Raw genomic sequence first — 72,089 nt, forward strand, 5'->3', positions numbered from 1 at the left:
ACCGCAAGCCGCCGTGTAGCTCGGCGGGCGAGATATTAGACGCGGGATGCCCGTGAGACCGGAAGCTGCAGCCGACGCGGCGAATAGCAGCGCAGAAAGCCCGCTGTTTTCCGCTCTTTTATCGTTTGTTTAGGATAATTAGGCTTAAACATCTTGCGCTCACTTTTAAACCATGTGTGTTTTAATTCGTGCCATATCCTAGATCAGTTACCATTGCCAGCCACTAGAAAATGTCCCTGCGCGCCTTTTCTGATATCTGGCTTTCCTCTGGATGCGCGATGAGACATTAGGGTAATAAATTATGCTGAAATGGCCGTCCGTCAACTGGAGCAGTGGAATTATGAATGAGGAAAAGATAATTAATTAGCCATAGAGGTCTACTAAGCTTCAGGAGCTGGAATAATCAGAAACCTCATGATGAAGCTAAAGCGGTGGAGGAACTGCACTTCCTACAGGTAAAGAAAAATTGCCTTCTATTGCAAAGAAAGAGCGGCATTGGAGGATAACTTAAGCGCCAATTTGTTGAAGAATAGTGACACAAGAACTAGCCACCCAATGCAAGCATCAACTCACGACCGCGACATTACCGTAATCTTCGAAGAACGCCAATATAATCTCATTAGGAACGAAAGTGGTAACTAGTAGTAAAAAAGGCCAATCACTCACTGGCCTTTCTTCACAGGAGTCGATAACTGAATTACAGAAGTCTTAGACTTTATAGAACCTAACAACCATGCTGCCTTTCGTTGAACCTTTCAGACAACAGGCCACATTCTCGCTATAAATCATGTCATAACCAATTGCCTGGAACACAACCAAAGTAAGTCTACGTTTAGTCTTGAAGGATTACGAGAAAGCACATGACTCAGTCGTACTCTCAACAGCGAGTGCTTTATATGGTATCGAAGAGGCGCATTTAAAAGAACTCGAAAATATCTACTGCAGCTGCAGCAATAAAATGCTAACAGAAAGGATTTCAGGCGCGGAGACACTTATATCTCCAGTATTTAACCTGCTGTTTTATGGGGGATTCTCACAAATTATGAATATTGACAACTGCGGATAAAACGCCATAGAGAATACCTTAGTAATCTGTGGTTCACTGACGACACCACCTTGCTAGTAACTTAGAGGGAGGATTGCAAATCATGATCTAGAGACTACACAGGCAAAACAGAACGATGCGTCTAAGAACCCAAAGAAAATCTCTGACGCAAGGTTGTACTGTCACGGAGGCGCACAAAAGTTCACAATACACAGCAAAGCATTGGAAGTTGGAAGGCAGTTAATCTACCTATGGCAAATAGTGGCCGCAGATGTTGACCACTTCAGTTGGAAAGGATAGGGTGACGTGCATTTGGCAGGCAGTTATATGTTAAAAATGGCAGTTGAAAAATACTGCTACAGGCATGATTTTCTCTGGCTGGGTTAGCGCCGATCGCGAGCAGTCATAAACCACGGTTGATCGGTTCAGTTTTCTATATTCTCTCCTAACAACAACAGGCACTTCGTGATGGAATCATATAGCAGACTTTTCACCATGTTGTGTCTCATGAGTTGCACGTTGTCTCTGGACTTCCTCCGAAAATTGCACGTGAGATCCGCGACCTCATTAGTGCTATGTTTTGCCGGATGAGCTCTTCAAGCGGACTCTCTTATCGGTAAGGCAAAGACTACAGCACCTTCTCTTACTGGCACAACTCGGCTACCGGATGCCTGAAAAGCTTCTGCGGCGTGTTCAGCAGTTTCTTGATGACGAGGCTGCCTCTTGTGATCAAGACGTACTTCAGGGACTCTTCTTGCAGTTCCTGCCTTCGAATGTCCGCATGATGACCGCCGCTACCGATGGCTCGTCATTTGAGAAGCTCGTGCAGCTTGCCGCCTACTTTATGGACGTCTATTCCCCGTTTGTTTCTTCGATTGCGATGGCTTCTGAAACAAACCGGACATTTCCCCTCTCACCACCTGACCTGCAGGCCGTTGAGACGACTTCCACAGTCAGACAGATCATCTATCCGTGCAAATCGCGCCCCTATCTGCACGAACCTCGCCACGCCGCGGCCACCACCTTCCGGCGTTCCTCACATATGCCTTCGCGCCCAGCCAAGTACTAGTACCACCACAATTTAGTACAACCGGCCGGAAGTGTCCGTTTTTTTTTTGCTTTTTTTCTCAGAACGCCCCAGCTCACCCCAGAGGCGCCGTGCTATGATAGTAGTGCAAGCAGCCGTTTAATCATGGTTTTGATCAAAACGTCTCGCCTCCATTTCGGCGTGGACATGGGAGCCGAAGTTACCGTTTTCGTACCTCTGCCTGTCCTCCAGAAGAATCACTGATCAGCAGTTACTTTGCGAACCGTAACGAACCGTCACGAACCATTGTGACTTACGCTGCACGCGCTGTCACTTTAAATATTCATTTGGTTTATTGGGGTTTAACGTCCCAAAGCAACTCAGGCTATGAGGGACGCCGTAGTGAAGGGCTTCAGAAATTTCGACCGCCTGGGGCTCTTTAACGTGCACTGACATCGCACAGTACACGTGCCTTAGAATTTCGCCGTCATCGAAATTTGCCCGCCACGGCCGGGATCGAACCCGCGTCTTTCGGATCAGCAACGGATGTGGCTTACCACTCTCTTAGCCCGGTTTTTTGTCGTCGTTTTGGCCACCTCGTGGACACGGCTAGAAAGAGTCTTGTCGGTGTTACAACTCACCACGCGGTACAAGGTACAACCGTTGTAAGCACTCATATCAGCAGACTACCTTCATCAGTCTATGGGCAGACTCGACGAGTTTCCAGGCTTGCTTCCCCAGTCGAACTTCTTGCGGCTAGTCAGGCACGACAGTAATCACCACTTACCAGCACAGTACCACTTGCCTATTTTCGTTTACAATGCCTCATGCCCAATGGATTCAAGATTGTCCGAGCCGAATTTGACCATAAGGTATAATACTCAATTCCATATGAACCATATGGAATTTAACCATATGGCTACCTTGCATTGTGCGGCCATCATGAATGCTTGGGCGTCTCTCCTTGATATGGTGCACAACAAGCCCCCAGGTAAGAGGCGGTCTAGCGGTGGCCACTGCGCTTTGAACAAAGCCACCGTTTCCGATTGCCATCTCCTGCCTAACATCACGAAACCTATGGCACCACTGCATGGAGAAACGATTTCTTCAAAGACCTCGCCGAAACGTATCAGCCTCCTGTAGAGCCCTTGGACATTCCAAAGACCGCCATTAAGCACTGGTTAGCTTTTTAATACCTACGGATGCCCGCTGCAATCCACAGCAAAGCTAAAACTTTCCAGCATTTCGGCACATAGTCACACGAAGTCTTTCGTCGTGCTTTCCGTACATCAATGATCTCGTCTTTAGCCGAAACCCAGACGAGCACCTTGCACGCATTCGGCAGCTCTTCGAACACCTTGCGAAGTACTGTCTCATCATCAGTAAGATGAAGTGCACATTCGGCATGCCTAATCTTGACTTTCTTGAACACTTGAACAATGCGTCCATCTTGATGGCATGCGGTCGCTCCCTATCAATATGCAAATCATTCGCGACCCTACGCAGTAAGCTGTGAAAGTTCCTCCAGAGTAGACAATTTCTATTGCGTTTCCTTCCTCGTTATGCTCAGCTGATTGGTTTACTCTCTCGTCTGCGCCAAGGCCAAAAAGAAAATTCCGCGGCCATGACATGGCAGCGGATACATCCAGCTCATTTTAGGTTATTTATTTACTTATTTATTTATTTATTTAATTACCCTCAGGGCCGTTAGGCGTTACAGAGGGAAGTAGGAATAACATGCAAGTACAAAAAACAAAACTGCAGCTAGAAAAATTGAATATAGTTACAGCACACACTGGTATAAATTCAATAACAGAATTAACAAAAAGGCAGTACTTCACAGAACAAAACACAAAAGAAAACAGCAGCTAATAAATTAACAAAGTTACAGACACATACTTACATGCAATTAATAACAGCGCTACGAAATGCAGCAGTATCAGTAATTACAGCAATATTGTGGGGAAGGTGATTCCAGCTGACACAAGTTCTGGGTATGAATGAATCGTGAAAACATCTTGTACGACAAGGAGCGATCCAAACTTTGTGACGGTGATTAATGCGTGCTGAAATATAGGATGGTCTTTTTAATAACTTTTCTTTAAGATAAGGATTATGATAAATTTTGTGAAAAGTACATAATGATGCTATTGACCTGCGATGGGAAAGAAGCTGTAGGGAAAGGTTAGCTTTCATGGCAGTTACACTACTAGTACGATGATAGTTGGAAAGTATGAAGCGAGAACCGCGGTTTTGAATTGATTCTACGTCCGAAATGAGAGATTCGACCCCACGGTTCCACACCGATGAAGCATATTCCAATTTAGAGCGGACCAATGTTTTGTAAAGTAATAGTTTTAATGAACTCGGTGCACATGAAAAATTTCTGCGAAGGTATCCAAGCATGCGATTGGCGTTATTTGTAATATAGTCAACATGAGTTTTCCAAGACAGGTTAGAAGAGACGTGAACACCCAGATATTTATAAGACGACACAGTTTCAAGAGTGATGTCATTAATGCAGTAGGTAGAGGGCGTATTAGATAGACGAGAAATGGGCAAATGCTTGCATTTAGTAATGTTTAGCTTTATATTCCACAAGTTACACCAATAGTACCTTGTTAATATCTGGCTGAAGAACACATACATCATTATCATCATTAATTTCGCGGTAAATAACACAGCCATCGGCAAAAAGACCAATGAAAGACGATATATTAGTTGCTAAGTCATTTATATAAATCAGAAAGAGGAGGGGCCCAAGAACGGACCCCTGAGGCACGCCAGAGCAAAGAGGAGAGGAATCTGAATTGACGTTATTTGCTGTTACGAACTGACTTCGGTTTGAAAAAACAATGCAACCATGCAAGCACTGTGGAATCAATGTTAAGGCTGTTAAGTTTAAGAAAAAGAAGCTCATGTGAAACCTTGTCAAATGCTTTAGAAAAATCCATAAATATAGAATCAGCATGGGAACCACGATCCAGAATGCAATGCCAAGTCATTTGTGAAACATACGAATTGCGTTTCGCATGAAAACGATTTACGGAAGCCGTGTTGGGCATTAGTGAAAAAACAATTGGATTGTAAAAAGTTAGCAAGATGAGAGTAGATGACATGTTCCATGATTTTACATGGAATGCTGGTGAGCGACACAGGGCGAAAGTTATCAGGGCAATGTTTATCGCCTGACTTATGCAGCGGAATCACCCTCCCAACCTTCCAGTCAATGGGAATACGGCCTGTTTCCAGAGACTGGTCAAACAGTTTGGTGAGGATAATTGAACTGTACATCTTTGTGTTCACCAGAAATTTCGAATTAATGTTATCGACGCCGCAGGAGGAAGAAATCTTAAGGTTTTCAATTATCCTCAGGATGCCAGTTGTGTCAAAAAGAATTGGATCCATGGGAAACGCATCCAAGACTGGACACTCCTGATTGGTAAGGGAAACATTGCCAAGAAAGCAGCAACAAAAACACTGTTAAGGACACTAGCGCATTCATTAGATGAAAATGCAACGCCGTCAGAAGATGTAAGTAGTATTGACGAACTATCTTTCTTGTTCACAGTGTTCGAAAACTGTCTAGGGTTATTAATCAGCAAAGCAGGCAAAGTACTGTTAAAGAAGGTGTCCTTAGCATTTTTGAGAGCTAATTTGTACTCAGCGGCCGCAGTAAGGTAACAGTCCCATCGTTGTTGCGAATTCGATGATTTCGCCGAGCGAAACAAACGCTTTTTCTTATTGGATAGCCTTTGTAAAACGTTATTAAACCACGGTGATTGTCTATTACACCGCAAAATTCTTAGCGGCACAAATGTATTAGTGAGACGTTCAACAGTGTCCCTAAACATTTCCCAGTTAGTGTGGACAGAACGCTGTGGAAAATCTGGTAAATAATTGTTAAAGAAAAGAGCTAATTCACGATTAATGGCATCATAGTCCGCCCGCTTGTAATCTCTAATTGACTTGAAGATGTTCCGGCGATTAGGAACATTAATTTTTACATCGAAATGAAGCAAGGTGTGATCACTAAGACCAGGTAAGTACGAGATTGAAGGGATAAGATCCGGCGCGTTGGTTAGCACAAGGTCTAAAACATTGGAAGACGATGGCGTGACTCGAGTTGGCTTAGTAACTAGCTGCGAAAGGTTAAAGTCCAAACAGGTTCGCAAAAAGTTATTGCATTCGGTAGAAAAGGGGCGAGCATACGGCGACGTATTAGTCCACACGATACTGGGATAATTGAAGTCACCAGCAAGAAGGATTGCCGCACCCGGATAACGTACTGAGATCATGTTAAGAGCATCATGCCAATCTTCAACGAAAGTTGCACACGAAGACGGGGGACGGCAGCATATGCCCAGAATCAGTTTCCTGAAATGAACACGAAGTTCAACCCAAATCATCTCTAAAGTGCTAGAAAGACTAATCGGTGACGACACAATATTATCGGCGATGGCTATTAAAACACCTCGTCCACTTCTGTGACCTCTATCAGAACGATGAACATTGAAGCGCTTCTTGCAATCAAACAGTTCCTTGCTCTCTATCTTTGCAGAGAGCCACGTTTCTGTCAGCAATACAACATCGGCATCACATGAGTCGATGACAGAGTTTAGATCTTCCCGCTTTGGTATTATGCTTCTTATGTTTGTGAAAAGAATTGAAAGCGCTGTCTTATCTCTAGTCGCCCGTCCACTGCCCCTCCCGCACCTCTATGGCGAAGCGTGTGGCGAGCCAGAAACAGCGCGACAAGGGGCCACTAAAGATCCCGGTGGGCCAGCTAGCTCGAAAACGCTATCGTGAATAGGGTCATAGCCGTAGCATTTGTTGTTACAATACAGTTTGTTATACCTCAGCTTATACTTAATGTCAGCATCCTTCGCAAACTGTGCACAAGCTTCTTTCTAGCGACACCTGTCTGCAAAGAATAATCTTCACTTACAGTGACCTTTTTATCTTTAAGTTTAGCAGACTGCACTAGGATTTGTTGTTTTGTTTTGAAAGACCGGAACTTCACAACAATCGGACGGTCCTTTTCGTCCGAGAACACACCAATTCTGTGAGCTCGTTCAAACATGTCATTCGTAAGAACAGGATCAAAGGAGCCTGAAACAAGGTTCAATAACTTTTCTTCCGTTTCATCCCACGTTTCGGACAAACTGTCGGGTACGCCGAAGAACAGAAGATTTTCCCTGCGCTGCCGGTCTTCCAGCTCTGCCTGTCCAAGACGTAACTTGCTATTTTCATTGACAAGCTGATCGGCTAGCTCACGCAAAATCCGCAATTCCCCGTGAGTCGCATCACTGGCGGATGATTTAGATTCCACTGCCGACAGTCTCGCGTCAATATCGGCAATATTCCCAATCATAGATTCCTGATTTAGTTTCATTTCATTAATAGAGGCTATTAAGTGTGATTGCTCTAACTCCATTTTAGCGGTCCTTGAATTACCTTCTAACAGAGTCAACATGTCGTTGAGTTGTTTCTGCAGATAATTATCAACAGCGCTGTCTTTGGACCGTGTGGCAACGCCAGAGCCCGACCCAGGGCCAGGGTTAAGCTCAACGTCCCCCGACAACAAAAGCAGTTGACTAGAAACATCGAAGCACTGGACGAGCAAAATCAACAGCACTCCCGGGCGTGGGAACAGCAGCAGGCACATATTGCTCGATTTCTTAGCAAACATGGAATAGTTATTACCAACCTGCGTGAAGAAACGCATGCCATGAAGCAGCCTCATGATGACGCGGTTCCCACGCCCACTGAAAGGCGCAGGCCGCTGCAGTCCGTTTTTATCCAGGTGGAAAGGTGATGTCGTGGACGATGCGCAGGACTTGTACGATGAAGCCATAGAGTAGTAGGGTTGCCAGAGTTCTCCATTTTCCACGCTACCAACTTGAATGTCGACAGTCACAGGCACAGCCGGAATGGCATCAACCGGTGCCATAGGTCCCGCGCTGAGTTGAAGGATTGCCATTATCTGCGTGAAGAAACGCATGCCGTGAACCAGCCTCATGATGACGCTGTTCCCACGCCCAATGAAAGGCGCAGGCCGCTGCAGTCCGTTTTTATCCAGGTGGAAAGGTGATGTCGTGGACGATGCGCAGGACTTGTACGATGGAGCCATAGTGTAGTAGGGTTGCCAGAGTTCTCCATTTTCCACGCTGCCAACTTGAATGTCGACAGTCACAGGCACAGCCGGAATGGCATGAGCCGGTGCCATAGGTCCCGCGCTGAGTTGAAGGATTGCCGTTATATGCGTGAAGAAACGCATGCCGTGAAGCAGCCGCATGATGACGCTGTTCCCACGCCCACTCAAACGCTGTGATTGTCGAATTGTTTAGAAAAAGAATTCGCAAATGCTCAGAATAATTTCTTGCATATTTTAAATATATGAATTCATTACAGGGGTAAAAAACTGGGGAAAAGGTTGCGGGTAATTACGGAGACATCTTTTGCTGCCATATCGCCCCGTTTTCGGGCATCTGATTACCAAGGAACTCAGAAAACCTGCAGAGCATAAATATTCGTGTGAGCGTCAGCAAGAACGAGAGTGCCGATTAAGATAGAAATTAACATTGACAAGGTGTGCAAACGTTAAGCGGAATAATGCTTTTTAGACGTCGGTAATAAACAAAGGAGAGTGCTAATAATGATAGAAATTAGCATTCGCGTGCCTCATTAAAGTGCCAATAACACAACATCATAATTCGCATGCCTTCTTTGCGTTCACGTGGAGGATTCAAAACCGCAAATTCTCGTCCCCGTAAACCGCTCTGCACGTGAAGGTCAATATGAGTACTCTTTTTTTCTCGGCCAGAAGGTACCGTAAACAATTTTCTAACACTTCTTGTAAGTTCCAGAAGGTGGCGGCACCTCCCCATGAGCATGCATCTTCAGTTAAGCGCGAAATTACAAGTAGATAGTCGCCACCATTGCCGTACGACAGAAACCGTTTTGGCCGGAAATCGACCACCGTTCACGCATGGCAAAGGCCATCAAATGGTTAGGACCAATCTCGCCGACTCCAACGTACAGAGGGCGAAACGCTTGTTCTGGGCGTGTTTGGGGCTGAACGCGCGATATCTATAGATAAAATTGGGTTAAAATGGTCTGGATGTAAGCATCTGCAGTTAAACTTATAGGATTTCTTAGTCATTTCTTGACTTCCTGGTCGTAGCGGCTTTGAGAGGTGCAAAACAGAGAGTTCGCTTGTTCTAGACATGCGTTTTGCCCTCTGTAATTGCCCGCCCAGGGTCTGACGCTCTACACTGCGTCACGAAGGTGTGACTGAATATCAGTACTTGGCTGTTCTGATCACTTCTGACGCGAACTGGACTTCGCATGTTCAAGGCATTGCTAGTAAAGCAAAGACCAAGTTGTTCATCCTTGAGATAACCTTGCTACATTCCACAATTAATACGAAACTTCTAGCTTATGTCACTCTTATACGACCTGCCTTGGAATGCACGAGCATAGCCTGGTTCTTTGACATCAAAGATAACATTAGAACACTCGAAATGGTCCAGAGGGAATCCGCGGGATTTATCTTCAACTGCTATATCACACACTGCTTACTTCACTGCTTACTAACAGATTAATGGTGTCCTCTACAGACTTTGTTCATATAAGCCATTCAAGAGCTACTGATGCAAGAATGCACTCCCCGTTTAGTAATTTTTTGTTCCATTAATCCCTACCGATATTCATTTTTTCGACAAGTAATCCGAGATTAGTGCCACTTTCACCCATCAATTACAGCTCAGCCTACAGTAGACAAACTTATCAAACAAGCTGAGAGCTCTGTTTTTAAATTTACTTCGGCATGAATCTGTTTTTTTGCTGTTCTGCTTTCTTTCAATGTATCTCCGTTATGCAAAAGTCATTCTTGTTTTATCTCTTGATTCCTTCCTTGTCTATGCGACATGAGTTGCCTGTGTATCATCCCATGTTAAGCTTCAAACTTTAATCATTAAAACTGTATTTGTTTACCATATGTTCTTCTCAACTCCTGTAAAAACCTTAAAATGGGATTTCGGAAGTCGGTCCACTGTGCCGTCACATTTTATGTGACGGCATCGGTCATATGACGTAATAGGTCATGAGACAGAATAAAGATATGCAAGGAAAAATTTGTTCTTGGTGGGAATCAAACCCGGGCCGCCAGCGTGCGATATGACCCGACAGGATGACATAAAATTTATAGAGTAATGACATCACACCCTGGCAGAGTCACAATCGCTGCCACGTGCAGAAGAGATGCACAATGAGAGAAACAAATGCGCGGCTGAAAACCGCGTCCCCCTAAATGACGACGCTAGTTTCAGCAACAGATATCGCCGGCACACACGAAATTTCAATGATGTCACCACGGGTTGACCTCAATGTGGTGGCAGTATTTCTAATGTAAGGATAAAGAAAAAGATGCATCCGATGATCTGCAAACACGAAGACGAGGTGGCAGTGCTCTCGCGAGTTTTTGCCAGCTCTACGCTTGTGTGTGCTTCGCCAACCTGATCCCAGACTGCTGCCGTTGCCGTACCCATCACCCCAGTACCTGGTAATAAACCCCCCGTTACATTTGGTGGAAGTGCGGAGTTAAAATCGGCCCTGGAGCTCCGTAGTCGTGCTCTCCCTACGCGCAAGATGCCTGAGGACGTCCAACACCAGGCCGTACAAGTGGGCCAGGCTGTCATCTGTGCCGGCTCCCTTCGTCAACGGGACCCGACCATTTTCAGCGGGACCGACCAGAACGATGTTGAAGATTGGCTCACATCGTACGAGCGGGTGAGCGTATACAACAAATGGGACAATGTGACGAAGGTAACCAACGGCATCTTTTATCTTGCCGGTGTGCCTAACCTCTGGTATCACAACCATGAGGCAGATATTCAAAGCTGGTCCACCTTTAAGACTAAATTTTCAGAAGTATTTGGTCGACCGGCTGTCAGGCAACTCCGAGCCGAACAGCGATTGCGCGAACGATCCCAGCAGGCTAGTGAAAGCTTCACTAGCTACACTGAAGATGTCGTCGACTTGTGCAAGCGGGTCAATCTTCGTATGTCGGAAGCCGACAAGATTCAACACATCCTTTTCAGATGCTTCTAGCGCGCGACTTGCGTACCGTTGCTGAAGTTGTCCCGCTCTGTCAAATCTCTGAGCAGTTGCGCAAGCAGAGGATTCTGACACGCCAGCGGCCAAAGCAGGTTGAGTCGCTTGCTGGGCTCACGCCTGCTCCTGACCCCTCGCTGCTACAGCAGATTAAAGACTTCGTGCCGGAAGAAGTGGCACGTCTACTTTCCTTTCTGCCGAGCGCTCAAGATCGACCAACATTTTTGGGTCCAGCGCTCCAACATACAATTCAAGAGCAAATTGCTGAGGCTCTTCTACCAGCCCATCCGTCACCACCGGTCACGGTTCCGCTGACATACGCTGACGTTGTCGCCAGACCACAACCTGTGGCCGCACCGCTCACATATGCCGAAGCCGTCGCGAGACCGCCTCCTGTCGCGGCTCTAGTGACGTATGCCGAGGCCGTCGCAAAACCGCAACCGCCAATCTATAGTGCGCCTCCGGCGCATTTGCGAGTGCCGGTGGCTTACCGTCGACCTCATCCAAGGGTCAGCGATTCCTGGCGCACAACGGACAATCGGCCGATTTGCTTCTTTTGTGGCCTCCCAGGTCATGTAGCCCGGCATTGCGGCCGTCGTCTCCCGGACGCGGAAATTGCTCCCCAAGCCACTTGGTACTCGCCTCCAACGAGTCAGTACTCTGTGCCAGCTGCGTCGCCGCAAAGTCGTGCTTTCTCCCTGGACCTTTCTACCCTCTCCAGCCGCCGGCCCTCTTCTCCACGACGCCGGTCTATCTCGCCTATGAGACGTCGCCCCACCGCTAACCAGGAGGAAAGCTAGCCGCCGCAGTTCCTGAGGCGAGAACTGCGTCCACATCGACCTTCCAAAGGCCTTATCCGTCAGCCGCTAACCTCATTGAAATTTCCGTCGACGGCGTTTCTGTCATGGCGCATGTCGACACTAGTGCTGCGGTTTCCGTCATGGACGCAAAGCAGCGTAGTTCTTTAAGAAAAGTAAGGACGCCAATTGCTGGACTCTCACTGAGCACTGCCACCTCGTCTTCGTCTTTTCAGATCATCGTACTAAATATATACACTAAATATATTCACCAAATTTTGAGCAATCGTTCGTTCTACACAATTCCGTGTGGTGTCATAGCATTCTCTTTCCATATAGTTTATATGTTGGAGGCTAGCTGGCGACAGGGATTCCGTCCGATGGCATATGCACCTTCAATTGCATGCTTTAAGGCAAGGTTGAGGTGTCTCACCGAAATTTCGAGACTTTAGAGCTACTGCGCCCGTTCCTTTTCTGAAAAACCTTTCCTTTCCACAAAACACATGCTTTCGCACTCCTCCACGTAAGCCGACTTAAGCGCTCTGCGAAATTTTCGATTTGGTTTGGTTTATGGAGTTTAACGTCCCAAAGCGACTTAGGCTATGATAGACGCCGTAGTGAAGCGCTCCGGAAATTTCGACCACCTGGGGCTCCTTAAAGTGCTCTGATATCGCACAGTACACGGGCCTCTAGAATTTCGACTCCATTGAAATTCGACCGCCGATGCCGTGATCGAACTTTTAATTTATTTTTCATAACATAAGTGTTATTTGTGACCATTACATGGGGGGCGGGGGTGGACAGAACGTGATCTACAACCGCCTTAGATGAATATAGAAGTATTTGGCCCCAGTTCTTATGGTCATTGTCGACGTACACAGAAATCATATCAGCGATATTCTTATTGAGGCGCTCGGTTAGGCCATTGGTTTTAGGATGGCAAGCTGCGGTCTTACATTACTTGTGCCACTGAGTCGCATAACTTTGTAAGTGTGGACGTGAACGCTGTGCCTCGGTCAGTTAAAACAACGTAAGGGGCGCCATGACGGAGGACATTGCTGATGACGAAAAAGTCGGCAATTTCAGCAGCAGTGCCGTGGGGAAGGGCCTTCGTCTCGCAATACCGGGTGAGGTAGTCGGTGGCAACCTCAATATACCGGTTACCCAATGATGATGTGGGAAATGCGCCCAGTAAGTCCATGCCGACTTGGTGGAAAGGGATTCTCGGCGGAGCAATGGGATGGATCAAGCCAGCCGGCTTGAAAGCTAGCTTCTTCCGACGTTGACACTCGCGCAACGTGCGTACATACAATCACCTCAAAAATGGGCTGTTTTCTGTGATTCAAAGGCTGCCCTACAATGTCTTCAATCTATCTGCCTTGAGGCATAGCGACCATGAGCAACTTGTAGCGGAGATACGATATCTGCACCGCCAAGCAATCGAACAGGATCACGAAATCATCTTCCAGTGGGTACCAGGCCATAGCGGCATTGTTGGTAACGTCTTAGTTGACGATGCTGCTCGATGGGCTCACGATACAACCAACGCGGTCCGCATACCACTAACAAGAGCTGACGCAGCAAGGCACCTTCAACTGCTCGCCCGAAACATGGCTGTACAGTCGTGGTCTACCCCTGCTGGTTGGACACCCCGCACCAGGGTGTCGAACCGGAACTGAACCCGAACCCGAAACCGGAACCGAACCCGAATTTTCGCCCGGAACTGGAACCGAACCGAACCCATATTTTTTTCGCCATCTTGGAACTGAACCCGAACCGGAACGATTCAAAGGAACCGTTCCGAGCCGGTTCGGGACCCGGTTCAGCCCCACTTTTTTTGCATCCCGGCATACGTTTTGTTTTCCGACAAAATGATATGATCTATCGCATAGACTTACCCACCCGTAGCTGTCTGCGCTGGGAAGTGCGAAAATGGTACCCAGTATATGCGACAGCAAACTTACAGAAGGTCTGGTGCCTGGGAAGAAGCCTAATTGACGCTTCTGTAATGTACTGCCGCCAATTCTAAACACTTGTACGTCAGGTTTATGTGAAATCTTGAGTTATTACTCCTCCATTTTACATATTTTATTTAAAAGAGAGAGAGAAAAGGACGGAAAGGCAGGGAGGTTAACCAGGCGATGCCCAGTTGTCTAACCTACACTTGGGGAGGGGAACAAAGGGGAAAAAAGGAAAAAGAGCAGCAAGGAAATGAGTTTTCCAACTGTCCAGCGACCACTAGGTTACGGGGACAGAGTGTGCGCGCTGAAAACTTAAAGATTATAGACGGGAATATTTGCGTAAATCTTTAATCAAAGTGTTAGGACTGCTCTAACTCAGTAAAGTACTATAGACACGAAACTTTTTCTTGCGTGCTTCTTTCAAACGATGCGTTAGACGTTGGTGTACATGGAGCACCGCGTGGTATTCACCAGCACATAATAAATAATTTATCCTTGAATATCTTCTTGATCCTGTTTCGGTTTCACCAACATAACAATGGCTGTGACGTGTAGTGGAAATTCGGTCGCGTGAGGTGCCATAAACGGTAATACAACTGCTGATACGTCGTTCGTTGTAATTATAGGTCTTAAAGTCGGCTGATATAAGTGCTACAGTGAGTCAAAACAACGTATCAGCGTTTGCATTAGTCTTCCCGTGCCTCACGTGACCTAATGTTGAACTCACGTCAAAGCCATCATTCGGCTGATGAAACCGACACAGCATGGGAGAAAAAATTATTTTCTAAATTATTTAGTGGCAGTAGGCGAATACCACACGGTGGTCCATGTATTCTAATATCTATGGCGTCATTTGAAAGGAGACTTCGAGGTAAAGTATGCGAAGTCCTTTTGGCCTAGCATTTGAAACGGTGACGTAATCACCAATTAAAATTGCGACGGCCTTCAAACTTCTCCGCAGCGCACACCGCTAAGTGGGGGACGCATGTTGACGTCATCGAACGTATCCGTACATTTTCAACGCATAAACGCCTGGTTTGAAGAAAAAAAAACCAACGCAACCGAAGTCAAAGCCCGCCGAACGTTGTTTGGAAGCGTCCAACGAGGCGCGGCAGGGCGTGGTTGACGGCAGCAGTAATTTAAAATCATACTTTCCGTGACATCACACCGAACTTCCCCGCACTCCTTTGTTGCTTTGAGGAGAAATGCAAAATTTATTCGTCTATTACGTCACCATTTTAAATGGTAGTGCAAAAAACTTAGTATTCTTTACCTACAGCCTGTATAGATTTGAATCCTTGAGTATCGCGAAATTCTCAAATGGTGGCGCAGTTGCCCTTTAACTTGCATTGACATCGCGAAGCATACGGTGAATTTTGCGTTTCGCCTTCATCGAAACGTGGCCGCCGGGGACGAGTTCGAACCAGGGTGCATCAAATAAGTAACCGAGCGCCCTAACCACTCAGCAACCGCAGTGGGTAGTGCAACATTTACTTTTGTAGGCGCTCATTGTCTTAGACAGCAAGTTATAAATAAAACCCCTCACGATGAGCCTGTAGGGCAATAAAGAAAAAAAATGGCTCAATGGCTGTGGAGCTCGGCTGCTGATTCCAAAAATACAAAAGCCAGCGTGCTCTTTCGCGCGTCGAAAATCCCCAGTAGTCCGTTAATCTGGAGCCCTCCACTACACCGTCTGTCATATAGCCCCAATGTCTACTCGACCCGTTAAACCTGAGATATTACTACTAGTTTTACCAAAAGAAGGATGTATAAATTGGTGCAGCTTCTTTTTTGTTTAGAATCCGCATATTCTTGTTTGCGCGCGACGGAAATAAGCAACGAAAGGCGGATTAAAACTTCCTGTTGGGCGAGTTGGTAGTTCATATTGAATTAAAAATATTATAGCGCAAACAAAGACACGGACAAAAAAGAGAGGAAACACACACACAAGCGCTAGCGCTTGTGTGTGTGTGTTTCCTCTCTTTTTTGTCCGTGTCTTTGTTCGCGCTATAATATTTTTTTAATTCGAAAGGCGGATTCTTGGCTACGGTGGAGATGTACTAAAAAGGAAAAAAATTAAATACCGATTACACAAAAGGGCAATGCGGAAATACATGTGCTCGCTGGAATGCGATAGTTATTACGCCCAAAAAGATGCTACTGCGATGCAATGTAACTACGATGAAGTGATTTCGTTATGCCGGTTCGCTGAAATTGTTCTGCTTCTAAGAAAAAAATTTCTGCCAGTCGCCAGCGCGCGGCTCCATCCGCTGTTCTCGCACTGCTCGATCTTGAATTCTCTGTCTGGCGACTGATATCTACTTTTCGCAGTCATATTTCCCGTTCTTAGTGTCTGACGCGACAGGCTGATGATTGTAAGCGTGTTTTTTCTTAGAAAGCTTGGGCGATTGAATACGTTCAGCCTTCACAACAATCTGCCTCGGCTATATCGGGTACAGGTGGGTTCTGGGGGTGAGGAGATCGGTGAAAGTTTTTGAAGGTGCATTTTTACTAGTGAATGCACTGATGTGTCGTCCACCGGAGTGTGCATCAAGGATGGAGGCTGCACGCACGCAGCGCGGTTATTTTTGGGAAAGCAGGCTATACTGCTAACGCAGTAAAAAGAACAACTAACAGAGTATGCAGAGTCTTACCTCTGACTCCGAGTGGGATTCGTCCTAATGGCGGCGCAACAGAAAACTCTATTTACAGATGCTTTAGGCTATTCGGCTATCTTGTAGACTTCTTTTTATGGTTGTTGCATGGCATATTAGAACCTCTCTGACCCTCCTCATGCCTTACTTGACCGCGTCGAATTCAGCGATCTCGTCATAAGGCCTCACGTCACCATAACTCCCTGCGTCCGCCCGCACGTGAAAATTCCAGACGGTGCACACGCCATGAAAGGGGAACCAGTCAGGAGGTTGAACTTGCGCTGCATATTCCTCCTACGTTAAAGTGCACTGTGTCTGAACAGTGACCTCGTGGAACGCGGCGGTCCTGCGTCCTATGAACACGAAGAGTTCGCACGGAATTCAAGAGTTTTTCATCGCAGACATAAATGTTATAATGAAATGTATGATGTCCATGGGTTTTTTAAGAGACTGCTTAAGTATGTTCTAAAAGAATACAGCATCATGACAAAAATATCATTTTATTGCTGAAATTTGTTTCTCATTGCTCGCACAGGTTGAAATGCACTGACTACGGCACAAACGCCCCTTTGGCGCGAAGGTAGTACGTCCAAACATGTCAGGTCCATGTCTGAAGGGTGAAAAAGGTTTTTGTGGCCGATTAAAACTAAGTCGAGCCCACTTATAGCGAACCTGACGGTCCCGCAGGTTCCATTAGTTATATCTGATTAATACTTGTTGGGGGGCTAGTTGGTGCATGTTTCCAGAAAATGGTTATAGCGCCGAAAGAGACAACACACAGAAAGCGCCTGTCCCGTCTAGCTTTCTGTGTGTTGTCTGTTCCGGCGCTATAACCATTTTCTGGAGCTATATCTGATGTTCGTACCAAGTGGATTCTTCTTACAACAGCCAAAAATACTAAGGCCGCTAAAAGTGTCAATTATTTCTTACAAAGCTGCGTTATGCGTGCCTACTTGTGCAAAGCAGAGCCTGCCGCGGCTCTTTCCAGGCTATCTAGGGCGGTCATTCAATACTCGTTGAGACCTTGCTGCCAACTATCAAATTTAGGGACGGGGTATAACTAATCATGGATGAAGTGTGCATGGCAACTGGTGGCAGGTCGGCCACGTAAATGAGATTCCTGGCAGTAGGAAGAGCTCGCACTTGGTGTTCAACGTCTCCGTCAGAGCAGGCGCTTCTGCGATTTTGTGGTCCGCAGGAACGTAGTTATCCGAGGAAACATCCGGTCGGCTATGGATCAACGAAGCGTTGCCAGAAATCTGCAATCATCTGGTCACGCGTGTTTTCGAGCTTCTTCTGTCGTTACTGGGCTGATGCAGCGACGAAGTAGTGCAGCGCTTGTGGCGCAGAATGCATCCGTTGCACTGTCAGCTATATGACAATGCCTGCACATTGCAGCGGCGCCAAAGATTGAAACGACTGGGCAGGCTATGCATACCACGTGAACGGGATGGCCAGCAAGGATTTCAAAAATTATCTAATCGCTGTTTTTAGTTGGTCCGCGAGATTGGTCAGCAGCTTCGCTTTTGACGATGCCCCGTCTCACGCGCACCGCGCTTCTTCTACTCAGGAAGCTTTGCCGAGCCGGCGAACGCGTAGGCAATAATTGCCCTCGTTGGCCATCGACGCGGGTTTGGCCGGCGGTTACTTACTATTTCAATAGAGAATTATAGCATATCGTTATTGTGTTTACTTTAGCATTTACAGTGTTACCGGACGCCGGACTTTCCGGTTAGCGCTGCGCACAGCAGTGCCGCCTTTTAATTCCATTTCTGGGTTGACATGTTCTTTCCGGGGCGGTGTAATGAAGGTTGAGAGGCGCTATTTCATCTGCGTGCTTAGCGGAAGGACGACCTCTACAACCTCGGGGTAGTTCACCACGCCATCTCGTTCGCTATAACCGAGTGGTGTGGCCAGAGTTGTTCGCTGTATCTGCGACGAATTTCCGTTGCCCTTATGCATATTTTCACGGTACCACCACACCCGCTCGAAATAAGCGAGCGGTCGTTATATCCGTGGCCATTAAAGTGGGCTCCACTGTACATCCGCTGACTTCGCTTTAATACACTAGTATCAAGAACGTTTAGGTAAGGCTGTAGATGTATGGGTAGAGGAAGTAATGACCGATCGCAATGTCATCTGCCTTGTGGAGAGGCCGTACAGGTAAGTAAAAGCCAAGAGTGAGAAAACAGAATGAATCAGCACTCGCGAGCATTTCCAGAAAAGACAGGCAAGCACTTACTCACCTAATAAGCATAGCTGCCAGAAAGGGGTTGTTTGTAGCTTTGGAAATAAATGCCTGAAACAAGTTGGTGGACAAATGGTGCATACGCCAGATTAACCCCTCTGTATCACTCTATCAAGGGCGCAAAAAATTCTGTGGGCGCAAAGGTTGCCTTTGATAGCGCCCCAGGAAGAGTACCAAACATTCTATCACGAACAAATTTCTTACTTTACTATAGTGAGAAGCCTCGATTAGCTGAGTTTTTGAAGATACTGAGCTATAGGGGCTCAGGATATATAACGTGAGTCACAAAGGCGATGTCGAATAGGTGATTTAAATAAAATATGTTTGGCAAGATCTTTATGTTAGGGAGATCCAGTGCTCCCACGAGGCTCTCGTTGGGTAGGGGATGGGCGGTGGAGGGATTCTCGAACATTTTCTTACCATGTAGTAAAAGGGAGGGGGGGGACTGGCAAGTCGGTTTCGGTGTGACGGAAATGTATCTGTATGTATACTTGCCAATACATGACAGTTTCATTTCTCAGTAGTGCGCGGGAACGTAGCGGGCGCGTGCGGCGGCAATCTTGGAGCCCCGTAAGTACACTGCGTACTTACGGGGCCGTAAATACACTGCGTACTTACGGGGCCGTAAGTACACTGCGTACGAGACCTTATTACTCGCGCTACGGGGTCTCCCAAACTGCTCAAGCAGGAGGGTCTTGTAGATGCAAAATGTATCGGCTTTTCGTCCTACACCTCATAAGGTGGATTATAGCGTATACACACAGCCGATTTTTATTTATTTCGAGTTCATTTTATTTTGCGGCTCTTACCGTAAATTCGTCTTTTTTCTGCGGGCAATAAATAAAATGGGCAAAGTGAGAACATCTCGCATTAAACAATTTTTTCGTGCTCAAGTAACGCAGTAAACACGACAAAAGGAAGAAAGGACATGACACGAGCGTTGACTAACAACTGGTTTTTTTATTCTGGAAAAAGTATATAAAGGCGCAGGGCACAGGAAACAACCCCACCAAAAAACAGAACAAAGGTTAAAACTTAAAAACCATACTGCGCATGCACATCACAGTTGAGTCGTGACGTCGTTTTCAACGAAATTCGAAGAGTATCTTGGATAGTAGATGGTACTCCCCTATCTCCTGGACCTCACACAATGCCAAGAAAGCCTGACTCCTTAACTATCAAACTGATAGATGGTGTAGCAACACACTCATCTGCTTCCCCACTTAGAAAGGCAAGTCTCCTGTTTAATCACTCTGATCGAATTTTTAGGGAGATGGTGGAGGCCTTTATGATCAGGAAGGATGCAGACGATAACCTTGCCACATAGCTATGTGGCAAGTGAACCATCACCAACTCGGCCAAGCTTCTACTCTGTATACTGATGCAGATGAGCGTGTTGCTTCACCATACATCAATTTCGTATATAAGGAGCCAGGCTTTCGTGGCAACTGTATAAGGTCAAGGAGATAGGGGAGTGCCGTCTACTATTGAATATAGTCTTCGAATTCCATTGAAAAAGATGTCATGACTCGACTACGATGTGCATGCGCAGTATGTTGTTTAGTTTAAATTTTTGTTCTTCTGTTTTCTGGATTGTTCACTGTGTCCTGCGCCTTCATATACTTTTCCGAAAATGTAATAACCAGTTTTTAGTCGGCGTCTGTGTCGTCTGCAGACTTCCGTTTGTCCTGTTTCCTGCGCTGCTTAAGCAACCGTTACCAACTAGCACACTTTTATGTTCTCGTAAACAAATCTTTGCATTTTTTCTTTTGTATAGCGATGTGCAAGAAAAAAGAAAACGCATACCACTGAAACCCATCTGCGTTCTATTTTTTTTTGTCCTGAACCCGTTTGAACCGGTTCGAGACGGTCCGAACCGGTTCGAACGGAACGGAATGGCCCTCTGGAGCCGAACCCGGAACTGAACCCGAAAGGCGTGAACCCGAACCCGAACCGAACCCGAAAAAATACCGGTTCGACACCCTGCCCCGCTCGCACCACTTCAACCTCTTGCTTCAACTGGATATACCATTCGGCCTCCCCCGCAGTAATAGTACACTGTTGTGCCGCCTGTGGCTGGAAGTGGCGTTCACAAACGCCTGTTCCAATCTCATTGCAATGGCAGACTCTCCAGCGTGTGAGTAGTGTGGTTTGCAATGAAACGATCCGGCACCTCCTGTGTGACTGCCCTCGTTTTGAGCGAGAGCGTGGTTTCCTGACTGCTACTCTCTACCGCTTGGACTCGCGTCCTCTAACAGAGTGCAGCAGGCTGTGTCCTTGGACACAACCTTCCTGTAGTGTCCGGTCGCTGTGTTGAATGCAGCGAAAGACGCACACGGTACTTTAAGACTTCGTTTATTTAAAGCCGATGAGGGTGCGACCAGCGTCGACCGAGGCAGGAGCCGAACTGGCCGCCCGAAGAAAGGAGGGAGCGGAGAAGCGTCCACGGGAGGGAGTGGCTTCCCAAAACAGGAGGAGGATGCGGGGGCGCACCATGGGGGGGCATCTGGCGACAGCGTGCGACGAGGGGCAAGTGGTCGTTAGGAGGAGGATGCGAGTGGTCGTTAGGAGGAGGATGCGAGTGGTCGTTAGGAGGAGGACGCGGGGGCGCACACACACAAAAGCAATAAGGGGACACAACACTTCCTTCCCCCTTAGAGAGTTGCCTGGTATCGTGCAGGGGGTCGGCGCTCACGCGTGGAGGCGCGCTGGCTTTGTGCGCTCGGGGGAGAAACACTTGTAGGCTGGCTGTTGTTCGCTGTGTCTCCTAGGTCTGTCCTGGGCGAAGTCTCTTCTTCCGGGAAGAGGTGCCAGGCTATGTGGGAAGATGGTGCACGTGTTCTCTCCGCTGGCGGACAGCTCTCAGACGGCGTCGTAAATCTACGCAGCTGGTTGAGATGTCGGCGTGCTACTGTGCCATGTATGTTGACGAGCCAAGAGCGCAGGCCTATGCGTCTGACAATTGTAGCTTCCTCCCAGCGTGGCTTTTTCAGAAACTGTCGGGCGAGGACGCGCTGCCCCTCATTAAGCGTGCCGCAGCGCGGAATTGCTTTTTCTTCCCGGAACGTCTCTGCCTTTGGCTCGGGGAGGATGGCTGTGAGCTGGGTTCGCATTTCACGCTCGAACATCATTTTCGAGGGGGTCTCGCCTGTTGTGCTCTGAACCGTCGTGTGCTGCTTGAAGAGAAAGCGCGCAAGGCGGCGCTGCAGCGAGCCTGTCTGATCTCTTTCAAGGGCGCGTTTTAGCTCGGCTACGTAGCGCTCGGCTTGTCCGTTTGTCGCTGGGTGGTAGGGGGCCGATGTAACTGATGAGATCCCGTTGTCGCGATAAAACTTGAGGATCTCCGCAGACACAAACGGTGTTCCGTTGTCCGACACTACCTTGCGCGGCAGGCCGAACGTTGCAAATAGTGATCGGAGGTTGTCAATGACTGCTGCCGAAGTCGTCTGTCCCATTTGCCTTATCTCAAGCCACTTTGTGTAGGCATCTACGACCACAAGGAAAGTGCAGCCCTCAATTGGTCCTGCAAAATCAATGTGCAGTGTGTGCCATGGTGTGTCTGGCTTTTCCCATTCTGGGACAGGAGCTTTCGGCGGGGCGCTCCGGCTGCTCTGGCAAGGCTTGCATTCTCGCACCACTGTTTCGATGTCGTTGTCAATGCCAGGCCACCACATGTAGCTTCTGGCACACTTTTTCATTGCAACGATGCCCCGATGTCCGGCGTGGATGAGAGACATAGCTTGTGCGCGTAGTTCTCTCGGCATCACAACTCGGGACCCAAATATGATGCAGCCGCGATGGGTGCTCAACTCTGTAGCTCGCCTGCGGTAAGCGTCGAAGTTGTCCCCTCTGAGTTTATGCACGTTGCCTTGTTGAACAGCTGTGTAAACTAGCCGGAGAGCTGCGCACTTCTGCGTAGATGCTGCAACTGTGCCTGCTGTAAGCGGAGGTTCTGGCAGTGCTTCGAACATCAGAACGTCTCCTGGTGGAAATGGTTCGTCAACAGTTGCGTCTAGTGGCAGACGGCTTAGCGCATCGGCGTTTTGATGTTTACTCCCATTGCGGTAGACCAGAGCGTAGTCGTACGCTGAGAGTTTGATGCACCAACGTGTCATTCGCGGAGACAAAGTTCGTGGCATAGGCCTTTGTGGTCCCAGAATGCCCAATAGCGGTCGGTGATCGGTTATAAAGGTCACCTTCCGGCCGGCAATGTACTGGTGAAAATGTGTCGCCGCGTAGACGATGGCTAGCCCTTCTTTGTCAAGTTGCGCGTAGTTGCGTTCTGCTTGCGACAACGTACGTGAGGCGAAGGCGATGGGAGCTTCCCTTCCTTGCTCGTCAGTTTGCGATAGAACCGCGCCGACTCCGTACGGTGATGCGTCGCAAGCCAAAAGCAGAGGCTTCCTTTCGTCGTAGTGGCGGAGGACTGTACATCTTCGAATCAGGTCTTTCAGGGCATCGAATGACTGCTGATGGCGTGGCGACCATGTCCATGTCACATCTTTCCGAAGGAGTTGGTATAAGTCGTTGGCCACGGTAGCTCTTTGTTCCAAGAACCGGTCGTAGAACGTCAAGAGTCCGAGAAAAGCCTGTAGCTCCTGCTTGTTTGTTGGAGCTCGTGCTTCTGTGATCGCTCGCACTTTGTCCTCGGTAGGGTGAATGCCTTCCGCATCAATTCGGTGTCCCAGAAATTGCACCTCTGGCACCGCAAAACAGCACTTCGATTTGCTTATGCACAAATTAGCGTTTGCTAGCCTTTCGAGAACGAGCTCTAGGCGCACTGCATGCTCTTCAGTGGAAGTGCCACTGATGATGACATCGTCAAGGTAGACACAAACTCCTGGGATGCCCTGAAGCACTGTCTCCATGAATTTTTGAAATATGGCCGGGGCTGCAGCTACGCCAAAAGGCAGTCGCTTGACTTTGTACAAGCCTTTCAGTGTGTTAATTGCCAATAATTCAGCAGTTGACTCGCTCACCTTCAGCTGCTGATACGCCTGGGTGAGGTCCAATGTGCTGAAGACTCTTGCGCCACGTAGTACACTGAATACTTCTTCAGGTGTCGGTAGCGGGTAAGAGGACGCTTTAGTCGCAAGATTGACGGTGCTCCGGTAGTCTCCGCAGAGGCGTATGGTTCCGTTCTTCTTGCGAACTACGACAAGTGGTGTGGCCCATTCTGAATGCTGCGTCGGCTCGATGACACCTTGCTGCTCCAGTTTGTCCAACTCTTTTTCAACTGAATCTCGGAGAGCAAACGGCACCGGCCTGGCCTTCAGAAATTTGGGTTGCGCGTTGTCCAACAACTCCAGTGTGACCGGGGGCCCTTCGTTTCCTGGAATCTCTTCCGAGAATACTCTTTCGTATTTCTCTTGCAGTTGCTCAACCATGTTCTGGCTCGGCGTCTGGTGTATGCCGCATATCATCACGCCTAGTGGAGAAAACCAGTTTCTCCCTAGAAGGCTTGATCCTGTGCCCTTCACAACAAGCAGAGGTAGCGTATGGGTCTGGCCGTTGTAGTTAACCTGCACGTTGGCAGAGCCCAATAGTGGCAGATTCTGTCCTGACCACGTTCGCAGGTGCGTGTCGTCTTGTTGCAGGGCGGGTGCGTCAGATGGCCATGAAGTTCGGAACGTGTCCTCACTGATCAGAGTACAGGCTGCGCCGGAGTCCACCTCGAACTTAATCAGCTGGTGATGTACGCTTACTTCTGTAAAAATCTTCGGTCGCGTGCCGAGATTCATGGTGTTCAGGTCGTACAACACAGATGGTGTTGCTGATGTTGTTCCATGGAGATCAGATAGCGGCGTATTCTCTGAGGCGTTGACGCTGTGATTAGGCTGGGAAGGTGACTTTATCTTGGCAAGTCTCCGTTTCGTAATGCATGCTCTTTCGATATGCCCTCGCTTGTGGCAAAAATTACACGTGGCTGACTGGAATCGACATCCCTGGGGGTTGTGTTGGTCGTCACACCGCCAGCAGCGTTGTGCCTTTTTGACCGATTTTACAACAACAGAAGGCTTGCGCACCTGGTTGCTTGTCTGGTGTACCGGCTCGGTGTTCCGGCGAATCCCTCTCTGCTGGTGACCGGCGCTCTCCGCTCGAACGGCGATGTCGTAAGCTTTGCTGAATGTGAGGTCCTTCTCAGCGAACAGGCGCTGCTGCAGTGACTCGTCACTCAGTCCGCACACAAATCTGTCGCGTAACACTACGTCCAAGGGAAGCATGGTGGTGTTAGCAGAAGAAGCTGCGTCTCCCTCCTGCCCGGTAGCTGTTGTCGACAGCGTTCCAAAATTGCAGTCGGCAGCGAGCTTCTTGAGCGCGGCTACGTAGGCGCTCACAGTTTCTCCTCCCAGTTGATCTCGTCGTTGGAAGCGAGCCCGGCTGTAGACCTCGGATGGCCTTGGGTCGTAGTGCTTTTGCAGCGCTTTTACGATGTCGTCGTAAGACACTGCCGCTGGTGTGCTTGGCTGAATAAGGGCGCAGACAGTATCGTAGGTCTGCTCCCCGCACAGCGTCAGCAGGTTGGCCCTCTTCAAGGCTGGGTCTGTGATGTTGTTAGCTTCAAAGTAGAACTGAAGGCGTCCAACCCACGATGACCACGATGAGCCGTTGAACTCTGGTATCTGATTGGGAAACCCTCGCGTAGCCATGGCTTGTCAATAGCGTTGCGTAGCGCGGGTCGAATCCACTTTCTCGTCGCCACTGTCGTGTCCGGTCGCTGTGTTGAATGCAGCGAAAGACGCACACGGTACTTTAAGACTTCGTTTATTTAAAGCCGATGAGGGTGCGACCAGCGTCGACCGAGGCAGGAGCCGAACTGGCCGCCCGAAGAAAGGAGGGAGCGGAGAAGCGTCCACGGGAGGGAGTGGCTTCCCAAAACAGGAGGAGGATGCGGGGGCGCACCATGGGGGGGCATCTGGCGACAGCGTGCGACGAGGGGCAAGTGGTCGTTAGGAGGAGGATGCGAGTGGTCGTTAGGAGGAGGATGCGAGTGGTCGTTAGGAGGAGGATGCGAGTGGTCGTTAGGAGGAGGACGCGGGGGCGCACACACACAAAAGCAATAAGGGGACACAACACTTCCTCACAAAGGAAAGTGGTGATAACACTCCGAAGATTCTTAAAGGACTCGAGGTTGTATTCCCGTCTATAATCATTAAGTTTTTAGTGCGCACACTCTGTCCCTTTGGCATAGTGGTCGATGGACACTTGAAAAACTCATTTCATTGCCACTCTTTTTCCTTTTTTTCCCTGTGTTCCCCTCCCTAAGTTTAGGGTAGCCTACCGGGCATTGCCTGTTTAGCCTCCCTGCCTTTCCGTCCATTTCTCTCTTGCTCTCTCTGAAGAAAATTCTGAACACCTAGAAACAAAATGCAACAACTGGCTAGTTGAACGGGGGCAATGGTTAAACACCAACACTAAATGTGTTAAAAAGTAAGAACTTATTGCTTCGCGCGCGAAACAAACCAATTCAGCAAAGTTTCAGCCTTAGCTTTGCAGGCTATTCCTCGGAAAGAGAAGAAGCAAAAAAATTTTCTGGGCGTCATTTTCCATGAGCATCTATGCTGGGGTGCCCACACGTAGCAAACTTAAAAACCAGTCTTTCAAGGTTCCTAGGCACCATCAAGAAATATAGAAATCTTTTGCCCGTCTGGCTTAAAACAGTACTGTAGTAATCTATAATAGAATCTCGACTAAAGCATTGTTTCCTAGTCTGGCGTACCACCTCAAAAAAAAATCTTACCTCATTGTTCGCTGTACAAAAAAGGCAATTCGAGCCATTTATTGTTTCTGAGCACAAGACCACACATTGCCTTATTTTCTGAAGTCCAAAATACTTCGTTGAGAAGACATTATTTTAATTCAAAATGCTTTTGTATGTTTACAAAAAAATAAAACTGAATCTGAATTCCTTCAATAGAACGTTCATTAAACATGACCCACACTCCCTCAGATATACACGATACGTCACTCCTCGCATTAGAACTAATTACGGTGTGCAGATGACCTCGTACGCTGTTTCAGTGTTAATAAACTCTCATTCATTTACACATTGTCTCAGGATTTCAAAACTGCTGGTTCATTTCAAAGTGTTTTTAAACTTCACCTTCTTTCAACTGTTTTCATTTAACGCGGTTTCCTTATTCCCTATTTGCTCGATACATAATGTTTAAGGCCTTGTCCGCTGTGTAGTGTTTCATGTAATGCGTGTCTCATGCTTCAGTGGATACATTCATTCCAAATTTTGTGTTGTTGTAAGTTTCTTTTTAAACATTGCCCCACAGTGTTGCTGCTGTTAACATATGTCTGTACTTATGTTTTTTGCTTGGGGCCCGGGGCTCCTCAGGCAAAATTTATCTGAGTTTAGCTCCGGGCTCCAGAATTTTTGATAATCCGAAATAAAATTCAATTCAATAAGAAGGAGACCAATGCTCTGCAGTCAACATAGTACATTGAGTAAAACTGAGCGGAAATATTTTTGACCAACAAAAACAATTCTTAGTCTGGGAACGCTTGAATACCGTTAACTAAGGCAATATTCAGCCATCGTGGCTACATCGAAGCTATTAACCGGAAAAAAAATGGCACTGCGCTTTCCCTACAGGCAGCGAATCCTCGTAAATTGATCCCATTTCTTATCGCGTCCTTTCTCGTGACCATCGGCCTTATCTGTTGAGGACTTGCGCGCATCGCAGCACCTCATCGTGTCGAGGGCTGATCGAACGCTCGGTCTCAGGACGCAGTAGGGCGCACTTTGTTGACCGCAGAATTTTTCGGGGGTGCTTCTAGCATACGATCTTTTCCACGCCCTATGTTAGGAGAATTTTCGCTCCCCGAAAAGATGAAATGCTGCCGAACTGTTTATCTGAACACTCTATTTTACCCTAATAAACAGAGTCCAATTGACACTGCATTGGCTTATCACTGATATATCCAGAATTTTGCAGCACGCCGAACTGCACGTGGTTTTTACGGCAACTCCTTTTTGTGAGAGTAAAATATACGTTCCAAATGATCTCTTCTTTTTTTTAGCGCCTTTGTGTCAATTGTAAGAGTTCGTCGATAAGAGCAGCTGCTTTGTAGAGTTACCACTTGTTTTCCCGGAACTAAAACAGTGATCTTCGCAGCTCTAATTTCTCTCCTTTGGACTACGAACAGGATATTAATGCTCAGGATCACGCCGCACTCAGGAGCGACTAGCGATGGGTGTTTTTTGTGTGCATATGTCATTTGTTATTATGATAAGCATCTTAAACTGTACGCTCGGGAAGGAGACTAATAAGGAAGGTGAGTTATTCTTCAGCCACAAAATGTAAATCGTTTACTGTAGCCATGGCTTCGCTGAACATAATTTTCAAAATTGCGTGTGACAATTAAAATGCCTTGAATATATACCTCGAAGCTTAGCACAAAAAGAAAAAGAAAGATTAAGAGGAGCGAAAGAGAAATGCTGACTTCCACTCTGACGGCTTTACTTTTTATTATTTTACTTTTTTTTATTCACCACAATCGTCGATTCTTTCCTTGTGTTCTAGATACTAGCGACTGCGTTACCTGCTTCTCGACTGCAACAAGCACGAAGACTTTCAAGGTAGGAAGTTGGTGCTATTGTTTAAGCGGAATTCTCTACAATTCAAGCAGCGACGAATGTATCATACAAGGATCCGATTCTAGGAGGTGCTACAATCCACGTTCAGAGCCCCCGTATGTACCTTTTTTCTGCTTCATGTTGTCGCCAAGTAGACTTTTCGTGCAACGCGCAGCGAGGTTGGAGGGGGCGAAACAGTGAGCCAGTGACAGATATATTTTTCATATAATCTGATACAATCTCTGTTATATTTGTAATGATGCTACGTTCATGAATGGCATAAGGGTGTAGTGTACGCAAGAAAAGGAATGATTCCTTTTCGATCTGCAATCAAAGAAACTTTACTCGAAAGAGTTTTGAGAAGTACACCATCAGAATGAGTTTCCAAGGACTGTGTTGAGAGATTTCAGAGTCATGATCGGATAACACCTTACATTCAAACCTCAATGTGTTTTCATGATGCATGTTTTTTTGTTAGCGAAGGGGAAATAAAATATTATATTGGTTATTATCCTCGAGCGAAATTAAATTTGCGTATTTACGCTTCTCTGTAGTGCTCAAACTGCACGGCCAGACATGACATCGGCGGTTTGTACCGCTAGCGTCTCCGGAAGGCACATGTTGGGCGTGCGCAGTCTGATGTTCCAGTTTCCCTTCCTAATGCAGCCATTATGCTATGATTTCAAACAAATATGCATACATCGCTCACCCTTTACGCAAAAATCGCATTTCGCAACGAGGTCGTCAACAATACAGCTGTAGACAGGCATTTGCCTCTCCTGCTTATAGGTTTGTTTTTTGAGGATAAGTATACTGGGCACCACATTATTCATCGGTTATTTATACGCTAATGGTGTACAGATTGCTATGAAATGCACTGCTGAACAGACTTTATTTCAGAACGCTTTAAGACAAAAACACGATTTTTTTTTCTTTTCACGCCTTGTTCTTTTGAAAGGGGAGGTATAAAAATTGGAAAGCGTTGATGCTGTACGCCTGTAATCGTCTAAATTAAAAGCAGACTGCAAAGGGCTTTCCTACACCTTCTTTACGCCAAATGAAAACGCGAAAAAACGTAAATTCTGCAGGGTAAGCGCTTGTGATAGTAGTACACGTGCAAAACATAAGCACTCCAAAACAGGAACAGAGGTAAAGCGCTTGTTCTGTATCCGAGATCTCTCCTTTAGATGCGCGCCCCCACCGATTACAAACTTAAAAACACATATACCACAGCACTCAAAGTCAGATTAAACTCGGCATTTGTTCTGTGTTGTTTTATTTATAGCAGCTAGGTGTTCTGCATCACCACAAGCAACCGACCGGTTGTCAAGAGTTAACTCAGCACTCGCATCCAATCTAAAGCAATAGGGCACCTTGTGCTCAAAAAAACAATTGATATTGACCTATAAAGACCCTAATAGATCCGCATCCGCCATTTGTAATTTCTCCCTCCGGTCACAGCTTTTACAACATGCGAATTACAAGGAAATATACTTATTCGCCCCATAGGCCACAAATCCGAGAAACATGCACTCCTTGTGAATGCGGACCTGGGGAGGACTCATGCCCGTATGCAATGGACTGCAGCTGCACAAATGGTGTTGTCTACAAGAACGCGGACACCACCTTATGCGCCAGAAACGTACAAGACTGCTTCAGGTACGATCTTACTCCGAACAGTAAGAGCCTTGAATTAAGCCGACGCCTCTTGAGCTGTGATAGCACCCGCTCCACCTATTATAGGATTTGATGCCGAATAGAAGGCAACCCGTTGTGAGTGGTAGAGCGCAAAACAGACGAAAGATAAAGTAGAAGACGTCTTGTTCTTTGTCTTTCATGTGTTTGGCTGCGTAGCACCACCAATGAAATACTATCTTCAACTCGCCCAGCTTTCAAACTTTCTACAGTGGAAGATAACTATCGCGCCATATTTTCAGAGAACCATGCTTCTAAGGTACATTAAGCAACGTTTGAATTGTGACGACAAAGCGACCATTGAAAATTGTAGCTGCTTGACCTAAACTGCAGCGTTCAAACATCCGTTCTTACCAAAGGAAATTGAACGACTGCACTTTAGTAGAAATGACTGTAGTTCCTTCGGTGTTTTTTTTTTTCTAGCCTAATGAGAACGTGGACACTACTTAATTTAAAGAAAATTTGGGTAAATCAAACATTGGTTTTTGATGAAACGAAATGGCGCAGTAACAGTCTCACGTCTCAATGGACACCCGAACGGCGGCGTAAGGGAAGGTATAAAGGAGGGAGTGAAAGAGGAAAGTCATCGGCACAAATTTGTTTACATCAAACTCAAAATATTCAACACTTCAAAATTTCAACCTCTGAGAACATGGCGCCAGAACGAGAATTTTTGTATGGAGGTTCACCCAAATTCTACTCCATATTAAATGCCAAATTCAATCGTTTTGTTCCTCAGAGCACGACCACATCTTCTCCATCATGTGGAACTTTTCGTACTGGTGTCGGAGGCCTCAGGAGGTACATAGTTTTTATGGCCAGTTCAAGGGCATTTTAGGCCTGTCTTCACATTTTCTGAATCATGAATCATAGCAGCGGTGAAGAGATGGGCCACTACCCTGCGATAGCAGGTTCTGCCGCCGACGTGCATTGTGAAAGCAAAGTCACACTTCTCGAGCTATCTCGTGCCACCAATGATTAATTGAACCGCCACTTGACACGGACGGCAGTTCGCACAAATTCCGGTTAACAGGTTGTGATGCCGTCGCAAGGTTGCGTTACCTAGGTGGCCGGCCTGACACATGTGGGGGCCGCCTAAGAAGATGCTGTGGGCAAACAAACATCAGAGAACTCTAAGATTTGGGGCTTTAGTGCTAGCGCAATAATAGAAAAATAGCTGGTGGTTCAGCAAAGCTAAGCACGAAATAATATGCAAAAGAAAGCACTTTTCGGGCCCGGTTGGCTTTTCATTTTTTCTTCTGATGGAATACAACACTATTCTTAAACACAAGGACACAGTAAGAATTTGACAGAAAGAAAAGAATGAACAGTGCCCGCCTTCTCAAGTGCTCTCCGTGGCCGCTTCTTCAAGTGCAGTGTTCGATTACTTGTGAGGAAAAAAATTGTGTGAAAGCAGTTTTCTGCGGGTGGACACTACCACGAAGTAGCTGTATGCCCGTGTGAGATGCCCACTTACCCAAGGTGAAGGTTATCCGCGTCTTAAATATTTCCATCGTCAGTGCCAATTTACTCAGTGTACGCCGGTGGCCTATGCTCCAGTGCCGCGTTTTTGCAGCAATGTTGTCCAAGCCAACGCGTATTGCTCTACTGCTCTTTGTCGTGTCTCTGCCACAAAGTTGTCCACGCGAACGCATTCAGCGCACGCCTCTCTTTCACTATACCGTCACATAGCTTAAAGCGAGAATATTGGACTGATAGTAGTATAATTGATGAAGACGACGATGTGCTATGTGCAGCGCGAGAGCGTGTTGCAGTTTATTTATGCTTCATTATTTTTCGTCTTAATCTCTCTTGTTTCTCTCTCTCTCTCCAATCCAAACTCCTATATATATATTTTTTATGATTATTATTATTATTTATTTATTTATTTTTATTTTTTCCCTCCCTGCCCTTTTTTTGGTAGACTCCCCCGGTGTTGCTCTCCCGTGTGCTTTTCTTTTGCCTTTACTATGTACAGGTCAATACCAACCTTTACCTCCCGATTCTTGGCCGATCCCCCAGTGTGGGTATGTGCCATTCTGTCAAAGGCTACAACAACAACAAGTAACGCGAGGCGTGTTCGGCTGCGGCGACAGCTCAGTGCTTGCGCACTGTGGTCAATGAAGCTGTTCTGTTGCGCTGCCGTGGGTTCTGATCCCAGTCGCGGATATTTACTCCGTTTACATTTATTCATCGACTTTACTAAGCACAAACCCACAAACATCGCCACAGCTTGCTTCGGGTTTACCCATCTGAATAATGTGCTCGCACTACAATGTCAGAGGGCTGTTTTGAGCACTGCATAAATGGATAGTAGTACTCGATATCTGGACAGATACAGAAGATCAGCACAAAAGTGAGGGGGTCGTTTGCAGGTAAACTGGCCATATGAATTTTAAATTACCGAAAGATTATATTGACAAGCGATATCAATTCCCGCACTGGTGAACTCGGTGTTCGCACAGACTGCAACGACCCACTTTTACTACATCTAGGTGAGAACATCACCTCATTCAAAGCTAACAGAGAAGCCAAATGTGAGCGGCGAATAGCGTGTGAATTGGAAAATCAAAAATCTAGCATCGACTGCAGCATTGTCATCGCGCAATACACAACAAGATTTTTTTTTAATGCACCTAGATGATGAGAGTTTGTATATCTAAGGAAATTAACATGAACGGATTGCACTATGCTTGTGCAACGTAGACGGAAAGGAAGTGTTAGGGCGGGACGAGTAAAAAACCCTTTTAACCAGCACACAAGTGGGCCACAGTTTGAAACTAGGGGGTGGGAGGGGGGGGGGGGAAGGAATAGTAGGGTAATCCGCAACAAAAGACTGGAGATATGACGAACTTATTGGCTTAATCAGGGGAAAAATTCAAAACAGTAAATGGAGGGCACAAAGATGTCTCAAAGCTGGTCGAATGCAGAAATGAACAGGCATTTGAGGTACGGATTCTGGGATCGATGTGGAATGCGGCGGCCAAAAGGGCTGGGTTGCTAAGGAAGAGGTAAACAGAAATTTGAATATGCAACAACAACGCAACTTAGATTTCTACGAGCTCGTAGACGCGCAGATAAGGAGAAAGCGGACATTGAATTATGCAGAATATAGGAAAGATTAGGGACATTGAGCAATCATCTTGATTGCTTAGGGAAGGAGATCGAAAGCGGACACACTTTTATACAGGGTGTGGATAGCAGCAATCTTAAAGGGTATTGGGCAACATGGAAATGCTAATTCGCGACGAATGCAATGTAAATTAAAGGGCGGCACATAAACCAACAGGTGCTTTCGCGATGAAGTTTGCAGAATAAAAGTTCAGCTTAAGAAACCTGGTTAAAAGTGAGCCCCAAAAATTGTTCATAAAGGTACAGAAACCGGGGCCGATGAAATTCTGATCAGGTGGACTGCTAAGCTGGGGCCATAAGATAAGGAGACATTGTTCAAGGTTATCGAGCGAAGCTTTCAAGGCAGGCATGTACAGGTGCACCAAAACTAAAACGGAGCACGCAAGCGGTGGCCGAACTGGAAAAAACTGCATCTCAGCGCGCTCTATCAGCAGATGCGCAGCAAAGAGCGGCGGTGCGTCGGCACATCTCGCTGACCCATCTCGATGATCTGATGCCCTTCTTATCGCCGGCATCAGCGAAGCCACGCTGCTACCATTACTGCTCGCCTGGGGCGCTTCCAATGCTCCAAGCATGGATTTACCAGCATCTTGCAGGAAAGCTGGCCTTCGGTGGCGTGCGCTCATCTGCTTGGATAGGAATGCCACCATTTTCAGTCTGCGTGACCGCCGTGATTTGTGCTTCACTTCGTGGCAAGTTTGTTTGGCAAGTGCGGTGGAAATTTCACTTGGCTCTATGCGACGCATGAAAAAAAGAATAGCATGAATGTATGGCTGCGGTGTATATGTGATAGAAAGATATGCTCAAAATATAACCGATCGAGGATGACTCAAGGAGAGACAACCTTATTTTCTATGGAGATTGTTTAACTTTGTTTTATCAAGTGTAAGAAAGCCAATCTGTGCTGAAGCAAGTGGTCTTCAATTAACTCACTTGTTGGGCCGTTGAGCATTCATACTATAAAGACAACGGAGCCAACGTATGCATGCTATTCTTTAATACCGCACTTGTGAAACCGATGCAGGAGCGTTTATACTTCATACCGCAACCAATTCGCCACCTAGTGAAGCGCGAACTACGGCACTCATGCATACTGAAAATGGTCGCATTCCTGACGACGCAGAAAGCGTACGCCGCCGAAGGCCAGCTTTTCTGCAGATGCGGACAAACAATAAACCCTTGCATGAAGTACTGAGGCACCCCTGGCGAGCACTGATGGTAGCTGCGCGGCTTCGCTCGTCCCGACGATAAAGCGAGCATCAGACCTTCGAGATGGGTCAGCCGGATGTGCCCACGGAACCTCGCTCTTTGCTGCGCATGTGCTGACAGAGCGCGCTGGCATGCAGTTTTTCTCATTTCGGCCACCGCTCGCGTGCTCCGTTTTACTTTTGGTACAAGGGGATCGCCTGCATAGCAGACGAAGTTTAACGTACAAAAGTAAATGAAAGAAAGGAAAGACTTACACATACAGACCAATCGCGTTTATGTTTCTTATATACGGAGTCGCAGTAAAAAACAAAGCTACGAATTCGGATAGAGAAAAATCTAACGCTGGGAAAAGTGAAAAATGGTTTTAAGCAAGGCAGATAATTTGACAACCATGTGTTCGTTGTAACATGGCGTTGTCAAATAGCTATAACGAAGAACACGCCGCTACGGTTGGCTTTTCAAGACACAAAATCTGCACATGATACGTAAGCAGGAAATTGTCGGTTACTTTTTAACAGGAGCACGTCTAAATGCCGAGGTATAGAACTTACAAACACAGTATACAAGGATATTGGAAAGAAAATAGGCGAGAACTATACAGCATGCTGGAGGTGAACACGCAAACAAGTCTCAGGCAAGGTTGCCTATTGTAGGCACGGTTGTCCATTATTTATACCGAAAGAACGGAGCACATGCTACAGGCGAAGAGAGCTGGGTTTAAATTAGCTTGTACAGAAAATGACTAGCAATAGGCCAATTCCTTCTTGATGTAATATGCGCGGATACCTTGGCGCTTTTTGCTGAAAGTCAAAGCGATCTACAGTGCTGAGATATCTGTGGAAAGGAAGAAACAGACATCAGATCGAATTGAGTGTTGAAAAGTCAGGCATTATTTGATTTAAAAACAGCGGTACTGGAGCTCTAAGAATACATTTGGGATTGTATACCCCTCAAGATGAAAGAAAAAAAAACTAGCAATGGCGTGAGAAACGGGGACACAGAAGGCACACAAAAGACAAGACTGACGCCAACTTGCAACTGGGGTTTATTGCCCCAAGCCTGTCTTTTGTACTACAACCAAGCCGTAGGAACAAATGCATCAGCGTTGTGCATATCAATCGACAATTTATGCAAACACTGGAAACATATTATCACTGATCACTACAGAATCTAACCTAAACAGAGCTTGGGATGCCAACTTCCTTTCTGGCCAGCATAAACAATAACATCAACCAAAGCAAAAAACAAGGCACTGCGGCACGACAACTCTACACTAACAAAGCGAAAAAGAGCGAGAATCGAACGAGTATGTGATAAAACGACATGAAAAATAAAAAATAGATGACCAACAATAACCCGGAAAAAAACATGACCAACTATCACAACAGGGAGGGATGAAGTCTGAAGATAAAGCGCCTGTCGTCAAGTGATAAAAACTAAAGATAATTCCTGAAGAACAGTCGTCTTAGCGTTAAAGATTCTAAAAATTGCAAAGCACCAAAAGAAAGCACGAAATAAGAGCGCAACACCTAGGAAAATCCCCGATCTACAAAAAACCTTCTAGAAAAGTCGTTTCGGCGCTGCTAAGAATAATGGAAAACCTGCTAACTCATTTGTTTCCAGCTTTCTCGATGAAATATGCTTCAACAATCTCTCTCTCAGTTCTATCTTTTCCGCTCTTCAAAAACCTAGTTTTCTCGAATTCGGGACGGCAATTAGAACAGCTTTTGCAGTGGTCAACTAGGAAGCTCCTTTCGTTGTTGCGTAGTTTCGGCAATGCTCGCTTGCACGCTTATTAAAACAACGACCTGTCTGCCCGATGTAAACGAGACCACAGCTAAGCGGTATCTCATAAACCACTTGTGTCCTTGAGTGCGTTAACTTTCTTAGGTGTTTTATGGTGCATGCCGGTCGCTTTTCTCGGTTGATCATGGCACAAAGTCATGGCACAACAAAGTATTGGCGCATTACGAAAGGAGCTTTCTAGTTGACCACTGCAAAAGCTGGTCTAATTGCCCTCCCGAATTAGAAAAAACTACATTTCTGAAGAGTGGAAAAGGTAGAACTGAGAGAGAGATGAATCCTCATGAAGCGATATGGGGATTTTCAAGAGAATAACGGTTGTTGAGCTGACTTTTCCGAAAGTGCTACTGGGCAAAAAAACATAAGGGCTACAAAGACTAGAGAGGGGCAAAAGAGAGCTGAGCAGCTTAGCTCTAGATCCCTAAAAAATGGCAGTGGCTTAGCTCAACTTGGCTAGGATGTACAGTTTTGTCAAAAGTAACCAGGCTGCATGGTTTGCTTCTAGCTTGTATAGGGGAGCCCTTGTGGCTTTCCTAAAGATCTAAAGGCGTTGGAAGGTAAGACGACCCCCTGTTCTAATCTTTAACGACCATGTAAGTTTCAGGGAGGCTGCAAGGGCTCCACTGTACGAGCTAGAAGCAAACCATGCAGCCTGGTTACTTTTGACGAAGACTGTACATAGCGAGAGTACGGTTAAATTTGATTACCCCTTGTTCTTCAGCTTCGTTTCCCTCCGGCTACGTCCAGTGCTTATCTTTGGTTCTTATCACCACGTTGCGCCTAATTTCAGCTACATTAAAGACGGGATATTTTTTATGCAGCAAATGTGACGCGTTTATTTTATTTCTGGTTCTCCGTCTTGTAGTTAAAGCCTGGCGTCTTTCAGACTCTCCGACTCACTGCCCATATCTAGTGATGGCTCCACCGAGCCGCCTTCTATGTATGTATAGTTGCACCAACCTCCCCCCCCCCCCCAACCTTCCTACGGCGCATGCGCATCGCTGTTGCAACTCGGTTTCGCCGGCACGCCGCGGCACCGGCTCCTCCTGTGACGTCACGCCAGATGGCGCGGCGAGCGGCGTCCGCCAGCTGCGGCGGTTGCTAGGCAACGGCTCAAGGTCTCGGTGCGGCCACGGCGAAACAGGAGCCACGGCTAAACGGAGATTGGATTGGAAAACATTTATTCCGTCAAAAATGCAGATGCAGACGGTCCGCGCTAGATGGCCACCAAACCATTGCTGGCGGCGACCTGAGCGGCCCACTCGGTGGCCAAGGCGGAGAGACTTTCGCGTAATCTAGCACTTGCAACAAAAGGCAGGAAGAGGAAGCTGTCCAGAGGGATATGAGTTGGCCGACGTCTGAGGCACGGCGAGTAGACAGCAATATATTGTTTGCGGACAGGTTCTGGATGACGGATCAGAAGAGATGGCTATCCATTCGAAAATAAAGCAATAAAAGCTACTGCGTACATCGAAAGTAAAGTCCATTAAATCGAGATGGTTAATTGGATAAAAAAAAATGGCGACAAAGAAATCTCTGACTCAGTACAAAGCTGGAAGCAGCAAAATCTAGAGGGAAACGTTGCATGATAATTTACGCGGAATGACTCCAGATTAGGTTGCCTTAAAAACAAATAATAGAAATGCGAACAGCGATGCCATATTTGTGCAGTGTAAAAATATTAAACGGTTTTACTATACATCCAGATATCTGAGAGGACGCAAGGCTTTGAGTTTCTTTGGATATAGTGGAGAGTGAACTCGCAATTAAAGCGTGAGCACAAGGAGTGAGTATAAGAAGGCAAGGTGACTGGTGGGGCAAACCACAACGGAGAGATTGCACGATCAGTCACCTACACCAAACTTAAATAGCTTAAACATGTAACGCAGCAAAGAGTGGGGGGAATATAAACAGAAAAGAGTCCGTGGTAAAAAAAAGAGCAAAAACAGATAATACTTAAAAGCGCCGCTCTCAATTAACAGGCACCGTTCTACTCGGAACGGCGCCAACTCCAACGGGATGTCAGTAATTCTCTGACTCTCCCTGTATCTCCGTTTGTCTCTCTTTCTCCGTCTCTCAGTTTTTTATCTTTCTATTTGCCTGACTATTTGTGTAGTGTGTGCCATCTAAGAGGCAGTCAAATTTTAATCTAAATAACTAATCGTACTAAAATTGCCCAGGTTTACTGTCCCTGAAACAGGAACGTTAAGATTTCTATTACTTTATTTATTTTATCATTCATTTTATTATTTATTTTATTATTTCTATTATTTATTGTTCTTTTTATTTTATTTAACGTTATTTTACAGGTAGATTGCAGTGTGTGATGCTTGATAATACGCACGGAGATTTTAAAAAATGTTAAATTCGGTGTACCTCAAGGAAGTACACTTGGCCCACTACTTCTTAACATATATGTATTCGATTTGCATTTGTTACAGCTTAAGTCAAACGTTTTTTAATACGCTGACGACACAGTGCTAGCGCTTGAAGCTACTGATTATCGTACAGGCATGGAGTCATTTCAAACAGATATAAGTGAAGTCGTTGACTGGTTCTCGCAACATTTCATTTTTTAAACGTGAACAAAACAAAACTGACACGCTTTAAAAACCCTCATAAAATTGTTGCTTTCAACCAACCACTGTATCTTCATACATCCCATTGTTACCAGTGTAATTGTAAAGCTATGCAAATAGAGCGAACAGTTCTGTATCTGGGCATCCACTTTGACCAACACCTTACATGGAGCGACCACACCATCTACCTCTCTCGAAAGATAATGGCCATTGCGGCTGTGATGTATCACCTTCGTGGTAAAGCTCCGCTCCATCTTAGGCGACTGATCTATACAGCATTAGTAGAACCTGTTTTAAAGTACGGCATTACTCTATACGGTAACTGCTCCGAATACAAGAAAGAAGCATTAAATGTTATCCTAAAAAGAATAGTGAACACTATATCGTACGGCACAAAACTACACTCGGTTGACATGAAAGAGAAATACGATGACTTAGGCATCCTTCAAATTCGTGAACTATTTCACTTTGTTGTATTAACACGATATTATTATTCAAATGAATATAAGACTCCCGTAAAAAAAGACGTCACCTTGAGAAAAACGGAACGTTTTTTTAAGCGACGGGTTTGCTCAAACTATGGTAAAAAGATGCGCAGTTATTATGTACCGGCTGTATTTAATGAAATTCCGGATGATTTCGGAGCAATAGCGCAAACAGGACATGGGACCAAGAACGAGTCGACACACACAGCGTCTACTCGTTCTTGGTCCCTTGTCCTGTTAGCGCTATTGCTCCGAAGTATGAACCAACAAGCCCGAATTTCAATGTTCCGGATGATCTATATATTGCAAGTAACAAACGTAGGATGATGACTGACTTGAGAAATTGGTGTGCAAATGTATTTCCCTGTGTATAGCTTGAGTTCTTTCGTATGTGCAATTTTTTGTTGAATCTTTTAATTGTTTTTTGTTTGTTTTTGTTTTTGTTTTTGTTTTTCTCTATGTTAGCATGAGTGTTTAGAAAAGTAATGTATGCATATGGAGGTATTTCTCCAGCTGCTGCCTGATCAGCGAACAAGCAAAATGTGCTTAGGCAGATCAGAATTTATGGATGTGTACGCATACAGACGAATAAATTTTTATTTGATTTGATTTGATTAGGCATTTCCTACTTGTCTTGGATATCTGAATGCAATAAGAATGAACGGTAATTTCGCACCTCTGTGTGCTAGGCCAACTTTAATTCTGAATGGTGAATTTCAGACCCAGTGGTAAATGGTATATGGTTCTTAAAAAGACAAAGAGGCCTCTTTCTATCGATCGGAGTCATATTTGTCTCACCTAAACCACTAAACAGCACGCTCCAGGCAATGAGCTTACCTTCGCATATTTTTTGCTGCTCGTTACTGGAGCTTCCTTTGTATTCCATTATCTCTGCCTCAACATCCGACTTTCTGATCTTTTATACAATCATTACAAGAGTGAACTCCAGTAGCCTAGAAGGCAAAAAAGTGTTATTCGGATAGTGGCAAAATATGTCCCGAATCTGCCTGAGTGTGCTGAACCTCTTACAGGGGGGTACTCCCAGAAGAATGCGCTACATGCGTTTGCCTCGACAATGAATCCTGGTGTCGATATCACAAGGACTGTCAGTGCTTTTTTGGGCATGTGCATCACAAGGACAACCGTAATGTCTGCGCACGAGGAATCGTGAATTGCGGAAGCGATGTCGGTTCCCAATAAGAATACGAAATGATTCTGGTGCACCAAACACTACCCAGGTAAGAGGCCGAGTTGCTTTATAAATTTTGTCGTCGTCATCATTATGAATATCAGCCTAACGACACCCACTGCAGGACAAAGGACTGTCCATTATCTTGTCAATTAGCCCTGTCCTGTATCTGCCAATGCTACCTTATCACCACAAGCTTCGTAATCTCATCTGCCTCTCTGACCTCCTGCCGTCGCCTTCTACGCTTGCCGTCGCTTGGAATCTAGTAGTTCCCCTTAATCTATTACTCTTGTTGAGATGCAGTGGGCGAAATAAGTATTTGCGCACGTGTCACTCAAAAAAAAAAAAATTTCGTTTCCTCTAGACCCTTTAGTACGAACAGGGCTCGTCGGTGGCTTCCCGAAGCATAGAATCGACGCTGCGCAGGATCGCAGTGTGCGTCTCTGAGGGACGCGCTCAATTTACAAGTGCAGACAAACTTCGACTGCCTATGAACTGATGCGCGCAGTTTGTGTCCTTCCGCATCAGCCTCGCGCATTCGTGAGGCGAGGGTTCGATCTCCAGGGCCGCCGGGTACTTACTGGCCATATAATTGGTGCCAGCCTTCCCCTGCGTGGTGCTTGGCTTTTTTTTCGAGTGAAAAGCTTGGAAACTGTGCCGTTGACGCCATCTTGAGTAGAAGAAAAAACATTGCGCCATGGCACCCTTGGGTCGCAAATGCCGTTGCACCATAAAAATCCATCACTATTCATACTATCTTTCAGGAGAGATCTGCACACTTTATACGTGCCAGTATAACCAGGCCGCGGCGCGCCGTCGGCGATTAAGAGGCACAAAAAGCAAACAAGAATAGGACCACCACTTCGCAACAATAATAAATTGACTCGACAGGGTGATTCAAGGTTATTTGATTAGTTGACTGTAATTTAATAAAAAAAAGCAGTGCGTGCTAGCCTGTTGTACTCTTCGAACTAGCATTAGTGGTTCGTCATTGGTTTCCTCGTTATTTCCTTAACCTTGTTATCTTTATCGCCTTTTTAATTGTGCATTTTGGGGGTTTGATGGAGGAGCGGAATTAAATATCTTTATTCGTGCAGTCAATTCAAAATAAAGGAAACGAGGAAATAAACTCGGACAGGACGGTGCTGGATGACAGACTCTATTTTCAAGCATATTGGAAGTGAATTTTAAAGGGCAAGAAGCGTAAGCCGTCCCCATAATCTACGCCTTTTGGCCTTCGTCACTCTGGGGCGCGATTACGAGTTTTTGTCCCAATTTTGAGACTCTGACGTCAAAATGACGACACCGCGAGTCGTTGACCGCGGAATCAACCAATTAGCAGCGAGGTTGTGGTGTCTAATAGTAGGGTTCCACCCAGGAAGGATTTAGTTGCGCAATAAGGGACCGTATGGTAAAGTTTTTCTGTAAACACGCCGTTAATAATTTGAAGAATGTTTTATTTCGCTAAAAAACTATGTTTCAAACTCAACGACATGAAGCAAAAGAAGAAGCGTCCTGAATTTTGCAATTAAGTTTGCTCTTCAGTCACTTTTGATGCTGCGAGGGTGCGCTGACGCTGGAAAAGCGTCGGTAGCGGCGGCTAGGCGGCGTGAGCTGCCGCCTGATTCAACGGATTCAGCCTTTTCCCTCCACGCACATATTCAGCCATCGTAAACATGGCAGCCAGAAAAAAAATCAGCTGATTCGACGGCTGTGCTCTTTTTTTTACATATTACGCAGAATCAAAGTACTGCGCAGACGTCTTAAGTGCGCGGAAAAATCTGTTTAAAGGCAGTGATTGCTACGAGTCTGCTGAGAACAATTTGGAAGGAGCGCTTGGCTCGAAAACCGGCGAAGGCAGCTTTAAGGCAAGTTCACACTGGCGAGTTGCAATCGTCGCGCTAGTATTCTAGGAGTCCGATTTCGGTCAGTTAGTTACGGTTTGCGAAGCACATGTAAAGCGGGGAGAGAGCGTAACAAATCGATTTAAGCCTGTCGCGCGATCTCCGCGACTCGCCAGTGTGAACTCACCTAGCCAGTATCGATGGCAAATGTGCTCCAAAGATGATGCGTGATTCTATTTATTTTTGTTCAGAAAATACCCGGCGACCATGAATAATCACACTGCAGCAACTGCCGACATACGGAAGCAGACCGGTGCAGCTGCTGGGAGCTTGCAATCTCACTGCGGGAATTAAGAGCCCGGTCACTGCGCCAACAATCACTCATGCCGCCTCGTAACCAACTCATGCCGCCCGCTTCGGGTTAAGCACTTGACATTCGTGTTGGTGTTGCCGTTCCGTTCGGATGATGCTCGGATGACGCCGCCGGGGATACTGCGGTGGCGAAAGTTTATGCGAAGGAAGTCCTCCTTCGCCGCCGCCTTGTCTTGGGGGTCTCGCCGGAAAACGCGCACCTTCTGCGACTTAACTTTGACAGTGGTCTCCGCAACTCACCGCAAACACTTGCGCAAAGTCGATTGGGCTACGCCGACGTTTACTTCATTTCCTACGGTGTCTTGAAACCCACCGGCGGCGAAGGCGCTCACAAGCACTTGCCGCTCCACTGACAGCGCACTCATCCGCACACCTCCAAGTTCAACGGCGAGTTCGTCGCACAGCCATTGTGCTCCTTCCTATGTCAAAACGTCGAAACAACTCGTCCGGCACGTCAAAACCGTCTTCATGCACCCTCTTACACCGTTGCTACCGTTTCTCGCGCGGCCACCGGCCATGTAAACAACCGCCATTTTCTGTCTCAAGCGGTTTGAGACCACTCGTTCCAATCCTGCAAAATCTTCTCAATCAGCTCGCATAATTAGGTGAGCAACGTCAACACTTCTGGCACACTTATGACGTCGGCCGGTGACGCAAAAAAAACAATATGGCCGCTGGTCACGACCGACCAATAGGAACGGGGCAAATGAGACACTTTTTGAGACACTTTCCGATTGAGACGATTTTGAGCGACTCGTAATCGCGCCCCTGGTGTCTTCACGCTTAGGGCGGAACCGTCGCCAGCGGCTCTGACGAGTTGCCTTGGGTGCATTCAATGCATGATAGCGGACGCAGTGACAGTGCACGTTTTTCCCTCCTCCCAAGGCGGAGGCGTCAGGCTGTCGTTGAATGCAGCCGAGGCGTTTGCCAGCGGCTCTGGCGTCCAGCGAGGTGGTGAAGACGTCTAGAATTTAGATAAAGTTTTTATGTTTAACAATCAATATGCTTCGAGAGCAGCGTGTAGTTAGTTTTTATACTGAATATCGAAAGCATAAATTTGAATATATCGCTCACGAGTGGTCAGGAAAGTAAATTTCAGCGTTCAGTACTGCGACACAATGCGGTCCTTTATAAATATTGACGCAAGAGTGAATCGGCCACTAATAGCTGGAAATAAATGTGTGACGGAAAATTAACTCGCCCCAAAATACTTCGATTTCTTAAAAATTTAACCGCTGCAAACTGTCTACTTTAACCCCAGTAGGATTTCGCTATTTTTGCGAAGAACATCGGAAGGTAGTGGCACAGCTGGAAGTTCCTATATCGTGCATGGTGAAAAAATGTGAGGGAGAGTGCCTCATATCTTTTTCCTCCTTACAGGTGCGACTGAAGAGCGTCCAGGATCAGACGAAGCGGCGAAGTATTATCCCTAGACACAGGAAAATAAACCACATTGTTTTCCTCACTCCCAGTGGCATTATGTGACCAGTGAAACAGCAAAAAAAGCGAGATTATACCGTCCACGAAGCGCGACTTTCTGCACTCATAACACGAATATTATGGCGCCTCATTTTATTTTTCATTCGGCAGCTAAGGCCACGGTTGTAGGATCAAATGCCAGCCGTGGCGCCCATTTTAATGCAGACGAAATGCGAAACAGTGCGATGACAGAGCGTGTAAAAGTCTCCACGTGGTAACTAATATTCCGGAGCCCTTCACCCAGGTAGCCCTCATAACCTGACGGCTGATTATGTGTGCGACGCATCAAATTGTCGTCAGATGTAAAACAGATTGCGCGGTTCGCATTTTTGTTGCTTTTTGCAAGATTGATGTCATTACCTTCTACTCATTTTTCTCTTCTTGCCTCATGTAGGCTTCATGTAAAAAGTATCTATACTTTCCCTCCTGCAATAACGCCTTCGGAAGCTGCAGATAAAATAAATAAAAAAAAACATTTTCTTCTCGGAGAATAGTATGAACGTGCAGGCGATATCAGTAGTATGCATTTTAGACAGTGACCACAACTTAGCAGATTCGTCTGCCTGCCATCACGCAACATAAAGTAAATCCCAGAGAAATGTCTCGCTCTTAACCAATATCAGAGTGCGCGCATATGCCAGGTTAACAATCGGTAAACATGCCCACAAGAAACGGACCGCGGAAATTTTCGTGACATGTGGAAAGAGATATGTTGCAATGTTAAAGCTTCAGCAGGGCTCGCTTCGTAAAATAAAGAATAAAAGCACAATAGACAGGGAAAGAAACGACAAAGCAAGCACTAAGCCACCGCATCTCTTGTCTAGTCTTTGTTTATTCTTTCGCACTCTTTGATTTTTCGGTTTTACATCATATTGACGCGTCCAGCTGACTCATTTTCGCGCATGCTTATGCAAGTTGCCCACATTTGTGATAGGTCACGATATGCACAAAATAATCATAGGCCATTTAATAGCTACTCAGACCGCAGCGGCGGTCTAGTGGTTTAAACGTATGCCTAGCATGCGGAAGGTGCGGGGTTCGATCCCCAGTGCCCCCGGGAGCAGAACAGGGGATACAATAGGTGCTAGCTTCCCTTGGCTTGGTGCTCTTCTTATCTCGGATCAAATGCTTGAGACAGATGCTTTTGTCCGCATTTTATGCAGAGAAAAAACGTGCCATTGTGCTCTTTGACCACAGATGCCCTTTCGTCATGAAAATTCATCATCATCTCTTACTTGGGCACATTTTCGACCACAATGCTGCAGAATGCTGTATAATTCGAGCTGTTGAAAATGTCTTTCTTTAGCTAAGATGGGTAAGCGCTTTCTTCTCCAGCGGATTAATCTTGCACGGCGCAGGAATATTCGGCACTGGAATCCGGAACTTTACGGATTTCTCCATTTTGTGGCGTTTAGCACACTATTTTCTTCATTCAGTAGTTATGTGAGCTGTGAACCCAATAAAAATGATTCAGTGCCGTTTTCATGGTCCTCTATGATTCAGCACTGTTTGCGCGTAAACGTACCTTTGCATTCTTTTCTTTCTCTCTAATAAATTTGTTGTTGGGCTAGTTGGTGCGTAAGGTAAAAGGTATGAATTAGCGCAAAAAAACCTAACCAATTCTGACTAAGCCTGGTTAATCGTAACTTACTTTGGAAAATAAATGCAAATTAAAAAATTTCATCTGATATTTTATACATATTTCTGCTTAATAATAAGCAATTTTTCGGTGTTTCTGTTGCTGAATGCCGAACATATAACTGTATGAAATGTTGCGAAACGTCAAGAACTACGGAGTTATCAGCTTCAATATACATGCTGGTATTGTTCAAAATATATAGGCACTTATTAAGACTCTGCGAACTCAATTTTTTATATATTGTACGTAATGCTTGATTTCTATGAATACTGCGTAACTGTTACAATTACAGTACAGAGGACAAAAGGTAGTGAGGCAGGCAAAACATAAGTAAGTACGTAAGAAAAGCAGGCAACAGTTATTTAAAATAATGACTTTCCTGAAGTTCACTGACATCTGTCTGCTTTCATATATGTAACTTATAATACCTTAGATCTTCCCACAGTCCTCATACCGTGAGTCGCTTTGGGATGTTAGACCTCATAAAGCATATCAAACCTGATACCATTTGGCATTGCCAAAGCAGGGTATTTCATTTGAACAACTGCAAAATATAGCCTTGGGAGACAGTACAGAATCCTTCCACGTCTTTCCACTCTATAATAACCAATGAACCATCTTCTGCGTTTGTCAGCATAACTAAAGAGAGCAGTAAAAGCATTACACATGCGGCTCAAAAAATAAATTTAATGAGGCGAAATTAAAGTCCCCTGTGTACTGTCCTATGTCCTATGTAAGTGCACGTTAATGCACCCCAGGTGGTCGAAATTTCCGGAGCCCTTCACTATGGCGTCCCTCACAGCCTTAGCCGCTTTGAGATCCTAAACCGCAATACAAACAAACAAAAAAGATAACAATGCATGGATGGGATCCCAATATTAGGCGTGGATTGCGGTCTCATCTCGGTGACCGCAACCGGGAAAGCCCTCGCCAACAAGAACAGCATTTGGCCGCCCTAGTGTAGGACTCAGCCTTAAACTCCTATTTTCATATATCAAATAACAAATCGGCCTGTCTCCAGCGTCTCCTGAGCAAATGACCAAGGCGGCAGAAAAAAAAAAGAGAACTTTTTTTAGAAAAAGCTATATTAAGCCTAATTGCCTTCGTCCCGCGACGGGCAGTAGATGCGAAATATGCCCTTCTGCCCATGTCGTGGGCAAAAGATTTGAGGTTTGAAGACAGGTAGACCTTCGTACTCTGAAGATGCAACGAACGCTCGCTGCTGAACTTAAAAATTGGTGCTCCGTAATGCACTTTCGAGTGCAATCCATTTTCAATCTTTTCTCGCGATGCCTAACCATGGAAAAAATTAAATGGCTCATCCGGTGATTCCAAAAAGCAGAGAATACGATCGGTTGTATTATTATTTGGGCTCATGTTCTTGCATGTTACCAATGTCTGCAGGCTTTTCAGCTTGTTGGTGATTGCCAATAGAACCAGCCATTTACCTAAAAGCCATTTCGTTTGGTTGGTTTATTGGTTTATTTTGGTTTAACGTCCCAAAGCGACTCAGGTTATGAGAGACGCCGCAGTGAAGGGCTCCGGAAATTTCGACCACCTGGGGTGTGTGTTTACATTTGTAATAGTATTGCGACATTGTCAAAAACACTAACTATAAGTACACCTTTGTGAGAAAAGAACGACGAGAGGAAGCAAAGACTGCCGTTATTCTATAAGAAATAGCTAGTTAGCCTGACGGTAATTCGCCACGCATGAGATTTCAGGCGCAGGTACGAAGTGACCTTTCCTACCCTTCCCGACTAGAGCAGTAAGTTGCGGCCAGAACTGGAGCGGTGGTGGCACAGAAAACGTCTCGTGGCACTTGTGTCATGCAATGATGTCCACTAGTGGGCGCCGCGTTGTCCGTAATTCGAAGCGCTCGCGAAAGTTTGAGCCCTTTTCTAAAAACGGCAACGAGGGTATTTGTGTTTGCCGTATTCTAAAGACTGATATCTCTATTTCTAAAGCCGGGGTACAAATCTCCGAATGAAATAAGGTGCCTGTATGGAACAGTTGAAAAGCTAAAAATTAATGTTTAGTTAACTATTCCCAGTAAGCAAGGTTCAACTCTTTTCTGATGTCCGCCAACGTTTGCATTCGTATTTCGCAAACGCCATATTATAATCTCAAAAATACGATCTTTGGAAATTAGTTGCGCGTTTCGCTGAGTGACCTGGTATGTCCTCTTTCAGCGAAAAATCTGTGGTCTCTATGTGTATGTGTTTCTGAAGCGTGCTCTCTGAGGAACCGCCCTCCGGTGGGTGCACATTCGGGCACACTACAGTAAATATGCGTCTCCCACGTACCAGCCTCCTTCCACTTCCCTCCCACCTCCCACCATTCAAAATCACCAACATCACCAGCCTACCTTAAACCTCCTAAGGGACTCAGCACACGAACATCAGGCTGGATATTTTGGGGCGGTATAAGATTGCCTTTATTTCTTTATTATTTAATGAAGACACTACAATTCGGAGGCTCCTCTTCAAGAGGAGTAAAGAGTGTAGTATGTAAGGCGTTACAACTAACTTAATATCCCTAAATCATGTAGTTTTGCAATTTGAAAATTAACCGATCACTTTTTCGAAACGATAACGTTCCAGGCGACTCAGTTACATTATCTTCTCTAATTGGTCGCGGGGATATCGGTTACTTATTTTGCAGAAACAAGTTGTAATCAACTGTAATGCTTTCATAATCTGAACTTGACGGCAAATACTGGTGCTAGCGAGGGTGTTACCTTCGTGAGAGAGTGACAACGGACAAGCTGTGGAGAAGCATCTAGAGCGATCACGTCTGGACCAGAACCGGGTCAAGGCTTCATATATGCCACTATTCTTCCCGATAAATATCACGTGACCGCTATGCAGAGACTCCCTGCCCTGTCAGATGGCTCCGGTACATACCTTCCACTACACCTAACGCGGGAAAGCTGCCGCTTGCATAGAAAGCACGGAACAACAACGAAGGACGGCTCTTCACAGAAGACTTCAACATCGCAGCACTGTACATCTACTAGCTGGTGCTCATTGGGCTCATACGTTGTAATACCGCCCTATCGTTCAGCGCTTACTCTGACAGAGTGTTCAGTGTAGCTGCTAATCTCTTCACGAGGAATTGTGGAAAAGTTAGCGACAACTTCGAACTGCAACTACTCTTGAACATTAATAACGCGTAACAAAGTATCAAGCAAGCCGCAATTCTTCAGTTATTTTTCTAGGGCTGCAATTGACCGCTTTAATCCGTTACATTTCATTTGGAGTAGCTGTAATCGCTTGAGTTATTTTAGTAACGTCTACAAGAATGGATATAAGCTAACTTGATTCACTTTTCTCTCTCATTTAATAGAGATACTGTAATATGTGTTCTGCCATTCGCGTATGCAGCATTTCCGCGTCTCTTGCATCTCCTGTCTTCGGTTTGTACACAGAGAAAATATTCAATCAACATCACCGCGGCCATTTTAACTGCGCACGTGCCCTAGACCACGCCGTTGTTGGTGTGAGCTGCAGGGTGGCAAAAAAAAACATTTAAATAAGACCTTCGTCACGACTGGCGCCATTACCTTAATTTTAATGGAAAGCATTCAATGTCAACCCAGCGAAAAAGCTGGCGTCGGCCGTCTGTGGCATTGAATTCGGGGGGTGTCACAACGCCGCAGTACGAAGTCACTACACGTGTAAGCAAACATGTGTAGTCATGATGAAGAAATGTAACATAGTTTGACTTATTAAGTCATGTCTGGTCGTGAAAGTCCTGACTCACAGATATTCTGCAACGAAGAATGACTCAGCACATTAAAAGTAACGTAATATAATGTGTAGAGAGCATGTACAAAGTATGCCTAGTCATGACTAATTATGATGAGTAATGATTCATAGTAATTATACAAAGTATTGAAAATAAGGTAATCCAAGGTGCAAAGGAGGAGGAGGATGTAGAAGAAGAAAGGCAGGGAGGTTTGTACAAATTATGCATATCCATGGCTCATTGTCATTCTGCGACATACCGTAACTCAGCACTTCAATTCCTTCGGATTCTCCCACTTAAGCAGCCATAGTGTCTCTGCGTAATTTTTAAAGCGTACTAACGGGTCTAGAGTCTAAACAGCGCTAAATCTGCAACCGAAGCTTCTTTGTTATTTGCCAATGGCTCCGGCTCACAATTTTGGATGTCAAAGTTTGAATCACTTGCTGTAATGTACAGCACTGAAATGAGTTCACCGCTGAACATTATTCTACCTATTCGCCGAGACAGCTTTTTGCGCTTTCCGGGCACTTTTGTCCCCGAGAGCACATTTCCAACCTACCCTACGATTAATCTACATTATGAGTAGCAAGTACTGAATAAGCCTATAATTAAGTGAGAGCACCGCTTTTTAAGAAGCACAAGACATTCGCTATAGTTTTCGGGTGGTGCTTAAGCATTGGACATTGAAAAAATATTTTGTATAAGGCGCGTTTCATATCGAAATAGGGTTCAGCCCGGATTGTCTGAAGCCTGCGTAAGGCGCAGGTACTAGCCCACAAAAAGCCATAAGTGTGCAGATTGATAAATACAGATCGATAAATATCGATATATCAAGCCTGTAACAAAGAACAATTTCAGGTGAATAATTTTTTCAGCTACGCCTATAACGAGCTTGCCAATCCATGTCAGTAAGAGAAATCTCATTTACTTCCAATTCTAAGTTAAAAACTGTATTAGGCACAGCTCATCTTTCAAAATAAAAATAGGCTCCTTTGAAAGCGGCTGTAGCTATGCATGTTTTTAGAAATCATTATAACGACACATGTTTAGACTCCATTTGTTCATGGTTCCTTATGTACATACATTTTCCCCAGGACGGCTGCAAAGCAGATGGGCCCGTTGTTATTGCATCGTAAAATACATGTCCATAGTATTCGGATAAAGCAGACTCCTGTTGCTTTGTTAAACAATTCTCAATTTATTGGCATATGTATTCAACAGGGCATGTGTTACCACTGCTTGCCTTCCGCCATTTCAGTTGGCATCAAGGTGGAAATTTTTGTACCCAAGCGAACTTTGAGTCAGACTTGGGGTATAAACGGTGCGAAAAATACGGACTGAGAAAGTTAACGACTGCCTTACTTTGACATCTTCTAGACCTCTTATTTCGCGCACTGCTGGAGCCTAGACCCTATTCCTGAAGTGTTATGGGTACTTATATCTTTTACGTCCTACCTGCAATAGTGCTTTTATCCGCAGAGGCTGCTTTTGGTTGGTACGGTAAGTAGACGACCGTTTCCTTCTGCTCTCCTAAGTAGTAAGCCGTAGCTCATATCTTGTAAGGAATCGATTCAGATGACGTCTGATGTTTCTGCATGGTACAATAAAAGGCTTAATGAAGTGACAAGAACAAGACAGACAGGGACAGCGTTGGACTATAAACAAGAAGTTTATTAAAACAGTAATTTCAGTATTATGAATGGCGCCACCTTAAGAAAAATACAAGATCATGAAACCTCTCAAAAATTCTTTATCAATAAAAAAACCCGCCGCGGTGGCTCAGTGGTTGAGGCACTCGTCTACCGAGCCACGGGAGCCGGGTGCGAACCCGGTGCAAAATACGCCCGTGTGCTGTGCGTTATCGGTGCACTTTAAAGATTCCCAGGTGGTCGATATTATCTTATAGACCTCCACTGCATCGCCTCTTTCTCTCTTTCTTCGTTCACTCCCACCTTCCATCCCTTATGGCGTGGTTCAGATGTCCATTGAGATATGTGAGACAGATACTGCGCCATTTCCTATCCTCAAAAACCAATTTACCATTTTATTTATCAATAAAAATCTGCTGCTGCTCAACTGGTTAACTACGTACATTCACTGCTTACTATCTGTCAAAATTTAATTAACTAGAAGCTGAAAGAAAAATTGTCACTTCGTGTTCTGATTTTCTAGCCGACACGGAAACATGCCCGGAATGTAGGTGCACTGGCAAATCAGAAAAAATCTGCCTAGTACCTGAAACGTGGTGTGCTTGTATCGATGGCCATCTTCGAGACATGACAACGGCCAACTGCGCGACCAATATGGAAACCTGCACGTGGAAACACATCAAGGTACGTGCAAAATTAGGACAGAAATTTTAAATAATCTTGCGGAAAAGAGCTACACAACTGGCATTGTTAGATTAGTCCGTTCTCAAAACGCCCAGTGCATTTTTTAAACGTTACGTTGAATGCCTGAAAACAGATTTGTGAAGAATATAAAGTTAGCACTGCGCGAGATCGTAAAAAGAATTGAAAAATTCTAAATGTTGTATCCATCACATCAGCTCTCTGTACTTGATGAGCAGCAGCGTTGGTATTGTAGGGCATGCGGTTGTTTAGTCATGCGCCAGAGAGGGTCTGAGAAGCGACCAGAACGTGGCTGCGTACCTCTATTTTCTTAGGTACGAAAAGATGTCGTCAGAAGAAGGAAAGATGTAACATGTCTTTTCGAATTGACATTATATGGTCAATAAGAAAATCTTGCGCACACAACTATTGACGCAAGCATAGCTGGCCTTGCATCATTTATGTCGTTGATATTGATTGATCAGCTACAGCAAACCTACTGAAGGAAATGAATGTAGTGCTCGGAATCTTTCAGCTCCTTTCAGGGCACCTCGGAAAATTTTAGAGCAATTAGAGCGATAAATTTCTGTAGCATTAAAACAGCAATGTAGCGCCCGGCTTCAACAATAGCGCACTAGCGTTGTGTTCAGGTAACAAGTTCGTTGGGTTAAACTCTGCCCGGATTAGGTCCTGGAGGTACACCTGCATTCAAGAGCGCTTTTGGAAAAAAAATGTTGGTCTCACCTTAGTGCTGTTTATATTTTTCAGAAATACTACTCTGCCTGAGACTACCATTCTAGAGCCGGTACCTTGAGGAGCCCAAGTACATATGGCACATTCTGGCATAACATCAACATGGAAAACGAGTTAAATTTATGAATTATCCAATGTTTTTCATCCTTGTTTTTTGCTTAGAGCAACATTTCTGCGGGTTCTTGCATTTTGTCCATAAAGTCGGTGTTTTTCCGTGATGGTTTATTCCTAGAATCTAATATTGGGGCTTGAGAATACAAATTTTTGCAGAAAATAAAAATGCAACAGGAACACGATGAATACTACCACAATGACGTGGAACCGGTAAGGGCACCAGTGCTAGTCGCGCTAAAAATTAGCGTTACCAATTCCTCAATTAGTGGCTTCTTACAACGGTCATATTCACTCTCTGAAGCGCTTTGTCACTTTCTAATCTAAAATTACTTCGAGTACCACTGGGAATGACACTGAAAAAATATAGCACGATTCTATATTCTACATACCCAGCAAATCCAGAGTGAAACTTTTAGATGACTAAGATGGCCCCTTGGCGACAGAGGTAAATATAAATTGATTCCAAATCCACTCTATCCCTCAAGTCATCCTTCTCCCGTCAGAGAGCTTATCTGGAATTCAATTATGTAAAAGTTATTCTTCAAGTGAACTCAACGTGCCACGTCTTGTTCGTAACACTAGCACTACGTTTTTACATTATTTTCTTCCCTGCATTTACTGAATTCTTCCTTAAATATTGCATCCGCCATGCCCATTGTTTAAAATGTCCACAGCTGCACTGAAGGCACTTACTGCGTGAAAAGCTCCTCACAGAAGAATGTCTCTATTACTGCTTACAAATTCACTTGATTTCAAGGGCACTTCGCTGGTACGTCATGACGCCGGATCCTTTTTAAAGAAAAGGGCTAATTGTTTTGCAAATGACCGCACCGCCACCCGCTTTCTCGTTTCCTTACACTTCACCCGCTAACTACATTCAAAGAATGTCTTGTGACACATCATATTTTTCGAAATATTGTCTCAAGTATCTTCGTGGCTACTGCTTAAACCACTGCTAAGTCCTTCGATGTATTTCTAACTGCATATAATTGCCAGATTTTGAACATGACATGACATGACATGACTACCAGTGGAAAGAGCATACACCTCCAGAGTAATCGCTAAAACGGATATTTTTCCGTAAACTTCTTATCAGCAACAATATAGACCTCCACCTGAAGAAAAGGTTATGCCCTATATGAAGTTATTTAAAAGTTCCAGAAGAGGCAACGTACTAAAATTAGGGTTTCGGCTTCTTAGATTAAACAGAAAAAAAAACAACAAAAGTACGTCACATTCAACTTTCGAAATTCGGTTTTAATCCAACAAGATCAGTACTCTACACATGCAAAGCACGGCTGGTTTTCTACTGAGGGGGATTTATACTCATTCGAGGGGAAAATATGCAAAGTATGAGTTAAGTTGCCGGCTGTTATGCCACGCTCCAGGGGCAGCGCACACCGAAAAGCCGAAGCGTTTTCCTCCTTAGTTATTGGTTTTAGCTTTTTATGGTTCCTCGAGCAGCCGCCATCCCGCCCGCCGTCCGAACAGGTAACGCTTAAAAACAACGAGGTGAAGTGCATGAGGCAACGACGATTAACCGGAACGGAAATACGAAGTGTTGCAAGGTCGCCTTCGAGGCGCGAAGCAGTGCCGGCAGCGGACCGCTTGGACGAAGATGGACGTGAAGTGTTGCTTTCGATGGCACAACGCATTACAAACCTTATGTCCCAGGGTCGAGCGGCGTAGGGTGACAACCCGACTAGGACAGATCGCGCGGTTTCGACAGTGTCAAGGCGAAAGCCTTTAATGGCTCATCGTTATCCGTCCGTCCGTCTGCGAAAACTGTCACATTATAGTTTAGTTTATGGGGTTTAACGTCCCAAAGCGACTAAGGCTATGAGAGACGCCTGTCACATTATAGTTGTTAATCATTCTGATGACGTCATCAGTGGTGTAATAACCGTAACCAAAATCATTGAACATATAGTCTTATAGTGTGTCATAACCATTAATACAGTAAGTACTCATTAATTAGTAATGAATTAATAATTATTAATGACTTATTTTACAGTAATTAGTCATTATTAGCAATTAGTCATTAGCCAGTCCAAAGACGTTCCTAGACGTTTCCTAGAAATCCCCACGTGGTTCGCGGCGCCAGCGTGCTCCCTACTGCGCATGCGCTTGGCGCCTTGGTGGCGCCACCATCGTGCGGCGCTGACATTCCAGCCGACCGATCAGACGTCTCCTTCGAGTCGCGCCAGGCGGATGCCTCTCAAGCGTCCTCCCGTTTCGCCAACATCGAAACGCGCTCGTGCTGCAGAGCGCCAACGGAAATCACGAGGCCAACTTCGAGCCACACAAGATGGAATTCAGCGAAAGTACCTCAGCAAAATGATTCAGCCAAATGCATCAGTAGGATGATTCAGCCAGTAAAGTCAGTAGAAGAATTGGCAATAGAAGCGTAGTCTTTAATTCCCAAACAGCGTGCAATCAGCAACTGAGGCAGTGAAAACGGCGCGAAAAGGCTTTCACCTCGCGCACTTTAGATCGTCAAGGTGTCCCCCTAATTTTTTCGATTTTCTTCTTTTTCGTTGGTGTTTTTGTATTTGTCTGCGTCCGTAAGAACAACGTGGAATCCACGCGGTGCTCGCGGTTTAACAACCTCGTCAGCTCTGGCGGCACATTGGCTGGTGCGGTTTTATATAAATTCTTCTGTTTGGCTCTAATAAACTAAATTCCTATTGGCTAAAGAAATGGTCCCCGAAATGTGGTGCCAATAACTTATTTACGGCCGTTTTTTTTATCTATGGCGGTGGCACGCGGCTATCCTTTCTGTTTACCTTCTCTCTCCCTTTCACGTCTTCTATCAGCACGCTGTCAGTGGCAGTGACGATTATGCTGCCAGTCAACGCGCCTCTGCACTTTAGTATTAAACTTCTCTGACTCACTTATCTTCGGCGAAATGTATCAGGTCAGATTCAGAAGAGGAATTGCGACGGTATTCATAGAACTCTTGGAGAGAGATTCTCGCGAGAACGCAGCGGGTGAGCCGGGTTTTGTGAAAGGCAGACCGGCACTATTCCTATTGTAGTGAAGAGTAATTGTTTAAGCCATGGAATAAATTGTCCACAGTGTCCACAAGAAGTGTCTAGACCGCTCTGCAAAGTTTCGCCGGGACACTGAGCAACACCACCGATCTTCAGTCGCCAACATCGATCCATGAGGTGAAATATAACTGCATGTGCTGAGAATTTCTTACTTGTTAAGTTAATATTTAAGACGAGCACGCAGAAATGCTTTGAAAAGACGGGCGCTGCACTCCAACTGCATTTCTGAAGCAGGCAAGTGTTACACATAGCGAACGAAGCTCCTGAGTGCATGCGCATTCATGACTGCGGGAAGAAAACAAAAAACCTAGTACATTAAGGAGAGCAGACTGCTTAGTCTAGGCTATTTAAAAATCTGAATTCCTTGGCTCGCAGGGGGACTGATATGGTGCTGACGCAGATATCGACTCTTTTCTTGATTAATTCTGACAATTCGCGAGCTAATCTGTCCTTGCTATGATTTAGAATATTGATTCTTTCAAGTCCTGGCTCACAGTTATGGTCGTTTTCATCTTTGCAAGAGCGGCAACGGGGCGGTAGGTTCTGGATGGATTCTGAAACGTTGTCTAGTGATCGTTCATATTCCCTGGCCCGTTCGCTGACACAGCGGCTAGCGTATGGCATCGTGCGTTTCATTTCACTGTCGGAACTTGCAGGGCCGCCACTAGTGACCTTGGGGGAACATCTTGGCCATTTAACCTGGCGCGAAAAAGGCCATGGCCACGCCGTATATGTTGCCAACCATGTTCAGATTGTGGGACACAGTATGGATGTACGGTATCAACACTGGTTTGGTTTCGCGCTGCTAGGTTCTTGTCGGCGTGTTTTTCCTGCAGTCATGAATGCGCATTCGCTCAGCACCTTCATTCTTTATAAATGTAACATATGTCTGCTTCAATAAAAGTAGTTCGAGTACAACGCCCGTCCTCTAAAGTTCTTTCTGAGTGCCCGTTTTAAAGCGTAGCGCTGGATTACTTTTCAAGTAAAATTGCATACACGACTAGCCTCAGAAGGTGCTTTGTTATGCGCAGTGCGCACCCTGAGAGCGGCTAGAAGCAGTGCACCCTGAGACTGGCTAGAAGAAGTGCCATGTGTGTGTTCAGACCATGTGCGGCAGCCGCTGAGTGCCCTGATGTTGCAAACGGCAACGGACGGGAGGCATTGGAGAGATGCCGGCTGCGGAAAAGCGCTTCGACTTCGAGAGGGGCACCTGAACCACCTTCAGCCATCCGGAAGGGCCAGACAGTTTGCAAAGTAAGGGAAGCATGGATGACGGCCACGACTTTCCAAACACTTGACGGGCGCTGGTAGCCGGCTGAGAGGGTGGTGATGATGAAACAACCTCTGTGCCAGAGCGCCCCGAGCGGGCGAGAAGGCTTGAAGAGACGCAGTGGTGGAAGGGAGATGACTGGGAATGAAAGGAACGGGCATGGATTACATGGCAAGAGGCCACAGCATGATCTAGATGTGTTTATTCGGCGCATCTTTTTATTCAGCAATTTTAGCTGTGAACCAGCTGAATCTCAAGTGCAGACGAAACGAAGAAAAGGACTTTATGCTAAAATGTCTAAAGCCAGGGGCGTGGTGAGACGGTGCTCTAATATCGTATCGGCTCTGCAGTCCTGGAGGCTCCACTCATCGCCAGTCGTCGTATGCTAGCTTATTGTTGTTCCTTGTCCTCACCCGCTAAGTAAAATTACTTGCTTACTCGGTTAAGAGGGTTTCTACAGAGCATGCATATGTGGCATGCATAAGCGCCATGAAAAATGGTCGTTTTCTTTCTCCACAACGGTTCAGCGGCAGTTTCATCCTGAAGTCAAGCCTGAAGAAGAGTCCGATGATAGCATACCCAAGTTTTTAACAACAAAGTTGAAGTTGGATTTTTAGCTGACGGCTCTATCTTTTACTTCCAATGTTTTCTTACGAGCTATTATTATTTCCTTTGACAAGCAGAGCTTTAGGTACGACCATTTTAGCGTTAATTACTAGGTAGTCTAATACTGGTGCCAAGAAAATGACAAAAATTTACTGTAAACCCCTTTGACAGCAAAGAAACGACAAAAACAAAAGTAATCTATCAGCACGAAATGATATTCACGGAAAAAAAAAAGAACCAGAACTGCGTTCCTAGATAAACAGCGAAAAAAGTAGGCCGAACTTCAAAAAATAAAACCAAAATTCGAACCCCTAACTACAACGTAGTTTTCGAATACACTGCAATAAATTTATTCTGAAGAAGTATAGGTTTGGTTTGGTTTATGGGGTTTAACGTCCCAAAGCGACTGAGGCTATGAGAGACGCCGTAGTGAAGGGCTGCGGAAATTTCGACCACCTGGGGTTCTTTAACGTGCACTGACATCCCACAGTACACGGGCCTCTAGAATTTCTCCTCTAAAGAAATTCCAGCCGCTGCGGCCGGGATCGAACCCGCTTCTTTCGGGTCAGCAGCCGAGCACCATAGCCACTGAGCCACCGCGGCGGCTATGAAGAAGTATAGATAGTTGGGCGAGGTGGTAACAGTTCATTGTGGGTGGTACAGCGCGAAACAGACGAAAGCGCAAAAGAAAGAGGTGGTTTAGTTTGGTTTATGTTGTTTAACGTCCTAAAGCGACTCAGGATATGAGAAACGCCGTAGTGAAGGGCTCCGGAATTTTCGACCACCTGGGGTTCATTAATGTGCACTGACGTCGCACACTACACGGGCCTCTAGAATTTCGCCTGCATCGAAATTCGACCGCCGCGGTCGGGATCAAACCCATCGCTTTCAGGTAAGCACCGGAGCATCGTAACCACTGAGCCACCGCGGCGGTTCAAAAGAAACAGACACCACAGACAAGCGCTGTCTATCTTTCTTTTGTGCTTGCGTTTTTTTTTTGCAAAGAAATTTTGCCAACTCGCCCCGCTATCCATCCCTTTTCAGTGAATTTCCACTGCAAACAGCACTAATCTGTGGTATCTCTTTCTTTTGTTCTTTCGGGTTTCGCTGTGGGCCACCCGTAATGAATTGATATTGGCAACATCCAGCTAACCCTAAATTTTGAGTAAAATCAATAGGGCTCTCGGCTTCTTGACATCAGGCCCATTCTTGCTCGAAATATAAAAATCTAAACCGTGGCTCCGCTACTAGCTTGTGGGCAGGGAACTCCCCAGAGACGGGATCACTTGGTTTTTTCCTTCGTTTGAGTAGCAAGCTCAGCTAGATGGTTCATTATAACGAGTTAGAAGGAACCTAGCACACGACGACCATAGAAAAGGCACTTTTTTATTCTGCGACGGTTCTGACGGTTCTGATGCTGAAATAAAGTCTGAAATAAAGTCTGAAATAAATAAAGTCTGAAGAGAAGGCGCGCATAAGCCATGAGCGGGGAGTGCACCATTGCCCATCCCCCGCCGTGTTTATGTGCCATTAAGCCTGAGGACATCATTACTATCATTTAAGAGACGAACTTCACACCAGTATTAACTCTAAGAGTGCAGCAACTCCATCAATAAAGCACATGAAAGGGAAGGGTAGTCGGCAATTACGCTGTATTGTTCTGTTGTCGGCGTCTGTAGCCCTGCTTTCACCTCACCTTTTTTTGTCTGTGACATATTTATCTTTCCAGAGATCATATCACTTTCGCATTGGAGTTAAAGTAGCTTTACGTGACATTAAAGTCATGCCATGAACATGAATACTCACTCACAGTTTGGTTGGTTCTCTCCTGTACACAACACATTTGTTAGCATATCTGACCATAAAACCGGTCATCACCATTCTTTATTCCACCCAAGTATATGTGCACACAAGGTAAATAATAATGAAACACAGCCATCCCATTAGCCAAGTGGTACAGCAATCATTGTACCCTGGTACATTGTACAGAATACTTCTGCAACGTTTATATAGATATTAGAACGTTATGCAAACTTTGAACAAAAACATTCTGTACGTCAAAGGGCGCAACTATTAGCGAAATATGTACAGCGGTTGCACAGGAACATATTCCTGCATTCAATGGTAAGAATAAAGAATCGAACGATGATGTAAGGCAGGATCGGAGAGGTACAGAAATATTGCTTCAAGATGACCACTCAGCATCAATACTGACTCCATGTGCAGAAACCGTTCGTGAGTCATATTTTTAAAGTGTTCTCAACGACTCAACATACATCGGCAAGCTCCCATTTGGGGTGGCATTTATATTCTTGCCCCTTCTCTAACACAGGGGGCAGTAATGAAAGCGTGCCTTCATTGTGCATGTGTAGCAACGTAACAGAAGAAATGGAGGCAGGAATGCCTGAGTAAATCCTCAGCTGGTGTTCTCAGTGACTTTTTCTACTAAATGCTCTGGACAACACCGTGAAGTCTGAATTCCAAATTTCACCACTCATACGGGCTGATGAGCACAGTGTTAAGCTTTTCTCCTTAAAATAGCTTTCGCCTGCAGTAAGCCTTGGCTCTTTTGAGAGCGCTTTTTTTTGCCGGCTATCTTTATTTACTCTTTTACTTTTACGTTTTATGTCATATTTATGTTATTATATATGTACATATTGAATTCCTTTTTCACTTGAGCCATGACGTGATGTATTGCAGCTTAAGGCTAACGTGCTTTTGTGTCATTTAATAGCGCAATGCAAGAACAACGTACCATGCACTCACTTGCATGTATAAACGCATACAATAACTGGAACAAATACAGGCACAGGCGAACCTTGAATACAAAAAGCCCTTTAGGTGTGCCACTTCAAGGCATGCACGTTTTAATAACATGCCTGTTACATCAAGGAAGGGTCGTAGTCACAAAAGTTTTCATGGGCTAGCGCAGCCACATTAATACAAGAAAAAGCTTTTCTAAGCCTTGCAGGTCCTGCATATAAGCTTCACCACCACCAATGGAAAAACTTAGAAATTAGCGATTGCAAAAAGCGAGCAGTTCTGCATGAAATTTTCGTTCATTTCATTCCTTGCAGAATGCGGCGATATCGCGCTGACGAATGCCTCGTGCAAAGTCAGTGCGAAGATGGTGACCGCTTCACATGTCTCTCTTGTCCCGGGAGTACTCTGAGATTTTGCCGTCATGAAGGCCAGCGTGCGGTGTGCTTAGACGCTGTGCTGGCACATTGACCGCTCCATGCACATTCCTTCCTCGCCGAGGCGGAATAGGCCACGCACGCAGAAGCAGCCGGTGTGGACGTTCACCCGGCAAGAGTTCACTTCGGGAGGGTTACACTGGCACTGGGCGCACACTTCCATGAGGCGCGCTTTCGGTAGAAGCACTGGAATGTAATACAATAGTGGTTATAAGCAGCACTCAAGAAAAGCTTTGGATACAAATTCGCGAGGTCAGAAAATAACCCACGCAACGACTAACTTTCAGTTTATGCTCAAGAACGTTAAATTAGAATTGTTTCTCGTGAGATTGCCATCCATCATGGCTGCCGTTCACTTTTTTTCCGCCTTTATTGAACTGGACCGATGTGACCGCGTTTTGATGGAGGCGAAACGCATAGGCACCCGTGTGACTATCGGATATGAAGAAACATTATTTGCTCATGAAAAAACGCACTGGCATCCACTACCATGCTGCGCATACCACAGCTGCCAGATTTACTTAGGCAACGCGGGAAAAATGTTACACGCTAATAGCGCACTCTGTGTACTTTTGCCGTACTTGCATATGCTCTACACTGCATGTGACCATTCGGCCGGTTCCTTTTGTGTGTGTTTCGTGGCCAGATTTTACTTAGGGATGGTGACAACTTCCCTTAGGCCGCTTTAGTGCGAACAGTTGTGCTGAAGTAGACTTTGTGTTATTTGTGTTGGTACAATCCGTATGTAGGTGTTTTACTTGTTTTGGTACAACCCGTCAACGGGTATAAAAAATAGGATGAACAGCACACAATGTATTCTCAAGGGCATAAAAAGCAGAAATACCTCTAGTATTTATTGTTCGTGCTCTATGCTCACTAGGGAACGCTACAGATGTCCTCTTTAATAATATCGCTCGAAAGGAGCATCAAGGTAATTCTTCCTGCTGGGCAAAGTTTAGGGGTATATAAATGTGGCAATATTATTTTTTAAACACCACTCATTAAAGGTGAAAAATGTGCTTGAGAACACACAGCTGTAACATGAGTACGAAGCTTAAGAGAGTTTCTTGCTGTGTCTCCAACAAATTCTTCTTCGTTAATTAATTACTGACTTTTTAAACGTTTTTGGCGGTAGCGTTCTTTTTAAACAAAAAAAAATGCAAAGAATGTTGCCGGCAGCGGCAGTTGCTATCTGATATCTTAAGCACCCGAGCTGGAGCCGGCGGAGGGGAAAGGGAAACGAAGACGATAGTGAGGGGAAGTACAGAAGGGAGCGATAGCAAGCAAGGACAGGGGATTGAAAGGCACGGCCTTCCTGCGGTTTAGGCGATTCAATATTTGATGATATCGAGTACTTCTTCATTCAAATCTAAGCAACGTAGGGAGGTGCGACGACTGTGATGCACCAAAGGTCGAGTTTATAGAAAGCGAAAAGTTCCCAAGGCTGACTGCCATTAGAAAAACACGTGAAAGTATGCGTAGCATTCCTTCTTGCATGGAGCAATGAAGAGACAGACACCGCTTCAGAGAACAAGAACCATCGAGTGGGCGCCATCAGAACTAGAAATACCTACAGAAGTGTTAGTGGAGTACCACTTCGTGCGTAAGTTTACTTTTGAAATAGCCAGACTACGGGACGCCCTCACACCTGTCATCAAATAAGCAGTTTTTCGACTCAAAACATGTCTAGAAAAAAACCTGAAGCACGTACCTCTCTCGTTGCGGAGACCGGGAAATGACAGGGCGAAGGAGAACGGCAACACCATCACAAAAACAAGTTTCACATTCATGATGGGCAAAGTATTGGTCATTTCCTCGCGTAAACTTCACAAAGAGGCCTCCTTCAATCTTCACTCGCAGTGTGCAGCTTGAGGCCGACTCCACTCCTTTTAAACGGGCTTGCAGTAAAATGATAGGCGTGAAGAGCCGCAGGATGGAAACCGAACACATGTTTTTTTCTGACTCCACGAACCTCTCCGTCAGGACGTGCCATTTCTCGGAGTGCAGCAGCTGTTCCGAGAGAGCTAACAGATATTATCCAGATCGTGTTCAAGGATGCGGCCCTGAAAGCCATTTGACTTTTTACTCTTTATATTTGTCTTTTCGTGAGCAGTATTCCGATAATCGACACTAAATAGGAGACTTTGGCGAACATTTCTATCACTTCATATATATCATGCCCCTCATCCCATGTAATGAAAGTTGTAACTGATAACGCAAGACATCTGTTCTTGTTTAGAAAGTTATGGCACCTACGTTGCTGAAGATGTTAATCCCTGCTGTGCATTCCATCATATCTGCTTACTCTATCGGGTACAGATTTAAGGAAAGTAACTTTGAGGAAGAGGACACGCATAAGCACATATTGTTATTTTTTGCTTCTTAGTCGTATAACCATTTCACTATTCTCAAAATCATTCCTTCTCCCGTAAGAGCACACATTATTTCAATTATCTATTCCTTATATTTCTCGCAGCCTGCTTTTCTGCCTACATGATCGGGCTTTCGCTGTAACGAAGGAAACCATTCCTGGTCCCATTGCTGGGGAGCACTTAGCCTCTCCCACTTTGCTTATCTGACCATGGCCAGCGTGATTCGATAGCGCTGTGCCAGCCGGGACGCTTGATTTCCACACGTAGTGCTCTTCATGTCTAATACCGCTGTACTAAGCATTACTTCAGCTATCGGTGTTCTCTATAGAACTATAACATTATTGTCCAAATATGTTGTTTTCAACAGCGAGTGCGTGGAATTTCTAAGGCACTATACTTCGTATGAAGAATATTGATGAAATGCTCTTCGGCCGATGGCAACATGAGCTGATTGCGCTGTTCTCGCCTAAGTCAGCGCGATCCTAAGAAAATAATGCTATATTAATTCACATTTGGAAAGCAAAGCGCTTTTTCTGTGCTATATAAAACTAGAGAGCTAACAAGTAGCGCGCAATTTAAGCTGTGTATGCTACTTGCAATGAACATATGTCTTTCTTCTTATCTTGCGTTATCGAGCTGAGCCACGTGTGCAAGCTATGCAGGGCACAAAAAAAGCAGAAATGCGTTCCCATAAGCTGCATGCACCAGTCAAATATCGCTGCATTAATTGCATGTCATTATATCTCAGGCTTAAAGAAATATAGATGAAGAGTCAAATAAAATGGGCGGAAACCTTAATATCAAAGGTGAAGCACAAGAATTTCACTCCGTTTTCTGAGTGGAAGTAGCTGAACAAACGGTACGATATCTCAGTTTTCCTTGCGTCATTTTTTTCTCTAGAGTCAAAAATATTGATATATCCTCGAGATGTACAGATTATTTTTTTCTCATTTTCCATTTTCCCACTTCATTAAACAAGGGCAGTGTTAAGGAAAATCGAATGTAGGGAACACAAATACTTCATTGTATTACCACTACACGGAAGAGTATTGTCAAGTAGGAAAGACAGAAAGCAATAAGCCTATCCCATTATAAAAACGGGATAAATTTGCAAACTACTCCTGAAGTACCCAGTGCAAACGCATAAGATTTATTTTCTTGCAGAGCCTATGCGCTTCTATATTTCAGTGTTATATCATCATCATCATCATCATCATCATCAGCCTGACTACACCCACTGCAGGGCAAAGGCCTCTCCCATGTCTCTCCAATTAACCCTGTCCTTTGCTAGTTGCCGCCACTGTATCCCCGCAAACTTCTTAATCTCATCCGCCCATCTAACTTTCTGCCGTCCCCTGCTACGTTTGCTTTCTCTTGGAATCCACTCCGTTACCCTTAAGGACCAGCGGTTATCTTGCCTTCGCATTACATGCCCTGCCCAAGCCCACTTCTTCCTCTTGATTTCAACTAGGATGTCATTAACCCGCGTTTGTTCCCTCACCCACTCCGCCCTCTTCCGATCTCTTAACGTTACACCTATCATTTTCCTTTCCATAGCTCGCTGCGTTGTTCTTAACTTAAGCTGAACCCTCTTTGTTAGCCTCCACGTTTCTGCCCCATAGGTGAGTACCGGTAGGATACAGCTGTTATATACTTTTCTCTTCATGGATATTGGTAAGCTACCATTCATGACCTGAGAGAACCTGCCATACGCGCTCCACCCCATTCTTATTCTTCTAGTTATTTCCCTCTCATGATCCGGATCTGCGGTCACTACCTGCCCTAAGTAGACATATTCTCTTACTACTTCTAGCACCTCGCTACTAATTGCGAACTGCTGTTCCTTTGCAAGGCTATTGAACATTACTTTGGTTTTCTGCATGTTAATTCTTAGCCCCACCGTTCTACTCTGCCTGTCTAGCTGATTGATCATGCTTTGCAGTTCTTGTCCTGAGTGGCTTAGCAAGGCAATGTCATCAGCGAATCGCAAATTACTCAGGTATTCTCCATTAACTCTTATCCCCAACTCTTCCCATTCCAGTCCCCTGAATACCTCCTGTAAGCAGGCAGTGAAGAGCATTGGCGAGATCGTGTCTCCCTGCCTGACACCTTTCCGTATTGGAATTTTATTGCTGTCTTTATGGAGAACTATAGTAGCTGTGCAATCGTTATAAATATCTTCCAATATTTTCACATAGCACTCTTCCACACCCTGATTCCGCAATGCCTGCATGACAGCTGAGGTTTCCACTGAGTCGAATGCTTTCTCGTAATCAATGAAGGCTATATATAGAGGTTGGTTATATTCTGCGCATTTCTCTATCACCTGATTGATAGTGTGAATGTGGTCTATTGTCGAGTATCCTTTACGAAAGCCTGCCTGATCATTTGGTTGACTAAAGTCCAAGGTTGTCCTGATTCTATTAGCGATTACCTTAGTAAATACCTTGTAGGCAACGGACAATAAGCTGATCGGTCTGTAATTCTTCAAGTCCTTGACGTCTCCTTTCTTATGAATTAAGATAATGTTAGCGTTCTTCCAAGCTTCTGGTACTCTCGAGGTCACAAGGCATTGCGTATACAGGGTGGCTAGTTTTTGTAGCACAATCTCTCCTCCGTCCTTCAGCAAATCTGCTGTTACCTGATCCCCACCAGCTGCTTTCCCTCTTTGCATTGCTCCTAAGGCTTTCTTTACTTCCTCCTTCGTTACTGGCGGGATGTCCCATTGCTGTGCTCGACTGCCTCCCTCAGTAACTTGATGATTACATTCGCTACTACTGTATAGATTTGTGTAGAACTCTTCGGCTAATTCAACTATCTTATCCATATTGCTGATGACATTGCCCTGTTTGTCTTTTAGCGCATACATCTGGTTTTTACCTATGCCCAGTTTTCTCCTCACTGATTTTAGGCTACCTCCATTCCTTAGAGCATGCTCGATTTTCTCCATGTTAAACTTTCTTATGTCGGTTACCTTGCGCTTATTTATTAACTTAGATAGCTCTGCTAGTTCTATCCTGTCTGTGGAGTTAGACGTCCTCATGCTTTGACGTTTCTTAATCAGATCTTTAGTCTCCTGAGATAGCTTGTTGGTATCCTGTCGAACCATCCTACCACCTACTTCTGCGGCGCACTCTGTAACGATAGCTGTAAGATTATCATTCATTGTTTCAACACTACGGTCGTCTTCTTCAGTTAAAGCGGAAAATCTGTTTTGCAGCGACATTCTGAATTCCTCTACCTTCCCTCTTAATGCTAACTCGTTAATAGCCTTTCGATTCACCAGTTTCCTCCGTTCCCTCTTCAAATCTAAGCTAATACGAGACCTTACCATTCTGTGGTCGCTGCAACGGACCTTCCCGAGGACATCCACATCCTCTACGATGCCAGGGTGTGCACACAGTATGAAGTCTATTTCATTTTTAGTCTCACCATTGGGGCTCTTCCACGTCCACTTCCTGTTTGCTCGTTTGCGGAAGAAGGTATTCATAATCCGTAAATTATTTCTATCTGCGAACTCTACTAATAACTCTCCCCTACTGTTCCTAGAACCTATGCCATAGTCACCTACCGCCTTGTCTCCAGCCTGCTTTTTACCTACCTTTGCATTAAAGTCGCCCATCAGTACAGTGTACTGTGATTTTACTTTAGTCATTGCCGATTCCACATCCTCATAGAAGCTTTCAACTATCTGGTCATCATGGCTTGATGTAGGCGCGTAGGCCTGCACCACCTTCAGCTTGTACCTCTTATTAAGCCTAATTACGATAGCTGCCACTCTCTCGTTAATACTGTAAAACTCCTCGATGTTGCCAGCTATATCCTGATTTATGAGAAATCCCACACCTAGTTCTCGCCTATCTGCTAATCCACGATAGCACAGTACATGCCCGCCCTTTAGTACTGTATACGCCTCATCTGTCCTCCTAACCTCACTAAGCCCTATGACATCCCATTTAATACTGGCTAATTCCTCCAGCAGCACTGCTAAGCTAGCCTCACTTGATAAGGTTCTTGCGTTAAACGTTGCCAGGTTCAGTTTCCAATGGCGGCCTGTCCGGAGCCAGAGATTCTTAGCACCCTCCGCTGCGTCACAGATCTGACCGCCGCCTTGGTCAGTTGCTCCACAGCCGCTGGGGACTGAGGGCCGAGGGTTAATTGGTTTGTTCATAGAAGGTTGTGGCCAAGTACTACACCAGGGTGGCCAAATCCTGTTCTGATGAGGAAGTGCGTTGTCGGCTCTGGTCACCGAAATCAGGCCGCACTCCAAGCCTGGTTATGCAATTCCATCGACACGCGGAGTTTTTTTTTTCTTCCGGTGGAGAATTGCGTGGCACCGGGATTCGAACCCCGGTCCTCTTGCACGCGAGCCGGATGCTCTACCTCTACGCCATCGCTGCCACAGTGTTATATATGGTGAGCAATTTGATGCAGCCTTGTGCACTAGAAAATTCGCATTGTCTATAAGGAGATGGGAATGTGCACTCGCGAACCGGCTCCACGTGAACTAGCGCAAGCTTAATTAGAAGCATTTAATCAACTCCGCAATGGACAAATATATGAACAAGTCAAGTGGACTACATGCGCTGCGACACTGCGTTATTGTCGCCAGTTGAGTGTATTGCAGCAAAATTTTTCCATGTTCCTTCAATAACATCTTCGTAAAGATGTTTAAAGGAACCGAAGGAACCGAAAGGAACCGAAGGAACCAGCGGTTTAAAGGAATCGAAGTCAGCGGTTTTGTACAGCTGAGGTGATCGGCACTCAGACATCCACACGTTTACAATTTAGGCTACCTGCTTTCATCTCTTGGCGTTTCTTGCCTTTGTAATTAGAAATAGTTCCAGGAGCGTAATCGTTGAAATATTCTAAGTAATCAAAACAGCAGTGTTTTTTTTTAGCGAAAGCTCGTATAGGTCCGTACCATAGCGCGCATAGAGTGCGGCCCGAATGAAGAAGTCTGCGCAATTATATTGGCCTACCACTGAGGCAAGGTAGCGTAGTAATGCCTGAGAACGATTTTTATTGCTGGGAGAACTCTTCAGGAAGCGCAATAGCTGACTCATCCGGTAGCCTAGCAAACTTTTTTTACTTCTATATTTCATTAGCTTGCTCCAGAACTCGCAAGAAGAACAGAGGCATGGCTTGTTCAACTGGAAATATTGATATCAGCTGTCGTTGTTCCGAAGTAGCAAGTAAGCAGCTTAAAGTTCCTCGGCAGTATCAGCTGTCGTTGTTCCTAATTACTAAGTAAGCAGCCTAAAGTACCTCGGCACCTCCGTCGCGTTAAATGAGGCTTGTCGAGCCTGAGAGGTATTCCGTTTGTTGCGTGTCAATCTAACGAATATGCGGGTACGGCTGCACAATATTCACAGTACCATCTCACCTATGTGCGTCAATTATGCTCTCTAGAATGATAAATTTTTTCTTTTAGTGTGCCCGTGTTCTTGTGAACACTCTGAGCCACTGCCACGTAACCTGAGAAAAATTAGCGTTCCGTCCGACGTCATCTTCCGTTTTATGCACTCTGCATGCTCAACAAAACAGCGGCGAACGATGGCAAAAGCACGTTTGAAGTTTTGAAGCACGTTTGAAGCACGTAACCGCCACCACCACCACCACCATTGCAAATAACTCTGAGAATGTAATGTTAACGCATGTCTTAATAATATTCATATTAAACTTATTACGCACTTGGAGAACAAACAGAAGTGACGGCAGCTTACTCCATTGGTTTGCGAGCCAAACTGCACCCTCTCCTTTACCAAATGACAGAATAAACTAAAAACAGCTCCTAGTTTAGATAGGCTGCTGTGACGATGATTGTAAGTTGCCGTTTAGTTGTTGACAGACAGTACAACTTATTATTCAGGTTCAATTCATCGCAGGCTGATTCTGCCTTCTTTCGTGGTTAAGGCTGTACGTGATAACACGGGCATATCTGCTTTTACACCGCACTTGCTACAGAACTACACATCAAAGTATGTGTTTCTTAATGTTGTCGATAGTGTTGAATTAGTCCCCTAGTGGGACGACCATGAAGACTTGCAGATCGTGACGTTCGACGATGAAGTCGGCAGCACGGAGGTGTGTCCAGGAGTCATGAATACTTGCAAGGATGGGCTCCCCAAATTTTAGGATGTTTTCATGAAAGACACTTCGAGATTCTGGCAGAGTCTGGTGCCTGCACCGCGTTCTACTCAGCGTCGACACACGTAGCATTACACGTGAGGAACAGGCCACGTGCATGGGGTAGTCAAAAATTGTCACTATAAAGCGCAAGGCACTACGACAAAGCGGAGGCGCGCACGGGTGCTGTTTCTGTGATCTTAAGGCGAAAGCCTTTAGTAGCTCATACTGTCGTCTGTTAGCAAAGTGTTTCACACGCGTTTAACTCGGGAACTAAAAAAAGATAGAAGAAAAGCAATGGTTGCTTCAGATAGAGGAGGAAAAAATGAACCTGGAAGCCAGGTTTTATGACTGTAGATTAATATATTAATTAATTATGGACACGGGAATGGTGTGTCATCACATCCACCGGAAGTCGTCACGGCATAGTGAAAACTGTCACAGAATGGTCGGAAAAACGTTGGATTCGTCTCAAATTAGATAGAAAAGTGTGTAATTAAGCGTAATTAACTCTTAAGATCCCCGAAGGATGTATTATTTGGGTGCCGATGTAGCCACTAGAACGGAGTGACGTCACATCTACCGGAAGTCATCACGGCATAGTGTCTTCGGCTTTTGCCTCTCAACACTTTAGTTGCCAAACTGTCCTGGAAATTTTTTGTCGCTGTCCGTTGCGCTGTGTATTCGCAATGCACAACCACTAAGCCCGTCTACGCGCTCTTCTAGTCAATTCGTAGTGTGTAACTCTGTGCTGTTCCTGTATATGTACGGCGACGGCGTGTATGCGAAACATGACGAAAACACCCGAGAAATCTGAAGCGTCTGAACTGTTCAAGGCAAATATCAGCACTGTGCAAGAAGCTTTGCTCGCTGCTTATTATTATTTCATATCTAGGTGACTGGCTCGATTTACGGGGCACAAAGCTTACTAGCGGTGGCTTGAATAACTGCGTAGTTTGGAGCGTTGCATTTTGCGTACGCGCTATCCTTTACCCCGATAATACGAGAATCACATTCCCTCAGTTAAGCGGCGCACCCTCCGGCATACCATTCTCAAACTGGAAAGCTGCATTCTAAGTACGCTGCTGGCTATTTTTCATGAATGGTAGGGGACCTAAGGGGCAGAAATGGCACAAACTACTTCTGCCTCTATCTCACCTCACGAAAATCATAAACACATGAATTGGAAGTTTTTTCACACTTGTATGGTTTCAGTTGCGTAGCTTTAAACAATCCTATTTTAGCCTTAATAATCTCCAGAAGTTATGATCTTGCTGATCGAAGAATGTATGACTTTTCGGCATTTCAAACTATCAGGCGGCTGTTTCCTTGCTTCCTATTGTTATTTCATAAGGGCCCCGCCGCGGTGGCTCAGTGGTTACGGCGCTCGGCTGCTTACCCAAAAGACGCTGATTCGATCCCGGCCGCGGCGGCGGAATTTCGCGAAGGCGAAATTCTAGAGGCCCGTGTACTGTGCGATGTCAGTGCACGTTAAAGAACCCCAGTTGGTGGAAATTTCCGGAGTCCTCCACTACGGCGTCCCTCGTAGCCTGGGTTGCTTTGGGACGTTAAAACCCAATAAATAAATCAATAAATCAATCTATTTCATAACGTATCCATTCCGAGACCTTACGGCAGGAAATAATTCATCTAGGCGTGTAGATTGAAGACAAAGTTTGCCGATTTAAAAAAAATACATTTATAACAGCTCAGTATAGATTAAAGTTTGCACTCAGTATCTGGGAGTGGCTATTATTTACCACAATTGTTGGTCTGAATAATGCGATTAGGCGTTCACGTTGCCACGTAAAGCAAATATGAGCGGCGGCTAACTTTCAAATCATAAACTGGTCAATCGGCACGTCAGCTCCCACGCTTGCGCGAACAACTTTTATTTGCTTAGCTTCATGCTCATGTGTTTTCTCTGTATTGGCCCATCCATGTACCCACAAGATCGTCATGGAACATTGGTAGTCCCTCCCATTGCGCCGGCCACCAACGTATGCTGGCCCGCCGTGCAGGGGAAACCGCAGAGAGCCGTGGGTCTCGGAATAACGAGGATCAACCTCGAAGGCCAAAATGTATTCAATTAAATTTCTGTCAGAATTTTTGAAAATGTATCAACCTTGTTAAATAACAAATCTGACGCATGACCGAAAAATGCTGACCTCTGGAAGTCGACTATCAACAATCCTGCAGTAAATGATTCTTCACAGAGCACGTGACCGTTATCTCGGAGCTTATCTGTTGCATAGTCCTAGCGCATAGTCCTGTAGCTGCAGCACATTAAAATACTATGGCTGTAGTCATCTGAAAATGTCTGTAGGAACAGGTTGTACGGGCAGCACTGTTTTAGACATCGTGGTCTCATTTGAATAAGAGGGGCCACAGAACTCTCTTACTCTCGCTTGCATAACACAGCAGTGATCGCAAAGGACCATCAACCACACCCTCTCTCTACCATGTACTACAGCTGTTTACTAGTAATTTCAAGGAAGAACTACCCGAACAACCTGCTTCCACCACAGGAATCCAGATTTTGGACAAATCAGCAATTAGCATGTATCGGTGCAAAATTCTTTATCTTCCTCGTTGCGTCTTTTTGGCACATGATGTGCCATTTAATCGATATTAGTCCCCTTAAGACGGATGTA

General features: G+C 45.5%; 1 protein-coding gene and 1 pseudogene across 1 annotated transcript; one reads left to right on the forward strand and one right to left on the reverse strand.

Annotated features, from left to right (window-relative positions):
* Positions 1–6,790: 6,790 nt before the first annotated feature.
* Positions 6,791–8,370, reverse strand: LOC149327924 (uncharacterized; annotated as a pseudogene).
* Positions 8,371–28,049: 19,679 nt separating this feature from the next.
* On the forward strand, positions 28,050–40,538 carry LOC149327925 (uncharacterized). The gene is made up of 4 exons (XM_089565007.1): positions 28,050–28,134; positions 28,383–28,551; positions 29,945–30,094; positions 40,370–40,538. Exons 1-4 carry the CDS (start codon positions 28,050–28,052, stop codon positions 40,536–40,538), a joined length of 573 nt encoding a protein of 190 aa, XP_089421133.1.
* Positions 40,539–72,089: the final 31,551 nt, after the last annotated feature.

Source organism: Amblyomma mixtum, chromosome 10, assembly GCF_055824585.1.
Source record: "Amblyomma mixtum isolate Tamu chromosome 10, ASM5582458v1, whole genome shotgun sequence".
Classification (NCBI taxonomy): Eukaryota; Metazoa; Arthropoda; class Arachnida; order Ixodida; family Ixodidae; genus Amblyomma; species Amblyomma mixtum.

Bases quoted from the DNA above. Each gene is read 5' to 3' on its own strand.
- LOC149327925 (XM_089565007.1), top strand. From the start codon at position 28,050: ATGGGTGTTTTTTGTGTGCATATGTCATTTGTTATTATGATAAGCATC. The intron at 28,135-28,382 runs GTGAGTTATTCT...CTTGTGTTCTAG, and splicing joins GAAGGAGACTAATAAGGAAG to ATACTAGCGACTGCGTTACC. The intron at 30,095-40,369 runs GTACGATCTTAC...AACCTCTTACAG, and splicing joins AACGTACAAGACTGCTTCAG to GGGGGTACTCCCAGAAGAAT.